Source organism: Oryza glaberrima, chromosome 5, assembly GCF_000147395.1.
Source record: "Oryza glaberrima chromosome 5, OglaRS2, whole genome shotgun sequence".
NCBI lineage: Eukaryota > Viridiplantae > Streptophyta > Magnoliopsida > Poales > Poaceae > Oryza > Oryza glaberrima.
In genome coordinates, this window is record NC_068330.1 from 13,888,636 (window position 1) to 13,951,531 (window position 62,896).

The following is a 62,896-nucleotide window of genomic DNA, read 5'->3' on the forward strand; positions in this document are numbered from 1 at the left end:
CATGTTTTTATCTCTACAACGGATTTACTTCAAATGATATGCCAAAGTTACATTCGTTTTGTTCTAAATTACTTCTATAATATATATATATATATATATATATATATGTATGTAAATTACTTCTAGGCTTTACTGAATTTACTTTTGTATGTAAAAGAAGTAACTTAGTGAAATCTAAAAGTAATATAGACATATCATAAAAGTAATTTGTGATTTTTCATCAAAATATAATCATGTGAAATCTTGTTGTAAAGATTTAATTGTTATGAACACAACGGTGTAATCGGATTATAGATCGGATAAGTAATTTAAGAGAAAATTTCATAAGAAGAAAAAAATATGCACAACATAATAGCAAAAACTACTTGCATACATGTCTGTAACGCTTGTAGTACTTCTCACGTAATTGTCCGCGTCGCTCGTTAAGTCTAAATCGAGATGCCTCTCGAAATAGATTTTGCGTTTTTCTTTTATTCTATACTCCCTCCGCCCAAAAAAAACTCAACTTATTATTGGATTAGACATTTCTATTACAACGTATATATACTTCTGTTTAGATTTATTGTACTATAAAATGTCCCATCCAATACTAGATTGGATTTTTTTTGGACGGAGAGAGTATGCCTGAGTTCTTTTTTAAAATTCCTAACTTAAATCATTCAATTTTCACATGCACGTTTTTTTAAAAAAATATATAATAAATTGCTTTAAAAAATCATATTAATTTTCTTTATTAAAAATGCTAATATTTAATTAACTATTCGCTAATGAGTCGTTCCGTTTACGTGCATTAAAGATAAGTTTCCAACTCCCATACAACCTACTCAGCCTATATGCTGAAAACAGGTAAATCTTGGCTGTGGGTGGCACATGTATTTGTTCTCATTAAGATTTGTCTTTGGTTCATAGCTCGAATCCTTTACCTTTGCTTTTTCGGTTATGTTTACTCTACTTAACAGTAGAGTTAATATATATCATTTATATTTTCTTCCTCAATAAATCATACTATCTATTTATACTATCATCTCAATTACTAGAGAAAAAACATAGGGTTAGAGTACCTTATAATCTCAAATCCTCTAGATGAAAAAACACGTGGAAATTTGCACAAAGCGCATGGAAAACACAGGAATTAGAGCTACTTTGGAATAAATGAATTTGAAAGAATTTCAAAGGATTGCTCTATAGAAAATTTTCATATAAGATCTTTGGATTATAGGAATGGGTTCCAAAATTTCTATAGGATTGCTTCCTTTTCTTCGTTTTTTAGAGGATTCTAAACATTTCATTAAAGCTCATAGTTTATATTCCTTTCTAAAGTCCAAAGGCAACATATCTCTTTATCTCTCATCTTGTATTCATTATATAATGAGGTATTTTATCCACAATTCTTGGGGTTTTTCTATGGAATATTAAAACACGTAGAATCTGGCTAGACATGACATTCAATTCCTGTATATTTTTTCTATTTCTACGTTTTTTCTATTCTACGTTATAAATGAGTCATTAGAGGAGAGAGATGGACACACAGAATTTTTTTTTTCCAAGAGGTAGAACCTCTTGTTGAGAATCCTCTAAAATTCCTTTGATTCGAGACAATCCTAAGGAACTTCAAAGAAATTTGGGGAAGATATTCCTTTGTTCCAACTTCCAAATGACCATATAGGAGAATCCAACCCTTCAAAATTCCTTTCTTCCAAAACAGCCTCGAGTGGTTAACTCAGCACACACCTAAAATATGATTACCAATCATTAGTTAAAATCATGATTACAATATGAAGCTAGTTTTATTAAATTTAATATTAGGCTTGTTTTTAGGTGTTCTCTTCATTTTCCTTGACTAACTCTCTTTAAATAATTGCAAAACAATAAGTAAAAGCCCCAACTAAAAGTATTCTTAAAAACCAAACTTTAAAATCCAAAAATTGCTTTGTTATAATCCAAGAATAGGTAACTTATTTCTTTCCATATTCTTTGACTGTCCGCATTTAATATATCTTTTCCAAATTTATACTTATTATTATGATAATGGTAAAAATTGGTTGGAATATACAAGTCATATAAAAGATGGAACTACTAAATCGTCGCCTTAATGGAAACAACCATATACAAGAAATGTACCATTGAGTCCTTAAAATAAGATTTTACTGATGTAAAATAAATAAACTGTTTTTACTGAAATCTAAATGTACAATCCCAATCCCTAAGCACATATGCTTAGATCATTTGTCTCATCGATCTTTGCACAACTGATTAATCTCTAGACATGTTGTCCCTCTTTTATTAAGTTGTAGGTTGGATTGCATTGAGCGATGGATATCGAAGAACTATAATGCTTGGAGTTGGTGGCTCCGACCTTAGGTCCCACATAGGGATGAATCAGAGTGGATAGGGATGGATAATGCTCATATCATATTTATTTTCGTATTATTTTGCTGGGAAACAAATACGTATTATCTCAAATACGAATAAAAATCAAATATGATCGGACACAAATACAAAAACATTTTTTTCTCGGAACACAAAAACCAACTCAACTTCTAATAGAAACAAATATCAACATATATAATTAGCTCATTTTATATAAAATATAGTATAATTTATAAATATCTTTAAAAAATTAAATAGTGTTAATAGTGTGGACTAATGTTAAGAGATGAACAACTATTAAAATCTAAAAAGATATATTAAAGGTCATAGAGTTACTCTATAAAGAGATGGAGTATGTCTCATCACTTCACCGGATATCCGAATTATTATCCGTATCCGACGGAAACCCCAATACCATATTCGTATTCGTATCCGGGAGAAAATATCCATATTTGTATCAGTATCCGAACTATCTGAAAATTATCCGTTCCGAAAGGTATATGTATTCGTTTTTCTTCGGAGCGGACGGAAACTATCCGCTCCGTTTTCATTCCTAGTCCCACATGATAGACAATGGTGGTAGGGTAGGGGCGGCAGACCCATCGCCACCCCTAGAAACATTTAAAGGGGTATATATTTGTGAATGTGTCATCTTATTTACACGCTCGGTTGTGAATGTGTCATCTTATTTACACGCTCGGTTGGGGTGGGTTGTGAATCTCATATATCATTAAATTACTATGAAAAGTATATCCATATATGCATAATTGAGGACATTAAACCTGCTAGGTGAATGATACGCTTACTATTAGATCATCATGCCTCTCTTGTCCGGTTTTCTTCTTCTTTTTTTTTCCTCTTGATGTATAATCATGTTCTCATTTAAAGTTTTTACGATACAGTAACACATAGGCATACTTTTAGTAACTTATAATTATTCGTACGGTACTTGAAAATGTGTGGAGACATGTCCTTGATAATTCAAATTTTTTCCCCACTGCTGCAAACAGTACAGAAGTACTCCAGAACGCAGCAACGCGCGCAATATGCACATATGCTGTGCATATTGCCAGCTATTTCCTATTTTTTTTCCTCCACGAAGCATCACACAAACTTTTAAACTGCTTTGGCTCTAAACTTCGAGTATTTCCCTCGGAATCTGCTGCCAATTTTTGTCTATTTGTCAGCATTTGGTGGTGATTGGGCGACTGATGGTACACTGTTTTTGGATGTATGTGGAGTTTGGTCAGCATTGGTTGTGGTTCAAATTTCGAACCTTCTGCAGGATGCCCGTGCAAGGTTGGAGTGGTCCGAGGCATTTTTGTCATGTATGGATCATATTTAGTTATGCAATTACCATGCAAAACCGATATTCCTCCCGTTTTATATTATACCTCGTCTAACTTTTTAGTCAAATTTCTTTACGTTTGACCAAGTTTATAGAAAAATATATAAATATTATCAACACAAAATAAACATATTACCAAAATATATTCAATATTTAATAAAAACTAATTTAATATTTTAGATGTTAATAATTTTTTTCAATGAACTTAGGCAAAAAAAATCAAACGACGACTAACATGAAATAGCAGAGGGAGTACCAGTCACCACATATGGTTGCCAAATTGCCAACGGTGAATCTGCTTACTACCTTGAAGCATCGAGAGAGATAAGGGTTGAAAAAAAAAAGCTCAAAACTCGTGACAGACCACTAGATCAGCACACTTCGAGCTCAGCTCGGATCAGCCTAGGTTGTGTTTGGTTCACAGTCAAGGTTGGATGGGATATGGCGGTCCATATTTTGTTGGATATAGCGATCCAGTTTTTTGTTTAGTAGAATGAATATGGCGATTCAGTTTTTTTTTGTTTGGTTTGAAGATGGATTTGGTGATCCAATTTTTTGTTTGGCTGGAGGGAGTTGGATTTGTAGGTGTGGTCACCTCTCACTTGAGATGGTGAATATACCCCATCAAATTAATGCATAATGCATTTTATAAATTCTGTAGCAATTTTACACCACTACCTCTCCATATTATAAATACACAAATAAAAAAAAGAAAAAAGAAAAAAGCAATAGATCTAGGGCTCACTGCCGCCGCCGCCTCCTCCCGCCGGCGGCCGCTGCTCGCCTCCTCCCGTCGGCGGCCGCCTCCTCCCGCCAGCCGCCGCCTCCCGCCTCCTCCCGCCGGCTATAGGCGCCGCCGCCTCCTCCCGCCGACGCCACCCGCACCGTCGTCGTCATCGTCGTCGGGCCCGGGCGACCGCCTCCCTTAGCTCGCTCGCGACCGCCTCCCTCCCTCACTCGCCCGAGGTGATGCGACCCGCTCGCCCAGCTCGCCCGGGCGCTCGGGCGGCTGGATCCTGGCAAATCGGCCGGATCCCCCCATCCAGCATCTGGAGGAATATTCCTCCCTGGGTCGCCCATCCCACCCATGCCCAGCAACCAAACACCCACAGAAAATGGGCTGCCATATTCTATCCACCCATATCCCTCCATCCAAACACACCCCCAAACTCTAGCAATACCAGTGCGGCTGCCTTATTTGAGAAGCCAAAGCTGCCAACTAGGCTAGGAACATTGTAAGAAACATCCTCCACAGTGCATATGGTCTATTTTATTCTTCACAGTACATTATAGTGGATCCCACCTGTTCTCTTTCTCCTCTCTTTCTTCCCTTTGCCTTTCCTCGCCAACCACTGGCCTCCTCCTTCGGCTACCCCGCCGTTGGCACCCCTCTCTCCCTCCCACCCACCGCCACCCCTCCCCCCCTCCGCCACTCTCCCTACCACCCACGTCGGCGGATCAAGGTGGCGACGAGCTCGACACCGCGTGCGTGCGTGGATGACAAGGAGCTCGGTGCAGATCTGGAATGTCGGCGCGTCCTTCTATGCGATGGCACCGGGTGGAGAAGCGGCTGAAGCAGCGACAACACCGGGCGGAGTGGTGGCATGGAGGCCGGATCCAGCCCGAGGCAGCTCCCCTTCCCTGTCCGCCACGACAGCTCTCTCTCCTCTCAGCTGCTCCCCCTTCCCGCTGGAGCCTCTCAACTCTCGGACGCCGCTCGAGCACAGCTCGACGGCTCATGGTAGCGGCCGCTTCTCCCTCCATGAAGCTCTCTAGATCCGGCATAGCGGTGGCAGCTCGAAGACGATGGTGACGATAGCTCCTGGGTAGGCCCGCCCCCTCGCCTCGTTCCCTCTTTCTCCGCCCCAGCCATTATGTTCTCTCTTTCCCCAAAGAATCGCTAACACATACTGATGAGGAACGCGCGATCAACTTTGACTCCGCGTTCCTCACTTGGGCACGGAAGAGATCGACGTCGCTGGGAATCTTCAAAGTGGAAGGCTGGGGCTGAATGTCAGATGTGTGCATTGTGAATGGCCTAATGATCAAGCTGGTTGTACCTGTATGAGCAGGACGTTGAACAACTTCTTCGTGGTGTGTTCTTTTCTCTCTTTTCCTAACTTCTGCTTTCTTATCTTTTCCATGCACACTTTCTAAATTATTAAATGGCATATTTTGTTTACAACTTATGCTCCCTCATTTTCCATGCACACAGTTTCTAAATTGTTTGACAATATATTTTTTAAAAAAATTCTATCAGAATGTTGCTTTAAAATCATATTAATATTTTTTAATATTTTAGTTAATACTTAATTAATCATACTCTAATTTATCACCCACTCCGTTTTGTGTAGAGAGACAAACGATAGCTACTATTTTTTATCAAATGAAGTGTTGACAATAAGAGCTGTCAGCGGGTGAGAGCACGAGCTCCACTATTGTCCTTGGGACTAGGAAAGCCCATCTAAATTTTTTTACCATATATCTATTAAAAAGAGGATTAAAGTTTTATCTAATTTATTTAGCCGCACCTATTTTTATTTTAAAGGCATCTACAATCAGGGATACTCTAAACCCACTCACAATGGAGGATACCCCTAGTAGCCTAATGAGTGCCCCTAGCCCAAAAAACACACGTAGGTATTTTACTATACTACCCTTCTCTTCTCCTCATTTACCGGCGCGCCTCCTCCCCTCCGCCTCTCGCCTCTCTCTCTCTCTCCTCTTCCTCTTGCCGCTCGCCGTCGCTAGATCCCACACCCCCCGCCGATCCCACGCTGCGCCGCGCTAGATCCAGCACGCCGCCGCTCGCCGGAGACGCGAGGCGTGCTCAGCGATGGCGCAGTCCTTGGCCGTGGCGGCCTCGTCGGACCCGGGGAGCGGCATCACGAGGCGTCACGGGAGCGGCGGGAGTGGCGGCGAGGACGACGAGGAGGCCCGCCTCTCCTGTTGCCAGCATCCATCGCCGCCCCTCTCTCTCCCTTTCTCCCGTCGGCGTCCTCCGCCTCGCGCCGTGGCCGGTTGGGGGCGCCAGATCCGGCGCCATAGTGGGCGGAACTGGCCCCCCCCGTGGCGCCGACGGTGGCGGGGAAGGCGCCGGCGGAGGAGGCCAGGCAAGGTGCGCGAGGCGAGCACGGGCACCTCAAGCCGTCTCCGCCCCGATGGCTGCCGCGGCGCGCGGTGGTCGGATCCAGTCGTCGCCGTCGCCTCTATCTTCTCTCTCTCTAAGGCCATCAACAATACGTCGACGGTGGCGGTCTCGGTGGTGGTGGGCACGGCACGACGAGACTGAGGGGAGAGCGAGAGTGAGGCGAGAGTGCAAGGGGAAATTTGGGGGGATGACGCCGTGCCCACGAGCTCCACACGCGCACAACGCGGCGCCTGGCTGCATCTCCCCACGAAAAGCTGGCGAGGCGCGAAGAGAGCCACGTCCCCCAGCAGAGGGACACATTCCATCGTAGGTGGACGACGCCGACGGAAAAGCGGACGGCTGTCTCTAGAGGTACGTGCTTAAGCACCGCATTGGTGATCGCTTAATGGATCCGACATTGAGAGCCTTGGCACTGGCAGCGCCACCACCCAATCTGCTTGGTGCATGCCACAAGCCCACAAGCATGTTGACCAGACAGGGCAATATGTGGCTGCACAATTAATACAAGAAGAAGATGAATACCATTGCTGGGGCCCACAATCGGGGTGCAATTGTGCAAACAGAACGATACCGATCGATGCAGCTGCAAACAGATACACTGTGCGGAGAAGAAAATTGCATATCTCTGACGGAGTGAGATTTCACTGCATCTTCAAGCCTAGCTTTGGATACCTACCAATACCGTCTGGGACGACGTCACAGACATTTCAGTACTAGTATAGATGCATGTCAGCATGTGGGCATCCAAACATAGCACACCATCATGCATCATCACACACAGCTTTATCGGCTTCGACGACGACGACGCGCCGGCCGGATCGGATCAAAATTTCCCCTTCGCTGAGCGAGTCGCCGGCGTAGAGCCTTGTCTTTTGTTCCTCTTTACGCGCTGGAGGAGCTAACTAATACTACCTTCATATTATTTTAATGGACAACGCCGTTGACTTTTTATCTAATATTTGACCATTCGTTTTATTTAAAAAATTTATGTAATTATCATTTATTTTATTGTGACTTGATTCATCATCAAATATTCTTTAAGCATGACATAAATATTTTCATATTTACATAAAAATTTTGAATAAAACGAATGGTCAAACGTTGGTTAAAAAGTCAACGACGTCATACATTAAAATACGGAGGGAGTACAACTTTCTTCGTTCTAAAATAAATATAAGAGTTAATTACACTTCGGTCCACCTTTTGTTACCAAAGTTTCACTTTGGACTATCCTCTAGCTCATATTTTCACTTTAGACTAGGTAAGATTACTTTTGGTACACTTTGGACCACCCCAAGTCATTTTCTTTAGCTGTATCTACTCTATAATATAGTAAAAAATTGCATGTGTAAGTTGAAAAAGATTACCGGGTTACGAGTTGCTGACGTGCTTAAAGTTGGAAAAGTCATTTATGTATTCCTAAAAAGTTTATGGGGTGGTCCAAAGTGAAAAAAAAGGTAAAGTAACCTAGTCTAAAGTGAAAAAATATGTTAAAGGGTGATCCAAAGTAAAACATTGGTAATAAAAGGTGGCCCCTAAACGCAATTTGCTCTAAATATAATTCTCTTTTATAAATTTAAACTAAAGGGTTACACGTATTTTAAATATTTTAAAATGGAGAAAGTACTGTATTGATTGCAAGCTTATGATGGCAATCTATCTACTGCCTTTCGCCAAGCGTATGAATCTTGGACAGGGAAAAAAAACATGCCATTGTTTTGGCCGTCGCTGCCTTTAAACCCGTTATACTTTAATAAGATATGTAGATTCTACTTTAGTTTATGTTAACATATTTTCTAACTATTTAACAATATATTTTATATGAAAAATTTTTATATAGAAGTTACTCTAAAATATCAAATAATCTATTTTTAAGTTTATAATAATTAATTAATCATGTGTTAACAGCTTGTCTCATTTTATTAACTTTTAAGTACGTTTAAAGATCTTCACCTTCGTCTAAGTCCAATGGGGCCTTACCCTTTATAAGTTTTTAGTTTAGCAATAATACTTCTGAAAACAAAACTTGTTACTGTACGTTACTCATTCCGTACAGGGCACCAATATATGCTTGCTTGTTGTCTGCTGCAATATAAAGTAGGAACTAAAAATATACTCTATGTCTCAATGATCTGTTTGCGAATATTTGTTTGTTTTGGTCGGAAATAGATGAACTTTGATAGTTACTCTGTCCATTCCAAAATATAAAAGATTTTAGCTGGATGTGACATATATTATAGTACAAAATCTGGACAAAGGGTTTATCCAGATTCACTACACTAGGATATGTCATATCTATCTAAAATCTCTTGTATTTTGGGGTGGAGGGAGTTTTTTATAAACAATATCGAAGATAATAAATATAAAATATTTTTTTATTACTACGGTAATATTGTAGTCTAAGACCCTGTTTAGATGGGACTAAAACTTTTAAGTCCCTATCACATCGGATGTTTAGACACTAATTATAAATATTAAACGTAGACTATTAATAAAACCCATCCATAATCTTGGACTAATTCGCGAGACGAATCAATTGAGCCTAATTAATCTATGATTAGCTTATGTGATGTTACAGTAAACATTCTCTAATTATGGATTAATTAGGCTTAAAAAATTGTCTCGCAAATTAGGTTTTATTTATGTAACTAGTCTTGTAAGTAGTCTATATTTAATACTCTACATTAGTATCTAAATACAGAGACTAAAGTTAAGTCGCTGATCCAAACACCACCGGTAAGGACTCAAAATATTGTAGAATAATACAAGTATGGAGTCATGATGATATGGGTGTCAGCTAGGCGATCAAATCAGGCTCAATTGATGTAAAATCATGCACTTTGTCATTTTCATGTGAAGCAATTCTGCAGTAGTATCTTTTTTTTAATCGAATTAGCACGAGATTATACATTTTCATCGAATATAGTAAAAAAAATAATATAACCCTTAAAAGTAAGGAGGGAAAAAAGCCAGATTATACAGTACGAGGTAAAAGATCATGTAGTCGCTTAGCTCCTACCAGCGTCCATGTCCTCGCTTATTTCTTCATTATTATGAAGAGGCTGCAGTTGTATCCAATGACTACTGCTAGAACATCGTCGCTTGAACCATAATAATTGGCTGTAGCTCTTGAGCAAAGACCAGAATATTTCATTCCATTATCTAAAAGAAAGTACATCGTCGCTTGATGATGTATTTTCTTACTTAGACCGTGTTTAGTTCGCGTGCCAAAATATTTTTAAGTATACGGACACACATTTAAAGTATTAAACGTAAACTAATAACAAAACAAATTACAGATTCCGCATGTAAACTGTGAGACGAATTTATTAAGCCTAATCAATATGTCATTAGCAAATGTTTACCTAGTATTATATTGTTAAATCATGGCGTAATTAGGCTCAAAAGATTCGTCTCGCAATTTATATATAAACTGTGTAATTGGTTTTTTTTTATATTTAATGCTCTATGTATGTGTTTAAATATTTGATATGATAGAATTTTTGGAAGTTATAAGGAAATTAAACACTGCCTTACCTGGGTTGGGTGGCAAAGCGAAAGGTGACTGACTGCTGCTGCCGTTTGGCGAGGGACAGATTATCCGTTGATTGATTATCCGGATATAGGAGTACTCGGTTGCAGATACTGGCGGAATATCACGCATATGACCTGACATGGCGTGACGAGCACTTGTAGTTGTAGTAGCATCTAGACACGGCCAGCAGAATCAAATGATTTAAATCCCTCAACACGTGAACGGGGGATTTGGGGAATCCAATAAAACACCTCATATCCATCATCATACACATATAAGAAAATTCCCTATATAAAAGTTCATATATTTTTCATATAAGAAGCTAAGTGCTACTTTGATTTGGAGGAAAAATATATAAATTTTTAAGGATTTTAACCCTATAAAAAAATTTTCTACGAAACCTTTAAAATAAAGGATCGAATCATATACTAACTTCTAAAATTTCTATGAAAATAACAATCCTATAGAGATTTTGAAGAAAATTTAGCAAGAGCTCATATCTCTTGAAAAATTTTCTTTGAGTATCTCATTCATCAAATTCATGCGTTTTGCAATTACATTTCTATTACAATCATGTGTTTTTACTATTTCTTGTTTTTATATTTATGCGATTCAAAAAGGGTCAAAGAGAGTATATTTGCACGCAGGATCACATGCATCGATCCATGCTTGTTACCTACCGTAGGTTGTCGTGAAGAGGTCGGCACTGCACAGTGCACACGCAACGTCAAAACCCCCAGATGAGTCTCAAGGAGACAGCACAGCACGGTAAGACCAGTGGCAGTGTCTACAGTACTAGAATGTGTAATTCTAGTGACAGTTTGGTTTGTGATCTAAATTGGCCTTACTAATTTTTGGCAAAGCTAAATTTTAACAAGTTTTGGCATGACAAATTTTAGGAAGGCAAAATTGTATTTGGATTAAAGTCAAAATAGCCTAAGTCAACTATTGAAATGGCCTATTTTCTCAGGCATACTAAAATTTGGCTTCAAACCAAATAGACACTAAACACTATTAAAATTGTCAAATATTGATAAGTTAAATTTAGGTCTCAAACCAAATCAGCCCGTACACCTGAATTTGCGTTGGCAGAGAAGATGATGGATCGATGGGCCTGAAGCCGAAGCGAAAAGCCTCGGATCCGGAGACGACGGGTATGGTCCAGGGTCGAGGGGAGGGCGCGGCCGGCAGGGCCACGACAAGCGCTTCCCTGGGCCCCCAACCCCAACCCCAAGCCGGCGCCATGTCTCCTCCACCTCCTCCGCTGTTTCGCTCCTCGCGCGCATACGTGGACCGCGTCACGCGTCTTTGGAATTTCGGATGGAATAAGCAGCTTGCTATTTAATTGCACGGTGTCAAAGATGCTGCTAATGGAGCCACGTTTTTCCCTTTACCGCCGCTGCGGTAACCGGGGTTTTCACCGCCGCCGAGGTGTGGTAATAGTAAAGTAGTGGCCGGTAATCCTACGGAGTTAAGAAAGAAAATATAAATTTTGGATATTTTCTTTTGGATAAATTTTGTTCGGTTTCTTCACTATTCATCACAATAATAACCATATAGTTACTGGTCTTACCGTCCAGGGTATGGCAACACCTCTTTCTCCGATGAGATGTATCAATTCAGTATTCCAAATTGATCTCTAACCTGCAGCCCCAAGATTCGAGTGGTACAAGTCCTGATTAATCACTGGCTGGCAGCAGGGTTAGATCGACCCCGCTACCACTCGACGATAATTAAGTCCCTGATCATCCTGCATGCTACATGTAAGCGTTTTTTTTTTCCCATTACACGTACGTGGCAACAATTTAACACGCCTTGTCTTTATTCTCGCGACTTGATCAATCAGTAGCCTTTTCTCGTTACATGGAAGCGCTTCTCATGATGATCGCCCAATGACATTTCCATTTCCTAAATCGAGGTAATTTTGTGTTATTACTTATCAGTAATTATACCAAGTACAGTTTAAAAAAGTTTACCGATTTGATCGGCATATGCCTGAGACTGAGAGGTATCGCGCTATGGCCCATACGATAATTTGTACGCGCAGTGCACATATGCGGCCTGCTTAGAGAGATGGACCTGCAAATGCCCAAAGTCTGTAAGAGCACGTTAAATTGGGATAAGTCTATTCTGCGTCCCTCATGCCTTGCCCTAGGTGGAATCGCATCCCTCAACCACAAAACCCAGTTTAACGCCTCCCCCATCTTCGAAAACCGGTGCAAATCAAATCATCGGGTGGTTTTTGTAAGCGGTTTTATTCTACATGATACTTATTAGGTGGCATTCCAGATTGAAAAAAATTAAAAATGACAGTGGGCCCTACATGTCAGTCTCACTTTCTCCACCTCTATCCTTTTCTCTCTCTGGGGTCTCCCTCTTCTCCAAGGTCCAGGAATAGACCGATGCCCGCGAAGACGAGAGGGAGAGGTCGGTGGCAGCGGATCCACCTTCCCGCGCCCCCACGCCTCTGCCTCCTATCCGCGGCGATGGAGCTCGGCCTCCGATTCCTATCCAGTTTTGCTCTAGCGTTGGGCTCTGCCATGCTCCTCCTCGAGGCAGTCCTGCGTCGGCCATGCCTTCTGATGTGCCCGTGATGGTACTGCTCCCGTCGTGGCTACACCTCCGGTTCGTGTACGACGTCCTCACCGCCGCGGTCGTCACCGCGGACGCCAGGACGCTCCGAGCCGGAACCATGTCGACCGGGGCTTCCTCGCCTGAATCGTGGCTATCAGTGAAAACCCGGCAGCGTTAGCAAAAACCTGCAAGAGTTTGTATGCGAGAGAGATCGAACAAATAGGGGCACAAGTGTTTGATTCTACGCACATCAAAGCTCAACTTGCACAACTACACAAACGCAGCTGTGCACCCTAACTGAAAAACAGAAAGCAACGAAAAAACAGCGGAAGGAGATAAACTAAACATGCACAAGTTTATTAGCTAATAATAGTGGCGCTCTTCACCTCCGAGGACCAGCGCAAGCTCGACCGGCTCAGGACCGTCTACCGGCCACCAGCTCTACTCCAAGCTCATCAACGAGTGCGCCTTCATGCGCCGCACCATGGCCAACTGCCACTGCGGCGTCGGCTAGCTGCTTGAGGCGGAGGCCGAGCTCCACCACCGCAGATAGGAGGCGAAGGCCGAGGTGTGGGGGCGCAGGAAGGTGGATTAGCCGCCGCCGCCGCTGACCTCTCCCTCTCCTCCTCTTCGCGGGTATTGCCGGCCGACGGCTGTCAGTCTGTTCCTGGACCCTAGATAGGAAAGGGAGATGAGAGAGAGAGAGAAGGGTAGATGTGGAGAAAGTGAGACTACATGCGGGGCTCCTGTCATTTTTTTTCTATCTAAATGCCACCTAAGCGTCACGTAGGATAAAACCGCTTACAGAACCACCTGAGGAGTCGATTTGCACCGGATTTCGGAAATGGAGGTGGCGTTATATCCGATTTTGTGGTTAAAGGATGCGATTTGACCAAGGGCAAGAGATGAGGAAGGTAAAATATACTATTCCTTTTTTATTAGCCCAAAGCCCAAACTGCAAATAGTATTGCACTTTCGGCCCATGTTGAAAGCCTCGCTCATTTCCGTAATTCCGTTTGAATGCCAGGTCCTTGGATTGTTTCACCAAGAGGAACCCCAAGTTAATTTTGTGCAAGCTTGCCATGTACTTCCTTATCAGGTTATTTTTATGGAAGAGTGTAAGCGGGCAGACACACGAACCCATTTATCTCTATCTCTATCTCTACTATTATAAAAAATTAAAGATGTTTTTATCGTTATTTTGGTACGTCATCTGTATTTGAGTCAGTTTTTAAGTTCGTTCTCTTTTGGAAATACAGATCCGTGTTTGAGACGGATTTTAAGTCCGTTTGCTTTTGGAAATACAAAATAAGTCGTATAAGAAATTTCTTTTTTAAAAAAAACTTGCATGCGAACTTGAGATGAAAGTTGGACTTCTAATTGCAGCTCATGATTTTCTAAAAAAATATCCAAGCGAATTCCACAGTGAATTTCATCCTATCTAAGATTAAAATAGCATTTATCCATGTAACACACGGGCATTATTTTTGAGTAATACAAATAAGCGGGGTAATTCAGTGGGTTACGTGTTTATTTGTATTATAAATGGGTTCGCGGGCCTTTCTGTTGCGCCCTCAATTTTATGTATAAAATAAAATTGAATTATAGATATATATGGGTCGGAGTGACACTAACGCAGGAATTTTACATAAATTATTAATTAAGCTTCCATCAAATTCGTTCAAAACTCCTCTGTTCAGTTAGGAAAGAAGGACAGAGCAAAGAAGCAAAGCTTCACCCGAATCAAATATCAATACGATCTAGTAAAAACTAAAAATAAAGTTCCAGCAAGTCTCATGTTTCAAAGAGGCAACTTTTCGATAAGAAGTATAATACTTGAAAGTTATAGACGAAACCCTCCTCCCCGTGTCGACCACACACAGGTGACTGGGGGCGAACCTTAGCCACCGTCTCCGCCACCCCCTTCATTCCTCTCTTCCGCCTCGCCGCCATCAGAACACTCCATTGGAAAACGAGTGGCGAGCTGGGATAGCGGCAGCGGGGCCAACCCCATCCCTCATGCGTCCAGGGGAGTCTGCATGGCGGTGCACAAAGCGAGGACGGTGTGACGTGACGGTGGTGGTGCAACGACTAGATCTATGCACCCCCCCTCTCCCGGGTGTATTTGGCCAGGAGTGGCGGGAGGCCCTCGCGTCTAGTAGCTTTGGGCAGGGGAGGCCTGCACGGCGATGGCAAGGAGGTGACCGTGGCTGGTGACGTGGGGAGGCTGTCGCGGGCGCCAGCAAGAAGGCTGCCATGGCCTACGGCAGCGGGAGACTGACATGAGCGTCCGGTGCGGGGCGACGCAGTGAGGTTGGGGTGGTCGACGTGGGGGTTGACAGGTGACCAACGGTGGGATTGGCAGCCAACAAGGGAGGCAGCTGTAGATGGCCAGCTGCACGACGACGACAAGTCTGTGTTACTTTCTCCGGGTGACGGCGTTGGCTGTGCTAGAAGGTGTGGGCTGGCCATTGGAGGGGTGCCAGTGCAGTAGAGCTACCGGCTGGTAGAGATTGTCTGGGGTTTGGAGCTCTGGAGTGGCGATGACGGGTACCGGAGTGCATGGGTGCTGTAGGCGAAAGTCTAGGTCAAGGTTTCCTGAGCCGGCAATGACATCGGCTTCAGGTGCCTTGACCCTCCTTGGGGCGTTGTCTTGCGGTCACACTTCCCCTCCTTGGCAGAACTCTACAAGTGAAAATTCAGTCCAGTTGGATTGGCTACGGTGGCATCTAAGACGTCATGACCTCCCTGGAGGCGTTGCCTAGGAGCACGGGCGGAGCTAGAGTCATCATGGGGGTTCCCAGGGACCCGGTGAAAAAAATTTTGTAACTAAACCTTACCAATTTTGACCATGTGTGCACCCCCCTCAATATAAATTTAGGCACCAGTATCAAATTAAACTCGATATAAAGTAGAGTAAATTAAATAAGTGGCACCCCCTCTATTTTGTTCTAGCTCCGCCCCTGCCTAGGAGGTCTCCGTTCCTCGTCGTTGCTGCCTTCTCTCAGTTTGGTCATCAGCAGTTCTAGGTTGCCCTCATCAGGTTGAAGTGAGGGATGAGTTAATCTCCATCTCTTTCGCCCTCTTTTTCTCCTCAATCCTTGTACGTGAGGATGATTCGAAGCCCATCGATGATCTTCTATGAGTCGTTGTTCGGCGGTGCGTTTGCAACTTCCTTTGTAGGTCTAGCGGTGACCGGTCACGCTTAGGAAGGGTTGGCTTGATGCTAGTTTCTTCTCCTGGGATATGCTAGGACCTAGGAGCTACTAGCTTGCGGTGGTGGTGTGCTTGTTTTTGTTTGTTTCCTAGCTACGATCTTCCATTCTACTGCTATGACATTTCGCACTGTTTTGCCCGGGTCGTTTAAAAAAAAAAGTTGTAGGCAAGCTCCAAAAAATGATGCTTTGTTTGGAGCAAAACGAACCAACATCATATCAACCTAGCTAGCAAATAATGGGCGATAGCGCTAGCTAGGTTGTTCTTTTTTTCCTTTGCTTTTTTTATTTACCTAAGATTGGAATTATTCATTGCTTTTCGTGAGAGGCCTGTCAAAATAATACTATCTCCGATCCATGAAGTGATAAGTACAACCTGACCTAATCAGTACATGAGATTTGTTCTGCCTGATCAAAATAGTAAGGGTAGATGCTAGATGCTGGATGATCAACAGGACAATAGTAAGGTTAATTAAGGAATTAGCAGAGAAGCTAGGTGAGTATACCCAGCCTAACTAATGTGTGTTCGACTGTTTGTTGAACACCTTGTAAGGCACCTAGCAAGAGAGATGTTAGTAAAACAATATATTTAGATATTAAAATAATCCAAATCACTATCAAATCCAGATTATATTATCCTCATGTGACATTTTAACCGCTTTTGATAGTGGAGGGTGTGTAAAATACATATTTTCTTACTTGATGAAATGATGAGTGCTCTACGATCGAACCCTATAGTTGAGGGGGCGTAATATGGATAAATATCCAACACACTATAAAAAGAACGATTTTTTATGACACTTTGAATTTATTTTTACTGGCGGACGTAAAAACCTTGTTCATACAAATAAGAGTAAAGTGCACGGGTGATCCTTAAACTTATAGAGAGTATCATCTAGGTCTCTAAACTCTCAAAATTCATATCCAAATCTCAGAACTTATCATAGTGTGTCATCTAGGTCCCAAATCATCACAACCCCTTCAGATCCTATGTGGCACTGATGTGGCTTGCCACACGGACATGGCGTGGCATCATTTTGATTGACAAATGAGACCCATTTAAAAATTTTTCTTTTCTTTTTTTTTCTTCTCCTTCTTCTCTTTTTTTCCTCTCTTCTCCTTTCTCTGTGACCCGAGCAGAAGAAAGGAAAAAAAAGAAGAATGAGAAGAAAAATAAAAAGAAAAAGAAAAAGAAAAAGAAAAGAAGGAAAAAAGAGAAAAGGACACATCACATCCATGTGTCATGCCACATCAGCGCCACGTAGGATGCTAGAGGGGTTGTGTCGATTTGGGACCTAAATGATGCACTTTAACAAGTTTTAAGATCTGGATTTGTATTTTGAGAATTTGAGGACCTAGATGACAATACTCTAAAAATAATAAAAGTGCCTTAAGAAAACCACTTGCAAAAATACATCTATTTTTGCAAGCGATGCTTTTAAGATTTCGCTAGTAAAAATTAAAAATTGACTTTTACTAGCGGGGTCTTAAGAGCCCGCTTGCAAAAATCGTGGGAGAGCATAAAATAGCATGCACGCACTCACCAACCAAGCTATGGAAATCATTTTTTTCCCTCCCTCTTCTTTTCCTCGGCTACCTCCCCCTCTCTCTCACCCAGATGAGGTCTCGCCTCCCTAGATCCTACCCCTCCCTCACTTATATCTCTCTCTCGATTCGGCGGGCAGTGGTGAAGGGATGTAGCGGTGCTCAGCAGTGGGTGGTGCGGCGGAAGGGGTAGCAACCTTAACGATGAGAATGACAAATGGCGCACGGGAGTAGCGGTAGAGCAGATCTGGCGCCAGCGGGCCTCGGGAGAGCGGATCCGCCACCATCGGGCCTCGGGAGCGGCGTTTCCATCACCGGCAGCCCTCAGGAGCTACGGTTCCTCCACTAGCCAGCCACGACCTTCCTCGCCGAGCCCGGCCTTCCTTCCTCGCCGACCTCCTTACGCCCTCCCATCGGTGGGCCTCCGAATGGAGAATCCGTCGGTGATGAGTTGCATCGTGGTGGATTTGGCGCCAGCAAGTCGCACAGGCGTGCGAGCTCATTCACAACGAGCAACGGGCAGATCCAGATGTCTGCTCAATAGTGGTGGTGAGGCCTTCGACCTGGCGGCGGCGAGCTGGTTCACGATGGATAGCGGGCAGATCCAGGCGGGATCTCTGAAAGTGCATTAATCCCTCTAGTGGGTTTTGGTGATTAATGACAAATGTGGTTAAGGGACTAATGAGTTCATTAAGTATCTTTCAGGTGCATTAGTCCAAGGTGTGGAAGATGGATGCTTGGAGACCCCCCAAAAGTATAAAATCAAAGCGAACCGGAACTCGAGAAGTGCATAGGATAGTTTATTTATTGCAATCGAGTTTTTAGGAAAAACCGTACTATTAAGAGGGGTTCCAGGTGATGCTCTGAGATATCTCAAGTGCTCTTAGTATGAACCAAGTGTCAAGTTTCCCTAGGAGTCATTTTTGCAAATGCTCCATTGGTCCAAAAATGCAAGTCTAGAACTTCCTGTCTTCCAGGTCCGGAAGTTCCGGTCTGATGAAAGAAATTTTCTTAAGTGTTATCCGGAAGTTCCTGTCTTCCAGGTCCGGAATTTCCTGTCTAGTTTCCAGTTCAAAATTGTGAGTAACGGCTAGATGACGTCACCTAGCCGTTATACATATACAGCTCGTTTCCAGCTCATTCCTTGGCCATTTCACTTTCACTTTTCGAACCTAGAGCTGTTGCTAGCTTCTCCCAAGTGTTTCTTACCTCCTCCACTCAATCTAGAGTCTAATTCTTGTGAGAAAGAGAGATTGAGAGGGAGAGAAGAAGATTTGGAGATGTGTGAAGACTAGGATCTTGGGTGAGCACTTGGAATATCTCGTGGGCTGTCATCTCGGTGCTTATTACTCTTGGAGATGATCTCCTAGACGGTTAGGTGTCGCCCGCGAGAATCCGTTGCATATTATGGATGTCTCGGGTAAGTTTATGAAGGATCTCCTCTCCTCCGAAAGGGAACGAGGTAAGTGAATGAAGTTCTTGTGCTGAGATTCTAGAGGTTTTCCAAGTAGAGCAACCTACACTTGTGGCGGATTTCTATAAGTAGGTTGAGTTGAATCTTGGTGGTCACTCAATTCTAGAAATTTGCCTAGGAGTGTTTGGGGTTGAAGGCTGTGGATTTCCTCTGGGGTTTTTGCACAAGTGAGGCAAGGGGTTAATCGAGACCCAGCTCTTTGGAGCTCCTCAACGGAGAGTAGGATCGCAAGATCCGAACTTCGGGATAAAATCGCTCTTGTCTCTTTCTGTGATGTTTCTGTGGATGATTCTGTGATCTATCCTCTGCTTAGAATACCTGTGCTCCTTCTTGTGAAGATTGGCTTAGTCTCCTGTTTCGAAATTTGAATTTCTTCTCTGTTCTGTTACCCGGAAGTTCCTGTCCTAGAACACCGGAAGTTCCGGGCCTGGAAGGCCGGAAGTTCCGGAGTTCCTTACCAGGAAGTTCCGGGTCTGTTTGAATTTTACCGCTGCGATTTGTTTTTAAGTTTTCAGGGACAGCCTATTCACCCCCCTCCCCCTTCTAGGCTTCATCAGCGCGCTCAATCTCCACGACAGTGGCGAAGCCTTTGATCCAATGACGGTGATGCCGGCAAAGGCAAGGTCTTCAACGGCTGGCAGAGGAGACGCATTGGGAAAGCCATTTCTCTGGAAGTTTGTGCTCATTGATATGTTGATTTGTATTTTTGTGCTTATTGATATGTGGATTTGTATTGTGACATGTTCTTGTTCTTGGATTTGCTTTGCAATGTGGATTGGGAATGCAGGGCTGCTACATCTGAGTATTTTCATTTTTTTTTCTTTCAAAATTTCTTTGCTGGCGGTCAGAGAGCAGATGCACTGCATATTTTCAACTCTTTTACCCAAAAATGAGCTTCACATGTGGCCGACTTAACACATACGGTAGCGAAAATTGATTGTCACTGCCGACCCGCGTAACACAGCTGCTAGTGAAAATCGATTGTCTTTGGCGGCTAAATCTATCTATTACTCCATATACTAAAAATCCATTAATCTTCCTAGAAACGCTCATAAGTCGCCATGTGGCACCCTACAAATACTCCCACGCCTCTACATGGCTCTTTCATTTAATTGGTGGACCCAATATTTTTAATCATCAAATTATTATTTTTCACCATTATTAGAATTATATCCAAGCAAACAAATATGTACATTCCCATCATCTTGGCACGTTTATACGAAACGTGCGCACCTATGTACGTACTTCCTCCCCATCCGATTCTCCCTGCTGTCCATCTCCTATTTTCTAGCTAACAATCAAATTATTAATTTTCACTGCTAGATTTATCTTGAGAAAATAAAATCTGTACATTCCTCTCGTCCTGACATGTTTACTACTTAAGAAAAATATGTACTCACCTCCCTCCCCATCCTACTCTCCCTTCTATTTTCAGGCTAACAACCAAATATATAGAAACAAATAATTAGATAGCTATATAATTCTCTTTTGATTTAAACCTTCCATGTACCATATCTAATATGTTTGATAGGTGGATTATGGGGGTTAATAAGAAGAAGTGTAATCTCATACTTGTAGGAGCATCTGCCATATGTTGGGCCCTATGGTTGAGTAGGAATGATTTAGTTTTTAACAAATAACCATATACTTCATATATGCAGGTAATATTTAATGTAACATATTGGCTCCAGTTTTGAGCAAAGCTACAAAAGTGTGAAGAGGATGGTGAACTTATGAAGGATGCATGTCGCAAACTCGAGACGACGGTGATGCAACTCTTTGCAAACTATGGATGGAGATTCACGAATAGACTTGAATAAATGTGTACTCTTTATCTTGGTTTGCTTTTTATTTTGTTGAGTGTGTTTGATTACATTTGAACTACACTCTTTGTATGAATGATACTTTGTAATAATTGTTTGTAGCTCTGTTGAGTCAAGACCAGGATATAAATTCCATAATCTAAAAAAAGTACATATCAACGTGAGTAAAAACTATGTTATCATATTTTTCTATAAAAAACTATAATACATCACTTGGATATATATATATAATTGTAGTGCCAAAACTATAGAAAAAAATATACATAGTAATTATCTAATTATTTACTGATATATTAATTAATATGATAATATAATATACATGAGATTATAATATATATAGCATTCTACAAACGCTCTCATCTCACCATGTGCCACTCTAGCGAATTATAGAAAATAACCAAACATCTAGCTGTCGATTTTCACTAATATATGGTGGACCCATATTTTCTACCATCGGATTTACTTAAAAAAAAAAAGAGAAAGGCTCACACTGGATTTACTTAAATAAACAGAAAGAAAGGCCCACACCACACCGCTGCCATTATATATCGTAGGTATATGTACGTAGTTACTTATGCACGTATAACGTATCATATATCGTCCCTGCTCTCACCCTATAATACATGAGGGCGATGCCCTCCTATTTTCAAGCATTTTTCTTAATTAATATTGGAAAACATATTTTGTATTAAATTATTTTAAACAACTACACCATCTAAATAGATATTTTTTAATCTGTGCACGACATGAGATTATTTGCAATAAAATTTAGAATTCAATACCCAAATTAACTGCATTTAAGTAAAATAAATGTATTTCCTAGAGACTACCTATTGGTTCACTCGATACATTTTTAGAAAAATCACATAGATTTTTAAACTATATGATTGTCAACATTTAGCTTATATTAGTAAATACAATACCCGACACATTTTCTAATAGATCTAAAATTATATCTATCTTTTAAAAATAGATAACTAAAGACTAGAACCCGTTGGAATATGTCTCAAGAAAAAAAAATCTCCGCCCCTCATCCTGCTGTACATATACCTCCTCTGATCCTCTCCCCTTCTATTTTTTAACTAACAACCTAATATTAAAAAAACATAGCTAAATGGTTTATAATTTCTAAATTTATATTTGATTTTTAATTTTTTTTGAACTATTGTTTTATTTACAAGTAATTACATAATTCAATATCCATCATATTTTGTTTTTACTATATAAAAATTAAAATACTCCTTTGCGGGAAACTAAATGACAATGAAAAACTATAACAAATTAACAACATGTATTATTTCATATTAAATCAGTCTACAAAATAAAAACCAATTAAACACCCTTTAGAGCACACTTAAATCACCATATGTCACATTTTAAAATTATAAATATTTCTATTAAATCGATGTCCTGAAAATCAGAAATAATCTTAGAAATTTTGAGAAAAAAAATTAAACCTATCATCATTGGTTTTAAGTTACATTATTTGGAGAAATTAGAAAAATAAATCGCATCTACCTCCTTGTCCCCCTCAAATGCGCGTAGACCACTTCCTATCCCATCCCTATTTTTGCGTAGGAGTAAACTAAAAGAGAAATAATCAATGTATTAAAATAACCATAATTTTTAAGCTGCACGTCTGATTTCTAAAAAAATGGTTGCTCTGGTTATAATTAAACTAGGAATTTAAGATCGGTATCCTTATAGTTTTCCTTTATACAAAATATGACATTCGACCACATTCAGTCCACGGCCCTATGCGCTTTGCATACCATCTAAATATGATTGAAATACCTTAAACAAATTGGTTGCATATATTACATCACTATACATCATTCTGCAAACATGGCATATATTACATCACTATACATCATTCTGCAAACATGTATAGCTAAATTAAATCAATAGTATCCAAACAAAAATTACAATGTGAATTATAAAACATTGTTTTATTGAGGAAGAACACCCCTGCCCTTTTACATGTCATTTGAATTGCTGTAAAAGAATTATGAAATAATCCAATACAGGTTGCATCATCATATGTTGTTTCTCAAACATGCATAGGTAAATTAGATATGCACTATCTAAGCAAATAGGACAAACTAGAATATGAAATCCAAACACCAATGCATAGAAAATCCAATGGCTTTAGTTAGAGAAAAAAATCCAATTACTTCGTGAACTTTTGTAAAATGTGCTAAAATAATCTAAGCATGCTAAATGATCTTTCGTGTATCTGCTCTAAACTATGTTACCATCTAATTGACTTTAGATGGTGCTTAATGCACTTTTAGTGTATCATTGATGTATGTTCAAGCATGTTATAAGTTGTTCTGGCCTTCTAAGCATTCCGGGTAACTCCGTTTATTTTCTTTGTGCATAGACCATTCAAAAGGTGAATCATCCCTATATATGAACATTAATCGTTTGCGAATATATTTTTGTTGTATATACATACTTGAATGATTAACTTTGGATATTTTGCGATATAACAAAACATGGAAATAGGACTAACTAAGCTTGACCAAAAATGTGATCACCACTATGATGAATCACAAGGCAACCTCCCTAGGTGCAATGACCACATCTCAACACGGTGACTAGGAGCTGCATGAAAACCGTTTGGCGGGGAAAAACGAACAGTGAATTTAACAATTCACTAGGTCTTACGTTTTCACCAACAGGGCCCAAAGCATTCAAAAAACAAAGAAAAAAAACACCTTGCTTTTAATTTAATAATCATGTTTTCTTAATAAACTAGGTGTAGCTCCTTTTTAGATGATGACGAAGATTATAGATAATTGCTTATACATATTAATTAAATATGATATAGTATATAGCGTAGAGAAATTATCAAAATGATGCCAACGAAGAATATTTGTTGAGGAAATGTACTTCCAAAACATGGCAGAGGCTATCTGATAAATATGATATGTTTTCAAATGCAGCCCACGATATATGCCCGCGCAAATGCGCGGGCTACCTTACTAGTTATTGCTAGCGGTTTTCTCTGGCCTTCAGTCACATGAGGCTATTCTAGCCGCCAGCAAAGACTGATTTTAGCCACCAGGAAAAAAGATATTTTTTTAAGTAACCACAGCGCATAAACCATAACATTCGCCATGTGTGGTTACTCATCCTATCTTCCTATATAGTTAATACCCACTAAGAAGCATTTACTCCTATAAAACAAGACATGCAAGAAGCCACATCATCAACAATTTTAAGCCATTGAATCGCATTAGTATAAAGTTATCAGCCGTTGGATTAACAAGCTATCTACTCATCCATCTAATTTAATCATTGATTACTCATCCATTCACCTCCCTTTAGCTCATAATCACGTGTGACATTTTTCTCCATTCTGCACATCCAAATCCTCATTGATAATACTAATCTTTTTTTAAAATACAACTCCAATTATTACATAAGATGTGAGCTTTGTTTTGTTATAAACAATTGGATAACATACAATAATTAGGTATTATTAATCTAAACTCATTTTTGAAACATGCTTGAGACAAAGCAGAGAAGTGCTACACTACCTAATTGTGTCGATATCCAGGTTGTGCATGAAAATAACTTTCATATATCATAACAATACACGATGATGTTTCAAAAAATAAAACATGAATTGTATTGTAATAACAGAAGCTATATATGAAGCCGCATTATCATCTATTTTGTATATACAAAGAGTTGCATCTAATCATTTAAAACATTGATTTTATTCAATGATAAAACTAGCAAAACCTGCTGTATGGCGCGGGGTGCCAACTAGTTTTTCCCCGAGTGAAAGCCACTAGCTGTTCTCACCAACGAAAGGTACGACTTAAAAAGAAAATCAGTGACATGCCTGCGCTATCATGGAGCACAACATTGACAGTTACTTCAACATGTTTATCTCACGAGAGCGACGTGATATGATCATTTAAACCATATCTATCTATACCTGTCAACTTTTGTTGTGATTGGAATTTGGAACATGCATGATTTATTAGGGATCAGCTGTCTTGCACGGTTTGTCTTCAGACCCGAATAAAGCCAGCAGCCTGTTAATGGAGGTAGCTTCAATATACTCATTCAAGTGGTTGCTTGGACGTCTTGACTTCAGCCAAAGACGTTTTTAGTGAAGAGCTGGAGCTTAGCATTAACAAGGCATTGATGATGATCTGGATCAGTTAGCTGGTGATGGTGGTGGCCGGTGGTCGTGGGTGAAAGCAATTGAGCAAAGAGCTGAAGAGCGGAGAGGAGAGCAGAGGTCTCACGGCCTCACAGGTGACATGGATCTTCTGTGGCCACTACGTTCCAGCTTGTCTATTTGGTGCGGGCCTGCGGCTACACGAGAGAAAGAGAAAAAGCAAATGGCCACACATACAACTGGTGCTTACAAGCTTCGTCCAACTAGTTCTTTAGTTGTTACTTGCCTAATCCTACATGGACAGAAGTTGGTCTACATGGAGAGAAACTAGACGCACGATTGAAAGATGAGGCATGATCGGGTGCTGGTCGCCCAATAAAAATAAAGTCGTACATATAATAGGAGACGAAGAAAAAACCTTCGACGTGAGGGATTCATTTGATTCCATTACTAGGAAGGTAGTCATTTATCGTTTGCTTATTGGTTTATCAATTACTTAAAGTTTGAATTTGAAGTCCTAATTAGGGTTTGAGATATATAGTACTTAATTTTCTATTCCTACCTTTTTCTTGTTCATGTCTATTTTTGCCTAGTTTACCTAGTCGTATTTTTCCCCAAAAATTAAACTACTAAAAATAGGGATATAAAGGTTTACAAAAAATATTTTTGGTTAGCTAACTAGAGGCACTTGTTCTTTGTTGGCACTTGGGCTTTGGCTATATAGAAAAGAATTTGAAAATATACAATTTTTTTAACAAAATTGTAAGAATATACTGATTAGGCGAAGATTTGCGTAAATACACCGCCGTCGCACTTTGGTTAAGCGAGAGCGCGATATCGCATAATGGATTAGCAAAGACGCCAGCGCTATCAAAGCGCTAATACATCGGTCTCGCATTCCAAAAGTGCGAGAACGACTCGGTCTCGCACGATGGTAGAGCGATTTCGCAGCCGTTTGACGCGAACCCAGACCGGCGGGGCCCCAAGCAGTCTCGCGCTTTGACAGCGCGAGAGCGCGTCCCACCTGCTAATGGAATGCACGAGCCATGCACGTACTGGCATATGTCCATCTGTATGTGTGTTCAGCCATATATACATGCATGCTTGGCTAATGTATATACGTGTACATGCATGAGCCAACAAGAAGATGATCTATTTGACGGCTATACATATATGTGTGTATGCATATTCGTATATACGGCATGTTCACTTGTGGCCTGCATGGACACGATTCAGCGGCCGTATTCACTAACGATATGTACGTATTCGCCGGTATAGCCGGTATCGATTTTTGATTGAGCGATAGCAAAGCGCTCTCTCGCTTTGCCAGAGCGATACCACGCGTCGCATTGGGACAGCGATACCGATATCGGTCACGTGCGAGACCGGCGGCCCACTTGCACCCGGTCGTTTCGCCAATGTGGGTCCCACGACATGCTCGGTCTCGCGCGTTGGGATTACGAGACCGATTTCGCTCTTGCGCTTGCACACCGTGATACCGGCACGACAACTGGTCGGTTCCTTCACATGGCGCTCTCGCTCTACGAAAGAGCGATATCCTGGCAGTCTCGCTGTTTCCACAAGCGACACCGCCAGCTCAAATACACCCTCGCGAGTTAATAGTGTGATAGCGTGGCAGTATCGCATTTTGTTGTCGCGAACCTCGGTACCGCTCTTCCAAGCCGCGATACCGACAGTATATTTGTGCAAATCATTCTCCATCTGGTATATTTTTGCAAAACAAATCCATAAACAGTATATTTTCAATTTTTGGTCTGGCTATATTCTCCATTCATTCTTGCCTTGGCAAACCATTTGCTTAGTTTACTTCATTTCGATGGCAAGGTATTGAAGGCCGAGGCTAGCTATTTGTACTTTTGTAGGACCGTGACTATTTGGTTCTAGAGCCAAAGCTTGGTAACCAGTACTAAATGTTTAATTTGCTTTCATAATAAATATACCTTACATTTTAGAGTGACCCAACTAGAAAACAAGGTATAATTAACACGCCAACCTTGATACGTTAATTTTAAAATAATAATCAAATTGGAGGAACAAGCTTAATTGTTCAAAATTAAACAAATGAAGAAAATTGGCGTGGTTCGTGCCTTGTTTTTCCTGATACGAAACAAGAACAAGAAAAAACAAATTTATTGAAAATCCTAGTAGAGATGATATCATAGAGGAGGACGCTATTCAAATTATCTATCATATATATTTCCATGCAAAAAATATTTATCATAGTTTTTAACTGATTTATCATATTATTAAGACAAGACTATATAAAATGAGCAGCCCCTTTTGCCTGGAGGACCTGGAAATTATCGTATAAACCAGAGAAAACAGGAAATAGTTTGCACCACTTAATCATGGCATATCTAGATTATATGTATTGTATTCCTGTAATGATAATAAAGATTTGAGTTTTGCAGATATCTTGCTCTCCTGAAGTGACCTAAATGGAGGACCTATGTTCATCTTTACTTATGTGAAACAATCTATTTTGTTTTCCGAGAATAACGTCGTCAAGCCACAATTTTATTTTGGCATATGTGATTATGTTAGGCTAATTTGAACACCCACAAGTTACGAAACAATGAGTGAACAGCCGACAACTCCATATTTGATATTTTCACAGTAAGTCCAAATTATGAAAACCTATCTTGTCGGCATAATTTGTATGACGTGTCCTATCACAACAAACTCATTTAAAAGAGAGACTTTTTCATCATATTTTCAAAAATAGCTACTTATATAAAAATGAATCGTCATTCGTCCTCCTCCACCATCACTACTTTCCTAATGACGTAAAAAGCCACCCAAATTAAAAAAAAATAGGTAAAACTAAACCCACAACCACAACCCATAAAACCATTTGTCCATATTTTTTTCAACCCGTCATGAAGCACAAGTGTATATAAAAGATATATTTTTTGAAAACATATATTCGAACGTGGAGCAGATACTACCTCCGTTGACGCCGTTAACTTTTAAATAAACGTTTGATCATTCGTCTTATTCATTTTTTTTACAAATATAAAAAATTTTAAGTCATGCTTAAAAAATATTTGACAATAAACCAAGTCACTCTAATATTTAAAAATATTAGTTATTTTTAATAACAAATAGTTTATACGTATCTTAAAAATCAATGACGTCATTTATTAAAAAATGAAGGGACTAAATCACAGCAAAATATAATATGGGTGTGTTTAGTTCCTGAAAAAAGTTTGAAGTTTAAAGAAAGTTGGGAGTTTGGAAAAAAAGTTGAAAGTTTATGTGTGTAGGAAAGTTTTTGATGTGATATGTTGTGATGGAAAGTTGGAAATAGGGGGAAAACTAAACACAGCCAGGTAAAGTAGCTAAAGAGAATGGCGTGATGGGTACTCCTCTTTCCACTTGGCACTTGGCAGGTGACCTGGCGCACACGCCGGCGTCGTAGAAGATCCCTCGGCCCTCGGCTCGCCTCATATAACTCTCGTGAGCTCCCCGGCAAGACGCCACCACCACCACAAAACCGATTCCTTACTCCGCGAATCCGTCCCCGAGAACGCGCGCGCCATGAGCGCCGCCGTAGCAGCCTCCTCGGGCGCCCCCGCCGCCGACGTCGAGAAGGGCGCCGCGGCCGCAGACGCCAACGTCGACGGCGGCGGCGCCCCGGCGGCGGCGGCGGCGTCGGGCGAGGGCGTGGTGAGCGCCGTGGTGCGGCGCTGGCGGCGGCAGGACCTCCTGGAGAAGTCCGGGTCGGCGCTCCGCGTCGCCGCGTGGGCCTTCTCCCTCCTCGCCTTCGTCGTCATGGGCGCCAACGACCACGGCGACTGGAGGCAGTTCGAGCACTACGAGGAGTACAGGTGAGCGAGCGAGCGAGCTCCCCTCTCCCGCCGCGCCATTGCCCCAAGTGCACTACCCATACTTGATCCATTGATGGATGTCTCGCCGCCTCGGTCGTTGTGGTGCGGCGGCGGCGGCGACGGTGAATTGCTTGCGGCGGTGAACACATTTGACCGAACGGTTGGTGGGTGCTTTTTTCTCTTTGTGCAGGTACGTGGTCGCGATCGGGGTGTTCGCCTTCATCTACACGACGCTGCAGCTGGTGCGGCACGGCGTACGGCTCACCGGCGGCCAGGACCTGCAGGGCAAGGTCGCCGTACTCGTCGACTTCGCCGGAGATCAGGTCAGCGCCGCTCGCCGCACGCCTCGATTATGCGTTCCTCGGTTGCACTCTTCCTGCTGTCCTCTGTTCAATTAATTGCCGTGACATCTATGCAATGCATCGAACATCTGTCGCATCATCTCGCCGTTGGAGATAAACTCAAATTTATTTAATCAATCAAAAGCATTAGCCACTTGCTTGCTTGCACAATAGGAAAACCGGATGGATACTTGGACACCGGAATGAAACTTAAATTTGTTTATCAATTATTCATCATTTGCAGAGTGTGGATTGCTCATTGGGATTCAGGTTTTATCTTTGGTGTTAAGTAAGGGAGCAATTTTTTAGTTAGGGTTTTGAGAATTAGCTCTGCTGTAGTGCTAATGCACAGCACGATCGTCCTGACAACTGTTCATGGGATGCAGTTGAGCAGAGAATTATAGCGCAAAGCTGTCATGTGCTGGCTGGAATTTTGATCCATTCCATAGGCTGATTGTTAATTAGTTGTCCTTGAAAGAGACATAATGAGTCCACATGGCATTTCCCGTAACAGTTCATTTCATACCTTACATACCTCTGCATAATAGAAGTTGTAGTACTAGGATTAGTAGTTCTCTTCCTACTAATGGTCTGATGAACATCAGCCAGCACAGATTTGTCTGGATCACAAATTGCACATTTCGATCCATATGGAAATGCAAGAAGCTGTTTCAGTCTGTTTCAAAAACCACTGACGAGCATTGAGATATTTAATTGCATGAGCCCTTGGTTTGATGATATGATATCAAGTCGATCTAAAATAATGTCAGAGTTTGTTTATGATTGATCTCATATGTTCGTGGTGACCACTGATCAGAGTTGTTTGCTTACGGAATTGAGGTTGTGGATAAAGACAAAATATGAAGTTGACAATGACCTGTATGTTATCCAAGTAGCTTCGCATCTAAGTTTCTCTCTGTCGAAATTCCAATTAAGCAAAATTAAAGACAAATGCTCTAGAGCCTTTGACTTGATAGCAGGCCGGCCATTTTAAACACTACCTGTAAGAATTAGATACGCTAAGCATGTGCATGATGGCAATACGAACCTCGGAGTATCTGAACATAATATACTATGTGCTTAATTAATTAATGTTGACAGTGACCTTTATACTATATTCGTATTTTAATAGATATTCCCTCTGTTTAAATTATAAAATGTTTTGCCTTTGGTCAAAGTCAAACTTCTTAACTCTAAGTTTGACCAAGTTTATAGAAAAAAAATAGTAATACTTTCGAACCAAGATAAATTTATTATAAAAATATATTTAATTATTAATTTAATAAAAAAACTAATTTGGTAATGTAAATATTATTATATTTGTTTATAAACTTAGTTAAATTTAAAGTAATTTGACTTTGACTAAAGTCAAAGTACCTTATAATCTGAAACAGAGGGAGTAACATAGTTAATTTTTAACACATGCTTAACCATTATCTTATTCAAAAGTTTTAAAATATATATAAGATATAAATTATGCTTAAAGTATTTTTAACGATAAAACAACCCACAACAAATGTATAATAATTAACTATTTTTAAAATAAAATAAATGATTAAACGTGTTGTGCATTATATATTAAAAAATGAAGCTAGTATATATACAATGCACGCTAAAACACTAATGTTTTATCGTGGTTTCGATACGCATATGGTGCTACTGCAGGTGACGGCGTACCTGCTGATGTCGGCGGTGTCGGCGGCGATCCCGATAACGAACAGGATGAGGGAAGGCGCGGACAACGTGTTCACCGACTCGTCGGCGGCGTCCATCAGCATGGCCTTCTTCGCCTTCCTCTGCCTCGCCCTCTCCGCCCTCGTCTCCGGCTTCAAGCTCGCCAAGCAGACCTACATCTGATCTGATGGGATCCATCCATGTCGATCGCCGTCGTCTGATCCTGTTATTTGTACAGTTAGTTGATTGTTGGTTTCTTCATAGTGGTGGTGATGATGTGGTATACTCGTGTGGTACATACGTACACGTACGGCTTTGTTTCTTGTTTATATTTGGGATTGGAATCGGCCGGTGGGGTTAATTTGCGTGTTTAGGGGAGGATATTGATCGATTCATTTCATTGGATGATTTGATTGTCTTGCACGTGTTTAATTAGGCGTATATATGTAATAGCAAACCGAATATTAAACTTGTAGTACTTCATTATGTGATTATATACAACAAATTGGAGACGTCAGTGTGTGCGCCACTGTGGCCTGTGTGGGTCACACTCCCTCCCTCTCGCTCGCTCGCTGGTGCCAATTGAATATCTCTACATATGCAGATGCAGGTTACGCCACGTTTGGAATCCGGAAATGTTTTCATGTTTCCATAAACCGTTTACTATCAAATTTATGCGTATCATCCACACGGGCCTTTGTTTTTTTTTTCTTTTAATCTCATCCAGTGCCCTGTGTTAACAAAGGTGGGCCAAAAAACTATTTTTTTTCCTCGCAAAAATAGTTTTTTTTTCAATAAAGATATATAATGATGTCGACGTGGAAATGTGGAATTAACAACTTTTCTCATAGACGATGTAGGTCCCCGCTCTCGCCAAAATGGCCCGGCCCAAATGAGGATAGTCTGGGCCACACATTCAAGACTTTTCCTTGCTGGATTTTTTTTAACACATGCAGATAGGCAATCCAGAGAAGAAGAAAAAGAAAGTCCACCCCCAAACTATTTCACCAGATTACGTCATTTTGTTAGCGGAGAATAGGGATCTGGGTATGGGGATTGCTTGGTCCTATGCTAGCGGAGACAGGTAAGGGGCGCTATTTCAAGCTTTGGGTAGATGTGTCAGTCTGGTTCGAGAAGATCCGTCATTGTTTAAAGATAATACGAGTACATGTTTCAAGTGTAGAATTTGAATCCCGATGGATTGATTCCATAATAAGAAACATAGTAGTTGAACTACACTCATTTCACCTCTTTTTATTTCTTATTTTACACCGAGCTATTTAAAATTGGTTCGATTTACTCTGTGACAGTAATTATCTTTTTTAATCTATACATCATAGTTTGCAATAAAATTTGATAGAATTGATATATGCGTTACAATATATCTGTCAAACATTATTTTGAATTTTTTTTTCCAATATTTCCTTTGATAATGATATCATCTATAATAAAAATCCCGCTTAAACCCAACTTGTATAAAGAGAAACGAGTGAACCTGTTAATAGTTTTGGTGCTTCTTTGCTACGTATAAAAATCATAATATAACTATTTTAAAATAAGCATTAAACGTGCTACTCATCTGTTTTTTTAGGGGGGGAGGGGGGAGGATATTCTTACACATGGCTATTCATTTTGGTGTAGTTTATTTCTTAGTTTCGACATTCATGAACAGCAATATGACCATATCAGGTTAATAAAATGGTTTTGCAACCGTCACAGTATATATGGCCATTTAATTGTCGATACGGTCATTTTCCACGACAATGTTTAGGACGACACTTATATAAACCCGTAGTGGTTACAGTAAACAATTTTACAATATAGCGAACGAGCCGTTGGCTCGGTGGTTGGGCCGCTCGGTGGAGCGCCCACCACCCGCGTTCGAGCGCCGCTCGACGCGGGTTTCGCACTGGGGTTTTATTCCCCTTTCCTTCTGTTGCAGCCTCACACGTGGATGTGCCACATTGGTCAAGGTAACATGCCTATCACGTGCGAAGCCAGTTGACTTCGCATATCTCTCAGCCACGTGCAGCCTTTGGGTATTTGCGTAGATTTTGGTTGTGTGTAGTGTGCGTGTGGTGGTGTGAGTTCGTGCGTGTGAGTTCAGATACTACAGCTTATACTTGAAGGGTTGAGGCTTCAAAAAAAAAAAAGAAAGTAGCACTATATCATGTATCATGAGGTACCACTCACATCCAACTGTTTATTTGTTAGGGGCACAATTGGTATCAAGGCTGTAAGCAGTGCATGACTAGCCATCCTATTCATCTTTCCTCTACGTTAGCGCCACCCTCAAATCAACAGTTTCGGCGACATGCGCTAGCAGGGCCACCGACGTCGTCGACCTACTTCACTTATGCGAGCTCAAACTAAGCAATAACAACATACTCTATTTGATTAAGGGGCTCCTATCACGCCCATGAGCGTCAGGAGGGGAAGTCACCCACACTTCCCCTGACTCTCCACATGTCCTTCCTGTCCACTCCCCCTGATTCCATTATGCACTCATCCTTCCCTCACATCCCCTCTCTATCAGTGCACGTGAGCGAGCGACGACAATGGCCTCTCAGCAAGCCTCTTCCTCCTCCCCTGGCGTCTGGCGAACTGCTCCAATGGAGAAGAAGGGATGCCGTCGAGCTACGGTGACGACGACACAAGTGGAGTGGGCGACGGTGATGACGACCGAACAGAGCGGGCAACGGCGACGGCCCTCCGGCAAGACCCTCCTCCTCCATCCAGTAATAGATTAGCTCTTTCTCCACCGCCACCACCAACCGTGCCACCGCTTGAATGGCATCAACGTGCTGGTGTGGCCTTGTCCCGCTCACCTCCTCCCCTTCCGTGTCATCTTCACCTCGCTACCAACCCCATGGCTCCACCCGCCCCTTGTCCGCCATCCACTGCCGATCTGTCACCGCCTAGGCCATCCCTCTAAACCCGATCCCCCACTTCTCCCTCCCAGCACCGTCCTTTCCCATCCCACCTCGAAACCCTAACCGTAACTCTAGCTTGTCGCTACGCAGTCCGAAACCACATGTGACTTCTCTTCCTAGCGCATGCTCTAATTAGGAATCTTGCTTGATCACAGGCTACGCGAAAAATAATTAGGAGCATTTCTACCTGGATAATAACACACTTATTATGTTGTTGCCGTCCATGGAGAATAAGCACAGAGTCAGCAGACTGCAGCCTTCGGAGTCTGTAGCCATCATAGTCCAAACATGAGTGGGGGCAGAGGAGATGGTAGCTAGCGATGCTCGTGCACGAGAACGAGTGGAGGAGACGACAGCCAGCGGCAGGTGGTGCTCAAGCGAAGCGGATGCAGCTATCGCGTCCATGTGCGCGTCGGAGAGGAGGAGATGGTAGCCAACGATGGCCGCTTGTGAGAAAAGTGGAGGAAACAACGGCAAGCGCCGGTGGCACTTAAGCGAAAGTGGATAAGGCAGCGGCAACTGTTGCATCCACGCTCTAGCGCGAGCAAAGGAGAAATAGTTATTGGAAAATTATAGATTTACCTTCTCACCATCAGAAATCAATCGGTACCTGCTCTTAGGGCACTCACAGTGCAGGACACTCATATGAGAGTTTCCGAGGTGCCACATAGGCTAAGGCTACGGGTTTAAAATATGGGTTCTTCACAATTCAAGTGGTTCTAGGTGTAGCTTTAATTTTAAATTTCAGCCTTTTTGTTCCAATTCTTTTTTTTCCAATTTATTTAAAATTTACATTGGACACCCTGAAATACAGAAAACATATGAAATCCCCCCCCCCTCTCTCTCCCTTATCCCCTTCCTCACTCTCGGTTCCCACCATTCCATGGCGACGACCCTGCTCCTCTCCATCCACTCGCTGTTGGTGCACCACCCCTCCTCTCCTCCTCCCCATGGTTGGCGGTCATCCTTCCTTGGCCGGCGTGCTGACGAGCTCAGTGGCGTGGAACTCAAGGACTATGAGCGAGAGACGACAAGGTCAGCGACGCGAGAGCAAGGGATGACTAGAGTTCGGTGACATGGATCTGGCGGTGGGACGAGGTCGAGGTCCTCTCCCTCTCCGGACCATATTGCTGCCGCCTCTCCCCTCTCTTAGGTGAAGACAAGGAAAAGAACAACGACAAATCGAGGCAAGTGATGGCTATTAGGAGGCGTGGGCCACGCGGGGTCCCTGGTGAGAACATTGTCGGTAGATTGGCAAGCTTCAGATCCGCCTTCAGGGTCGTCGCCGCTTCACTACCTCATCAGCATCCAATCTTTGCTTGGGTCAACGAGGTCTGTAGCGGCGTATAGCGCCCTGTCGACAACAACGGGCTCAGCCAACTGCGACCGTGTAGGGGTGAAACCGTGTATATATATAGAGAGAGATGATTACTCCCTCCGTCCCAAAATAAAAACAGTGATGAGTTTTCATGTCTAACTTTAATAGTTTGTCTTATTTATTTTTTAAAAAAAGCATAAGTCATGGATAAAGTAATATTCATGTTTTACATTTAATAACAATAAAAATACTAACTATAGAATAATTTAAATAAGACGGATGATTAAAGTTTAATACAGAAACTTATGATTGTGCTTATTTTGGGACAGATTGTGTGTTTAGTTCCTGAAAAAAAATTAAAAGTTTGAAAAAAGTTGGAAGTTTGAAAAAAAAGTTAAAAGTTTATATATGTAGAAAAATTTTTAGATACGATGTGATAAAAAGTTAAAAGTTTGGGGTAGTTAGGCGTCAACTAAAAACGGCCGAAGTATCTTGTATAATTTGGTTGCTTGAATTTGCATCAAACACTTGCAAATGCGACTGCTACTGCTACAGCACCGGACCCAAATCCCAAAGTGTCAGGTCGGCCAGGGTGAGGCGTGAAGCAGCCACGCCAACGACGAGATAGACAGATAGGGATCTTTTGGAAAAGAAGGAAAACGTTAAAACAGCACACAATACCGTGGGCCTCTGCCCCTCGATCCATCCCCCCATCCACCCCGCCGCAACGGATAAGACCGACCGAAAAGACGACAGACACGTCACCCCCCCTTCCCCTTCATCACCGGCGCACCGTACTAGTACTGCTCAGCTATATTACCATCTCTGTCATATCTCCTCCTCTATCCATATCCATATTTTCCCCTTTTCCATCCGCGAGCGAGGGAGTGAGTGAGCAATCGAGATCGAGATGGAGGTGGCGAGAGGCGGCGGGAAGCTGAACCCGTGGGCGGAGCCCTTCGTGCCGGCGGGCTGGTCGGCCACCTACTGGCGCTGCGGCGGCGTCGCTGCCGTGGAGCCGGCTGTGGCCGAGGTGGAGGACTTCTCCCCGGAGTGGTGGCGCCTCGTCGGCTCCTCCCCGGCCTTCCGCGACCGCTGGCTCCGGGACTACTCCGCGCTGGGCCTCCTCGACGACAACGACAACGGCGACGGCGACGACCTCGAGGGGTTCCTCCTCCCCGACGACCTCTTCTCCTCCACCCCTCATCTGGTGGGAGAACCGGCGGATGAGAAGGAGGGCAAGGGTTTCGGCGGCGCCGGGGGGAAGAAGGTGAAGGGCGGGTCCGCCGAGGTGGTGGCGTGGGGCATCGACAAGTGGTGGCGCGCGCACTCCTCGCCGCCGGAGGTGCCCAGGTACGCCGACAAGGCGCCCAGGAGGGTCGCCGCCGCCGCCGCTAGGGTCAACCCCCGCCCCATCCAGCAGCCGCGCTGAGCGTCCGTCTCCGCCGCCGCCCGCGTAATCATCCATCCATCCACCCATCTTGACAAACAAGCAGAAAAAAATTAGGGAAAAAAAGGTTTTGTTTTGTTATTTTCGATCTACTCCTAGCTTTTTTGCTAATCTCGTCGCGTCGTCATCGTCGTCAAGATCTGGGTTTTGGTCAGGATCTATGGAGCTGCGAGAGATCTCCCCTGTGTTGTGTACAGGATCATGTAAAAAAATGCTGATGTAATAAAGATTGCAGCGAGAGATTTCGCAGCTGCTGCCTTGTAATTTCCGAGATATGGATACAGTTCCCCTTTCGTGTCTGAGCTGTGATTTTTCATTATCCGTTTGCCTATCTGATTAGCACTAGCTTTGGTGCGATTTGCCACCCTCAGATAAGGAAGAGAGACTGAACTCTGAACAAGTGCAGCCTAGGGAGTATGACGGACAGAAGCCCAGACATTGTTCCTGTAAGGAAAAATTATACTTTTGACTTCCTCAACTATGCTCTGAGTATAATATACATTGACTCCTTTAACTATTAAAACCGACAAACTATATCCTTGGGCGGTTTTAAAAGCGGTTTTGGCTGAGGTGGCGTTGGTGACCTAGTCTTCGTCCCGCGTGTCGTCGATATGTCACTTATCTGTCACTTCTAATAAAAAAATTGTGGGACTGACATGGCATTCACAAAAAAAAAGAAAATAGTGGGACCCACGGACATGTGGGCCGTCATCCTCACCTCTCCCCCGGTCCCCCTCTCTCTCTCTTTCATCTTTTCCACTCCTCTCACCTTCCTCTCACCTTCCAACAGTAGAAGCGGGGCGGCACGACGTCAACGACGCACGGGGGAGCTCGCCGGCCGTCCACGCTCGGGGGAGGAGCCCGCCGGCCGTCCCGCGAGCTCGCCGGCCGTCCGTGCGCAGGGGGAGGAGCTCGTCGGCGTCCGCGCACAGGGGAGGAGCCCGCCTGCCGGGTGAGGAGCTCGCGGGCGTCCGTGCGCGGGGGAAGAGCTCGCTGGCCGTCTGCCTGCCGGGTGAGGAGCTCGTCGGCCGTCCATGCGCGGGGGAGGAGCCCGGTGGCCGTCCCGCGAGCTCGCCTGCTGTCCGCGCGCCGGGGAGGAGCTCGCAGCGTCGGTGCGCGGGTCTCGCCTGCCGTCCGCACGCCGAGGGAGGAGCTCGCCGGCCGTCCACACACCTGGGGAGGAGCTCGCCGACCGTTCCACGTGCGGGGGTGGAGCTCGTCGGCGTCTGCTCGCGGGGGTGGAGCTCGCCGGCCGTTCGCCTACCGGGGGAGGAGCTAGCCGTGCTTTAATTTGGGCATACGTATATATCAATCGATCGATGCATATGCATGCTTGCATATGCTTTCACTGTTTTGGATATGGTTTCAGTCTTTCAGATAACATAAGTCCTCCTCCCTCCCCTGCCTGTGGCTTCGGGGAGGAGCTCGTGCTTCGTGCTTCCGCCGGCTGATGGAAGGTGAGAGAGGAAAAAATGTGAGAGCGAGGGAGGGAGGGAGGGGAGGTGATGATGAAATGTGGGGCCCACATGTGGTCCAACAATTTTTTTTACGCTAATGCCACGTAAGCGACACGTCGACGACACGCGGGACAAAGATCGGTCGACACCGCCACGTGGACGCCATGTCAGCTAAAACCGCTTCCAAAACCACCCAGGGATATAGTTTGTACGGTTTTGATAGTTGGAGGAGTGATATACCCGGTTTTATTGTTGGAGATCATGAATCATACTTAGGTCATAGTTGAGGGAGAAAGTATACTTTTTCCTTCCTGTAAAAGGGTGGAAGCCCAACATAGGCCATCATTGCTGATATGCTCGGTAGTTGTGGCCCAACCTGGCACTGCCCAACTGACAGAGCCCTTCGTTGATTCATGTTGGGTCGGCTGCAGGATGGAGCCCATTTATTTGTTAAGCCTCGATCATTTTAATTAAGCCGTGTTCTTCCACAGCCGATCGGATCGCTAGTTGGCGCGTATGCACGCTGTCCATGGCGAGCCGCCTTAATGCCCCGGCGGGATGAAAACGGAGCGGTTTCCGTCCGCTCCGGAGAAAATCAAATACGGATAACTTTCGAAGCGAATATTTTAGATACGAGAAAAATAAATACGGATAGCTTTTGAAGCGGATATTTTGGATACATATATTTTTTTTCTGGATACGAATACGAATATAATATTGGGAGTAATGACGGATACAAATATCTGGTGAATCTGCTCCTTGGATTTCAGGGAAACCCGTCTACTTAAACGCTTCCAGTTATCTTGGTAAGAATATTATATCTGTACTTCCATAGCCAGTAAGAAGGGAATCGAAAGTAGATAGGGACTCCCAGGATAGCCTGAGATCAAAACCTAAATGTGCCAGGGGTTGATCCCGCAACTCAGGGATGCAATCTGATTGATACGCTATTCGGATATTTACTGAATCTATAAGTCATACCCCATTTCTTTTCAACTTCGCGATCTTTTATATCGATTAGATTTAAATAGTAGTATATTTTTTAACACTAGTCTATACTGTTAATATTATTTAAAATTTTAAAATATTTTATAAATCATATCATATTTTATATAAAATGAGCTAATTATATATGATGATATTTGTTTGTGGTTTTTGTGTTTTAAGAAAAAAATTGTTTTCATATTTGTGTCTGATCATATTCGATGCTTATTCGTATTTGTTTTCGTATCCAAGCTATTTGTATTCATTTTCGCATCTGACGAAAGATATGAAAATGAATATGGTAGAGAGCATTATCTGTCCGTATCTGCTCCATTTTCATCCCTACGCCGCTACGTGCAACTCTAGCCGTCGTATCTCACTGTGTTGTCGGACTCCGATTTAGAAATTGCTTCGGGTCTTTAAGGCAGCTGAAATGTAAGCACTGATCACTGTAGCAATAAGACAATAGGGGGCTTGGCATCATGATCAATTCCACCTCCATGTTTCAACTCCACTTCCATCTTGATCAGTTGCATCTTCGAATGAGATGCGCTTAATAGTGTAGTGTTCAATCTTCAGCACGCTCACCATTTCTTCTTAAAAAATATTTGGAGGGACTTATCTCCCTTCAAATCTGAAAAAACAGTTGCACCTTCGAAAAAAGAATTTCTAACCATAAATTTCAGAATTTAGAACAAGTACTAAAGTTTCAAATTTGAGAACAAATGCTAGTATGATTTTAGAATTTAGAACAAGCACTAGTACAGTCTCAGCTTTCAGAACAAGGGCAGGGAGGAAATCAATGTTGGAGGACAAATGTACTCTAGATAAATCGTCTCTACTAGAAAAGCAAAACTACTGAGTCAACAAATCATAGTTTTCAGTATTGCATTAGGGAGGTAAACATCAATTCTGAATTTTTGAGACATTGAATCCCCACATGTTCAAACTTCAAAGCATGGCACTTTTGGGTGTTTTGTCTGCTCTTTTCCACAGTGAGGGAGCTAAAGCAAAGAATGGGAACCAGATAGAGAGATGCATAGGACAATGCTTGAATAATCTTAGATAATTGGAAGCCAGCTGAACTAGTGAGTTAACAATTTTAAGATATTCAGTGCTGCAACAGGAGGTAAAACCAAGTCTGAACATTCAGAGATCCAGCTCTTTCTGTGCATATTTATCTGAACTCTGTTCTTTCTGTTTCTGGGGTTTGATACCAAAGTTAATACTATGAATTTGGCACAATATATTCATTTTTGTCTCTTTTTCATGCTATATGTGTTTTTTGTATTCATGTTGGACTGCTCGGCATTATCCAGCCTAGCCCAGTACGTCAGCCAGACCTACCAAGCAACGCAGTGACTCGCGTGAACGATGCAGCCGCGAATGACCCCGGGCGCCACCCGGCCGTCTCACCGTCGACCACAGTAAGGTGAGCTGCTTCGCCAGCTACTCCCTTTCGCTTTGGCCCAAAGCCCCAAAGAGAGCCCGATTGCAACGCCAGCGCCGCCCTAATCAGCGCGCCGCGCGCGCTGTGTATGTGCACGATTTCAAGTGCCAAGGGCAGGCAGACCACCCCGGCATCTCTGGCCGCCGCAGCCAGGCAACACGCTATTGCTGGCGAGTTCTCGCTTGCTTTGACCCGACAACAGCCACGACCCGACGACCGCAATGGCGCAACCACACGCTCCGTCCCGACGCAGAAATCACAACAGAACACAACACACAAGACAAACGGTTTCTTTATCGGAATCAAGTATTGCAAGTTCAAGAACAAAGCAATGCTAATCTTTTTATCATTAGATAATAATGATTGAATGAATACATCAATGCTAATGATAAATAACATCTACGTCTACAACTAACAGGACCAACTAATTAGCTTCAGTTACATGTTCAACTACAACAATCACAAAGCCAAGCCGATCGATTTGAACAAAAATATTCGACTCGCTTAATCGCTTTGGCGCCCGCATCGATCGCGTCCACCCTTCTTCATGCCGATGGCGTCACTTCTTCTTCTTGCACAGGCGCTCGTGCAGCACCCCGCGACAATCCTCGTCGATCTTCTCCCGGACGGCGCCTGGCATCGGCACTCTCTCCGTCCACAATCCAGGGCCCTGGTACGCCTGCCGGCACAGCGTGTGGGCCACCGAGTTCCCCTCTCGATATATGTGCCGCACCTCGAACTCGGTGAAGCGGCGGAGCAGGGAGAGGATCTCGTCGTGCATGGCCGCCGGGATCCTCGTCTGCGTCTCCTCGCCGCGCAGCAGCTGGACCAGCACCAGGTCGTCGCCCTCCACGACGATCCGCTCCACGAAGCACTTCAACGCAAGCTTCAGTCCCTTGATCAGCGCGCGGAACTCCACCACCCCGACAGTCCAGTGCTCCGTAGTCTCGGCGAAGGCCAGCACGACGCCGCCGTCGCAGCCGCGGATGACGCCGCCGATGCTCGCTCGCCGGGAGCCATCGTTAAACACGCTGCCGTCGAAGTTGAGTTTGCACCACCCAACCGGCGGCGGCGCCCACCTGATGCGCAGCCGGGTCGGATGGAACAGCGGCGAGGACGGGGACAGCGCCGTGGAGCAGCGGGGAGCAGCCGGCGGCGGCGGGAGAAAGAACGGAGGCGACGGGAGCAGGAGGGATGGAGGCGTGCAGTGGAGGAAAGCCATGGCACAGAATGCAGCGAGCGAACAGAGAGAATGATTTGCCGCCGACGAGCCGAGCGAGACGCTAGTTATCGTCGGCCGGTGGGTCGGGTTCGAAGCGGAGTCCGAGTCCGAGTTGGAGTCGACGATACCGCAGTGCGACTTCGAATCGAATTCGGAGACGACGCGACAGGGCGCGCGCTTTGTCGAATCGTCGTATGGGCCAAGTCACAGTCACGATCCGGCCCAGATAAAATAGACCCGCAAGTTGGACAAAATACAGATCGGCCCATGTAAAATAGGCAAGTCTGGCCCAAAAACAATGGGGCCCGCTCGTATCAGAAACAGGCCGGCCTAACACCTTTCTGGGCATCTGGCCCAAGGTACGAAGCGGCCTGGAGCCCGGGAGCGAACGTTGTTAGTAGGAATAAGTTCACCTGCTGTCCCTCAACTTTACACTGAGTTTTTTTTTTACATCTCTTATCCTCACTACTAGAAATCTTCACCTATAAAGTATACAGTACCGTCTAATTTAGGTCCCATGACAGTATAGATGTCTGGTTTCGCTAACGTCGTATCCTAGTAAGCACAAATAAAATAAAATAAAAATGTGGGGGCCTACATATTATGATGTGGGCCCCACATCTCTTTTTTCTTTTCTTTTTCTCTTCTCTTCTCTCCTGGCTTCTCTCCAGGAGAGGCGACCGGCGGAGCATTCAAAAAATAAAATTACTTCTGACATGCTGACACATTCAAAAATCCAAAAATTACAGCCGAGTTTAGTTCTAAACTTTTTCTTCAAACTTCCAACTTTTCCATCACATCAAAACTTTCCTACACACACAAACTTCCAACTTTTCCGTCACATCCTTCCAATTTCAACCAAACTTCCAATTTTGACATGAACTAAACACACTCTACTACTCTTTCTCACATGAGCATCTTTGGCTGTGTTTAGTTTCCTTCAAACTTCCAAAAATTCTGTCACATTAAATGTTTGGACACATGCATGGAGCATTAAATGTGGACGAAAAGAAAAATCAATTGCACAATTTGCATATAAATTACGAGACGAATCTTTTGAGCCTAATTACGCCATGATTTGACAATGTGGTGCTACGGTAAACATTTGCTAATGACGGATTAATTAGGCTTAATAAATTCGTCTCGCAGTTTACAGACGGAATATGTAATTTGTTTTGTTATTAGTCTACGTTTAATACTTTAAATGTGTGTCCGTATACTTCAAAAAAAAAATTAGCTGTGGAACTAAACATGGTCTTTAATAGACAAGACATGGTAAAGAACATAAAAAAATAAACCATCAATTGAAATACAGTGCTAGACCAAAATCAGAACTAGAGCAAGTTCAGAATCGACAACTTAACTTCAGTCACTTGCCAATTTAAATTCAGTAAAATTAACTAGGGACAAATCAATTGTATTCAGGTTATACTTATAACTCGAAAAAGTTGAGAAATTGAACTATAGTACTCCATCTGAAAAAAAAAATGTAATGATTCATGGACTGTTACTCTGAACCTGCTTGCCTGTCTCTGTAATCCAAGATAAACAAGGTAGCATGCCTGCTACTCTGAACTTTATTGAGTCAGCTAGCATCAGGAACATTGGCAACTAACGATGACAACTTAACAACAGTAATATCAACTAGAGCAACAAATTATACTCAGATTATATTCATAACTTCAATCGCTCAGAATTTGAACTACATTACTCCTAAAAGTTAAGTACTCATTCTAACTAGAGTTTCAGCTTAACTTATGCACAAAATCTGTAACCACTGTAGCAACCAGACAATAACTCTAGCCTCATCCCGATCAGTTGCACCTTCTAGAAAACAAAATGGTTACTAATCAATTTCAGAACAAGTGCTAGTACAATTTCAGAATTTAGAACAAACTTTCAAATTTCAGAATAAGCACTGGTGCAGTCTCAGATTTCAGATTTAAGAATAGAGTTGCCATGATCAAATGACCAAAATTATGATAATTATCTCTAGAACCATGGAATCTATGACTTTGACTTTCAACACACCTTGTCATCGCTGAAAGGGCTAGTGTACGATGAGGATAAACAACAGCAAGATAATATAAAATTAGAGGCTTATAAGGTGACGGGCAAATGAAACTTGATTTGCAGGGCATCTCCATCCATGCAATATTACACTGATGCATCTTTGCTTTTGAAAAGAACAGCTGAGGGAACCATCTGCACACGATGCCAAACACTGTGCTTTCTATTTAGAAAAAAAAAATTGAACTTCAATTTCCTGGAGGACGAATTGTTGTTCCTCTGAATAAATCAATAAGCTTACACAAATCTTTTTGCATTAGCATCATAGATAAATTATTAAAAAAATCAAAAAATTAAGAGATCAAGAGGTGAATCTCTATCGCCTTGTCCCTTAAAAATTGATCGAAGTTGTGGTCTCTTGATACTACTGTACATACCAAATTTTGGATTCTACCACTTCTGCCAAATTTATTCATCAGTCAAACACTAGAAGAGATCACTTTTTACTCTTCCTGATGGGGCAGATTCTCACATGAACAATTCAGAACTGGACAACTTAACTTCAGTTACTTGCCAATTTCAATTCAATAAAATCAACTAGTGAAAACCAATTATATTCAGATTACATTCATAACTTGAAAGTTAAGAACTGGAACTACAGTACTCCATCTGAAACTAAAGTGCTCAAACTGAATTATACAAATTCTTAAGCACTGTAGCAATTAGACAAAATTTGGTTAATTCATGTACTTGTAAAACTATCTATCTTTTAGGGAAAAGTATCTGTCTGAATATTCATTCATGTACTCCTTGTATAACTTTGTTTTGGAGAAAAATATCTGACCATTCATGGACTGGTACTATAAATTGCCAGCTTGCCTGCCTCTGTAAACCAAGATAAACAAGATAGGTAGCATGACTGCAACTCTGAAGTAGGGACAGTTTATTGGAAACAAACGGTGACAACTTCCTAGAACAGTAAAATCAAATAGAGAAAAACCAAATTATACTATTATATCCATAACTCCAAAAGTTGAGAACTTGAACTAACAATACTGCAGTACTCATTTTGAACTAGAGTTTCAGCTTAACTTCTGCACAAAATCTGTAGCCACTGTAGCAATCAGACAATACCTCTAGCCTCATCTTGATCAGTTGCACCTTCTAGAAAACAAAATGGCTAACCATCAATTTCAGAACAAGTGCTAGTAAAATTTCATATTTTAGAACAAGCACTTGTACAGTCTCAGATTTCAGATTTAAGAATAAAAGATTCAGATTTCAGAACAAGTGCTAATACAATTTCATATTTCAAAACAAGGATCTAAGATATACCATGTTCAAGAACAATGGAACCAGAAGAATTAGCAATTCCTCCCTCTCCTTGTTCATCTCCATGGGTTACTTCCACTGGCGCATCACCTTGTTCATCTCCAGCTATGACAGCAAAAAAGAAAACTAGAAAAGCAAGGTGGATTCAAATTCACTGCATAATCTATGCAACCCATGCTTACCTTCATTTCGATGGAGGAATAGTGGCACCATTGATGGTAAAACCAGCATGAAACTACAAGTATCTGCTCTAGTGCTGATCCAGTGCCCGTCTTGCTGTGCGCCACAGTGTCAGTTTGAGCAAACCTCTTTGCCACACCACGTTGAGTCTGGACGGCACCGAGCACGCTACCGCTGCAACCAGAGATCCCTCTGAGATGCTTCGACAGCTGATCCCTCTGCGCTCCCTTTAGCTTTTCGCCTTAGTAGCGCTATTGCAAAGCCAGCACCACCGTAATTGGCGCCCCTCGCTTTGTGTGAACGACTGCCAAGGGCAGACAAACCTAGCGCTGCGGCCTGACTTCACCGTAATCGCCGCACACTGAGTCGAGCCCCACTACGACACTGGAAGGCCGTTCACCCATAGGTCCCAAAACAGTGTCAAATGTATGAATAAGCACAGTATACTCGCTTAGGCAATACAGCAAACACCTCCCGTGCACCCAAACTCAATGGAGATGAGGACGCATAACTAGCATCAGAGCTTCCCTAGATGGCTGGATGGTGCGTGGGCAGGCAGAGAGGAGCAGAGTGCAGCGACAGAGAATTGACCGGCGGCGAGAGGACGACCAAGGCGGAGCACAATCAAGGAAGCGATCATAGTAATAAACCAAGAAACAGAGGAGAGGACGACCGCCGTGGCGGCATCTTTGCCCGCCGCAGCCAACGCGCCGCCGCCACAAAATCCAATCCCCAATTGCTCTCACGCATCGACGACAGCCGCAACTCACACGCACAACTCACAGCACAACACACAACAAGGAGGGGACGAGTGTTCAGTTCTTGACCAATTCCCCCCTTGGTGTAGCAACCGAGCCGAGTGGGCCTAGGGCCAGCCCAGTAATCCGCATACAGGCCCAACTTCCATGGCAGCAAGACGGCACACGGGCGCCGTCGCTCGGTCAACAAATCCACCTCCGCCGCCAACACCACCGCATCGACGACGACCACAAGTCACAACAAGAAAAAGACCACACATAAAAAAAAACTTGATTCTTTTATTTATAGTAAAATAAATGATTAAATACATCAGTGTTATAAATGAACAATTAACTATCTCTACAATGAATAATTAGCTTTACAGCTACAACTATACACTAATAATCGTACGACTACAAAACTACAATAAACACAGAGGAGAGGACAAGTCTTCGACTTGATCAGCATCTCTGACTCGAATTGGCGCTCTTCTTGCTCTTCACTTCTACTTGTTCTTGCGGATGCGCTCGTGCACCACCCCTCGCCTATCATCATCCACCTTGTCCCAGACGGCCGCCGGCATCCCTCCTCCCCTCTGCGACCATATGCCCGGACACACGTACGCCTGCCGGCACAGTGTGTGGGCCACCGAGTTTCCCTCCCGGTAGATGTGCCGCACATCCACCTCGGCGAAGCAGCGGAGGAGGTTGAGTATCTCTGCCTGCATCACCGCCGGGATCCTCGTCTCCGTCTCCTCGCCGCGGATGAGCTTGACCAGCACCAGGTCGTCGCCCTCCACCACGAGCCGCTCGATGAAGCACGCCAGCGCGAACCTCAGGCCTCTGATCATAGCACGGGCCTCCACCACGCCGACGGTCCAGTGCTTCGTTGTCTCCGCGAAGGCGAGCACCACGCCGGCGTCGCTGTCGCGGATGACGCCGCCGATGCTCGCTCGCCGGGAGCCGTCGTTGAACACCGAGCCGTCAAAGTTCAGTTTGCACCACCCAGGCGGCGGCCGCGCCCACCGAACGATCACCCTGGACGGCCGGAACGGCGGCGAGGACGGGGAGAGCGGCGTGGAGCAGCGGGGAGCCGGCAGCAGCGACGGAAGGATCGACGGCGGCAAGAAAGCCGAACCGCCGCCGCCGTCATCAGCGACGCGGAGCCTCTCGCCGTCCACGAGCATCCCCTGCCCCTGCCAGAGCCCTCCGCCCTCGACGGTGCTCCTCTGCTTCTGCCGCTTGCCGTTCTTGGCCCACGCGTCCGCGAAGAAGGCGGCCTCGTCGCCCCGGCCGTGATCCGCGAGAAGCTTCGGCGGGGACAGCGGCGTGGAGGTGGAGCAGCGGGGAGACGGTGCTGGCGAGGGAACGATCGACGGCGATAGCGGCAAGAAGTGCGAGAAAGCCAATCCGCCGCCGCCGCGACCGTCATCAGGGACGCGGAGCCTCCCGCCGTCCACGCACATGCTCTGCCCCTCGACGGTGCTCCTCTGCCGCTTTCCCTTCGCGTTCTTGGCCTGCGCCTCCGCCAAGAAGAAGGCCTCGTCGCCGCGGCCGTGATCCGCGGCAAGATTCCGCGGCCGCGCGCTCAGGGGATCCGCCTCGAGCGGGAGGGGCTGGCCCTGGAGGCGCCGGAGCAGGTAGCCGCCGACGAGCTCGTCGTCGCTAGGATCAAGCTTGGGACCCGGGAGGAGCCCATCCGCGCCAGCCGCAGCCGCCGCCATCGCCATCCGATCGCCTGAGGATTTCTAGGGTTTAGGAGGAAAGGAAGCGAGGGCGCGTGGGTGAGAGGCTGAGAGGAGACGAGGGAAGTGTGCGTGTGGATCGTCTCAGCAAGGCGGGATTTGAATTTATAGAGGCGATGACGTCAGCGCGACACAGCGTTGTCTGCACGCGTGCCCCGCGCGAGCTTCGGAGCAACGGTTGAGGGTTTAACGAAATGGGACTTAGATTTTGGAACTTGATTGGATTAGTTTCCAAATTCGACCAGAAATTTGAACTACAACTGATGCTATGTATTCTTGTTGCTCGTGGAGTCGTGGTGATTTTGAAAATGAAATGTGCAGCCTCGAGGTGCCAATTCATGAACTTCGGAAGGATTTTTACCCATATTCTGTTTGCTTCTGATTTCTGACGGCATTCAAACTGAAGGGGGAAAAGCAGATAGTATAGTTGATGGTTTTTTCCGTTTACAGGGTATGTCTGAAGAACATATAGATTTGATGATGAGAGGCACTTCATTTAGTTTCAAAAATATGTTGAGATGTTGTGTATGATGAGAATAAGTTTCTTGCTCTCAGCATTGTGAGCAGCCTTCCGGTGTTTTACCCTTGTCCGGACCCTAATTTCACAGATGGAAATCATTCAGGGTCATCAGTATTCAGAGCAGTTCAGAAACTTTTTTGAAATATAGAGGGAAGCATATGCAGTCAATTTGCCGGTTCAGCTATTTCACTGCAAGGACATCTGACGGCCAAAAGGATAAGGAACTTCTGAAGTGCTATCCTAAAGTTCTGAAGGATTTTATCCACGGTGAGTAAACTTAGGTAGACTGAGGTAACTGAATGGGACGAAAACAGATTATTGCTTACCTTTGAAGATAATGAAATTGAAGGGTAATATATAGTTTCAAGAATATGTGTCGACATACGATAAAAATAGTTTTTCTTTTATGTTCTCAACATTGTTGGTAGCCTTCTGATATTATACCCTTGTCAGGACCCAAAATTCAGAATTGGAAAATGCTATGTGGAGCCTCGAGGTGCCAATTCATGAACTTCTGAAGGATTTTTACCTATGTCATGTTTACTTCAGAAGACAATCAGACTGAAGGGGAAAAGCAGAGTACATTTGGTTTAAATTTTTAACAGAGTATCTCATCAAGAATATATAGATTTGATCTTGACCATGTGTTCATTCAGTTTCATTAATATGTTGGGATGTTGTGTTCGATGAGAATAGGTTTCTCTTGTCAGCAGCCTTCCGTTGTGTTAACCTTGTCAGGACCCAAATTTCATAAATGGAAATCATTTAGAGAAGTTCAGTGTCATTTTTTAACAGAGAAGTGCTATCCTAAAGTTCTAAATGATTTTACTCATGTCATGTTCTTAAGTATTTTATCCATGGTGAGTAAACCTAAGGGACATCAGGGTAACAGAAATGGGGTAAAACAGAGTATTGTTTACCTCTGAAGATAGTGAAACCGGAAAAAACAGAGTATAGTTGATCATGTTATTTTTTCTACAGAGCATCTCAATAAAAAGTAAATAGTTTCAAGAATATGTCGAGATACTGTGCTTGATGAAAATAGTTTTTTTTTCCAACAATGTCAGTAGCCTTCTGGTGCTTCATCCTTGTCAGGACCCAAAGTTCAGAAGTGGAAAACATTCAGACTCATCAGAATTCAGAGAATTAAGATCAGAAAAAAAAGTTGTAACAGGATTCCCTCGGTAAAGCGGGATTTGAATTTATGGAAGGCAATGACATCAGCGTTGTCAGCACGCGCGTTCCCTACCGCGCAAATGACTCTGGTTTTGGAACTCGTTTGTACTTATTGGCAGAAATTTGAAATTATTGGCAATAGTTATTCTGATTTCTGAAAATGCTCTGCAGCCTCCAAGTGTCAATTCCTGAACTTCTGAAGGATTTTACACATGTCCTGTTGTTCTGATTGTTCTCAAGGATTTTATCGATGGGGAATAAACCTGAAGGACACGGGATTAGTTCTGAAGGAGGGAAAACAGAGTACTGTTTACTTCTGAAAATCAAGAAACTGAAGGTGAAAAACAGAGTAATGGTTTTAACGAAACAGAGTACGTCTTCGAGAATATATAGATTTGATGTTGGGCATGTGTTCATTCAATTTCAAAATATGTCAAGATTTTGTATTTGATAAGAATAGGTTTTCTTGTTCTCAACCTTGTCAGCAGCCTTCGGAAAATAATCAAAACAAAGTGTTTACTGAAAGCAGGAGGAGAGGAAGGATTTGGCACCGACACGATGGGCGAGCCTATTTATCACCAGTAGGTCAGGTCAGGTTAGGTCTAATGCGGAGTCCGACTCCGACTTGAAGTCGTTGACCCAAAACCCTTGGGCCCACTCCAGTCCAGCAAGACGGGCGAGCTACGGTATCGTGGCATACGACCGGGCCCACTATATTGGGCCATAATTTACAACCAGCCCAACTAAAACAGGTGCGCTACCATATAGCGGCTTATTGATTGGACCCACTGTATATTCGGCAGGAATTCACGGCCAGCCCGACTAGAACGGGGCGCTGGCCCAGTGTAAACGGAACGATACGTTAAGACAAAATACCGACCCGGCCCAACTAAAATGAGCCTGCTCGTGGGCCGCCATTCGTTCTGACTGTTTGGAGAGAAAAATTAAACTTTTTGTCCCTCCGCCCAAGGAAATAAAATAAAATAATAATGCATAGACGTGCCAGTGTACTAAGTACACAAAAATAAAATGGACAAAGGAAAATGCATTTTTATTATAATTCTCAAAGAATTACAAAAATACAAAATCCTTGGTAAAATGTGCTCCATGGCCTATAGGCAAGGTGGATCTGACTTGATGATTTTGTTCTCCTGGTTCCCGGGGTCTCAGAAGACATCCGGTTAATTACTCTTGCGAGTTAAACTCGTGAGATACCTTTGGTTAAGCTACGCTGGTCTTCATTGTCAGTCTTCGCTTCACGTTTTTCCATGCATGATGATGATGGTAGTGTAGATGTGTGTGGGCGCCAGCAGCAATCCACGGCCTTGCCGGTGTTGGTGACGTAGTCTTCATGTAGACTTTGCCTACCCTGCCGCTCAGCCTCATCGGTCTTGAACGACGTGTTGGTTTATATTGTTGTTGAAGATATGCATGGAATTGTGTAACTCGAATGACTAGGCGTCGTAGCAATTGCGTCGGAATTAGATTATAAAGGTAGAAATGATTAACACAAATGATAGCCGAATTAGTCATGGCTTGAAGGTTTAATACAGAGCAGCCCCAAATAAGTATGAATCTGCAAACTCATTTTTGCTTGTCATCGTGTACAGTAACATGCATGCATGTTTTGTTTGTTGGCTTGCCACCGTAGACAATAGCATGCACAAGACAGCCAGCATCAGCGACATGAGACGGCTCCTCGACGTAGCGCCCTGGCGGCTGCCCCGACTTCCTTTGGCGTGCTCCTGTGTGGCGAAATGACAATGGCCTTCTCTGGCGAGCTGCAGATGATGACGAGCGTCACTTGGCAGCGCTGCGTCGTCTATGGATTTGGGTGGCTCGGCGACGTCCCTAGCAACTCTGACGAGATGGCTTGCGACGTAGCTAGAGCTGATGATGCCTTGGCAGGCACCGAGTAGTAGCGCTCCAGCCGGCGTTCTCCTTGAGCAACAAGCTGATGAGTTTTGAAGAAGACAGTAGCGCCTACGAGAGCGATTTTAAAGATATGAGACATTGACATGTGGGTCCCACATGTTGAGTCACCCGGTCAAATCAAGTCAATACGCCTTATCAGCGAAACCACCCTCAAAACCACCGGCGGAGTCATTTTGCACCGGTTTTAATATTTGTAGGAGTCGATATACTCAGTTTTACGGTTTAGGGATATAAATTAGATTCAGGGAATCAAAGTGGACTTATTCCCATACGTAACAGGTAACACCCGCCGCTAACGGCCGCAACAGCGACCTGCGCAGCAATGAACTTAGAATTTGTCCGCCATTTAGAAAATATAAAGTGCAATTAATAGCATTGATAGTAAAAGAACTAAATTGACCTAAAATATCAAATTCTGAATAATTAATCCAGCGATATGGTTATCAATTTTCTTGGAAATAAAAAAAATAAATCAGGTTGCAAGTTTACATATCCGTTCTTCTCATCACCACAAACAAGGACATGTATTCCAATCTATCTATCTATCTATCTATCTATCTATCTATCTATCTATCTATTCTATTATATTATTAAAACAGCCTTAAAAGGAGGCACTACGTTCGCTGTGGAGGCTAGAAATTCCCACATTAATCGGAGAAAAAGAAAAGAAGAGTCCAAATAGAAATACAATAAAAAAAAGCTAAAATTCGGAATTAAAAATATGCAATATTAAAAGAGGAGTCCATATAGGAACTCAATACGTGATTAATTAAAATTCGAAATAAAAATAAAATAAATTTTGAAATTAGAAAAAGAAAAAAGAGGACTTCGAGTAGGAATACAATTTAAAAATAACAAATACAATAAAAAAATAGCTGAAATTCGGAATTAAAAATATGCAATATTGAAAGAGGAGTCCATATAGGAACCCAATACGTGATTAATTAAAATTCGGAATAAAAATAAAATAAATTTCGAAATTAGAAAAAGAAAAAAGAGGACTTCGAGTAGGAATACAATTTAAAAACAACTGAAATTCGGAATTAAAATTAAGAAATATTGGAAGAAGAGTACATATAAAAATCCAATACGAGATTAATTAAAATTTAAAATAAAAAAAAAATAAAAAATCGAAATTAGAAAAAAAAATAATAGAAGAGTTCAGCTAGGAGTACGATTTAAAATTAACTAAAATTCGGAATTGAATATAAGCAATATTGAAATAAGAGTACATATAAGAACCCAATACGAGATTAATTAAGATTCGGAATGAAAAATAAAATAAAATCCAAAATTGGACAAATTAAAAAGAGAGTTCAAGTAGGAATACAATTTTAAAACGACTAAAATTGAAAATAAAAAATAAAATATTAAAATAACACGGTACAATATTAGTTAAAATTCGAAATAAAAAATAAAATAAACTCTGAAATTAGAAAAAGAAAAATAAGATTTCAACTAGGAATACAATTTATAAATATCTAAAATTGGTGATAAAAATAAAGACTATTGGAAGAAAAGACCATCTATAAAACACATGACGTGATTAATTAAGTAATAGACCTATAAAGGAGTAGAGTGGTGGCGGTTAATGGGACATCTAAAAACTATTAATAAAACACCAAATAGAATGATGGTGGGTAGGTAGTGAAGCAACCAGTCAAGACGGTTGGCGGGACTTCTAGAAAGTAAAAAAAAAAGCCTCAATGATAATCATATTTGATTTTTAAAATCTCAATGACAATAAAAAGAAGAGGTAGCAGGCGGGTTGTACGGGAGTACATTGGCAAAGCTACCGTAGAAAGTAAAAAAAAGAATTCCAACAATAGTTATGTTCGATTTTTAGAATCCCAATGACAATAAAGAATAGACGGCGGACGGGTCGTAGAGGAGTATACTGACAACGTTTCATGGGATTTCTAAAAATTATAAAAAATGAAATCCAACGAGACAATAAATTATAAAAACTATAAGGTCCAATTTTAAAAGGTTTGGGCTTCTGAAAAGTAAAAAAAAATAAACCCCAATGATGATCATGTTTGATTTTAAAATCTCAATGAGAATAAAGAATGGAGGCAGCGGGCGAGCCGTATTAGAGTACAATGACAAAGTCGCTGACGTTTTGACGAAACTTCTAGAAACTAATAAAATGAACCTAAATGATAATTATGTTTGATTTTTAAAATAACAATGACAATAAAGAGAACAGACAGTGGACGGGCCGTAGAGAAGTATAATGGCAGAGTTTGGCAGGAATTCTATAAATTATAAAAACGAAGCCTGATGAGACGATAAACTCTAAAAACTATAAGATCCAATTTTAAAAGTTTCCAAAGAGAATGAATAGAAACAATAATAGATCAAGCAAGCAAATAAAAAATGAGATAACAGAAGTAACGGGTAGCAATTGGTGTAAAATTATAAAATTAGAAAGACAGGAATGATAGGGTTTGGTCTTTCAAACCTTATCATATAAAAATATATAATTTTGTATAGGTGCTAGCCGCGCAATTGCGCGGGCCACCCAGCTAGTTTATTGAAAAAAAAAGTGTCAAAGCACTAAGTTAAACACAAATTTATTGTTTGTATAATGCATAGATCTTCGTTCATTAATCAATTGACCCATGATCTTTCATGCAGTGGAACATACATGCACCAATATTGCTCATATAGTTTCCCACCCATCAGTTATGCTGTTATGGCTTTTACCTATCCTCACAAATTTTGTATCGCCCAAATCTGGCATGCTGATACATTTAAAATCCACAGGAAAAATATTCCTTGTAGCCACTTCCACTGTAGCAACCAGACAATAGAGGCCATCACGATCAATTCCACCTCCATGTTACATATAACTCTAACTCTAGCCCCATCCTGATCTATTGCACACCTTCGAAAAAAGAATTTCTAGTAATCAATTTCAGAATTTTGAATAAGTACTAAAGTTTCAAATTTCAGAACAAGTGCTAGTACGGTTTCAGATTTTAGAACAAAAGATTCAGATTGCAGAACAAGGGCTGGGATGAAATAAATGTTGGAGGACAAATGTACTCTAGATAAATTGTCTCTACTGGGAAAGCAAAACTACTGAGGCAACAAGTTATAGTTCAGTATTTCATTAGGGAGGTAAACATCAATTCTGAATTTTTGAGACATTGAATCCCCACATGTTCAAAGCGACTCTTTTTAGTGTTTTGTCTGCTGTTTTCCACAGGGAGGGAGCTAAAAGCAAAGAACAATGCTTGAACAATCTCACTACTCTAAAACGGTTCACTCACTACTTCCATGTTTGTTGGGGGAACCAAATAGAGAGACGCAAAGGACAATGCTTGAACAATCTCAGATAATTGGAGGCCAGCTGATCAAGTATTGCACGTTCAAGAACAAAGCTATGCTAATCTTTTTATTATTATTAGATAATATTGATTGAATGAATACATCAATGCCATGATAAATACTAGCATCTATGTCTACAACCAACAGGACCAACTAATTAGCTTTAATTACATGTTCAACTACAACAATCACAAAGCCAAACCGATCGATTTGATAAAAAATATTCGACTCGCTTTGGCGCCCGCATCGATCGCCTCCACCTTCTTCATGCCGATGCCGTCACTTCTTCTTGCACAGGCGCTCGTGCAGCACAATCCTCGTCGATCTTCTCCCGGACGGCGCCCGGCATCGGCACTCTCTCCGTCCACAATCCACGGCCCTGGTACGCCTGCCGGCACAGTGTGTGGGCAACCGAGTTTCCCTCTCGATATATGTGCCGCACCTCGAACTCGGTGAAGCGGCGGAGCAGGGAGAGGATCTCGTCGTGCATGGCCGCCGGGATCCTCGTCTGCGTCTCCTCGCCGCGCAGCAGCTGGACCAGCACCAGGTCGTCGCCCTCGACCACGATCCGCTCCACGAAGCACACCAACGCAAGCTTCAGTCCCTTGATCAGCGCGCGGGCCTCCACCACCCCGACGGTCCAGTGCTCCGTAGTCTCGGCGAAGGCCAGCACGACGCCGCCGTCGCAGCCGCGGATGACGCCACCGATGCTCGCTCGCCGGGAGCCATCGTTAAACACACTGCCGTCGAAGTTCAGTTTGCACCACCCCACCGGCGGCGGCGCCCACCTGATGCGCAGCCGGGTCGGATGGAACGGCGGCGAGGACGGGGACAGCGCCGTGGAGCAGCGGGGAGCAGCCGGCGGCGGCGGGAGAAAGAACGGAGGCCACGGGAGCAGGAGGGATGGAGGCGTGCAGTGGAGGAAAGCCATGGCACAGAATGCAGCGAGCGAACAGAGAGATTGATTTTCCGCCGACGAGCCGAGCGAGACGCTATTTATCGCCGGCCGGTGGGTCGGGTTCGAAGCGGAGTCCGAGTCCGAGTTGGAGTCGACGATACCGGAGTGCGACTTCGAATCGAATTCGGAGACGACGCGACAGGGCGCGCGCTTCGTCGAATGGAAAAAGTACACCAAAGTTCCCTCAATTTGTCATCGAGATAAAAAAACATCCTCGAACCACAAAACCGAATATGCGAGGTCCCTTAACTATACAAAACCGGTCACAACAGATCCCTTGGCGGTTTTGATTCCAGTTTTATCTTACGTGGCTGCTGAATTAGCGTGGGATTCACATAATCCCCACATGTCAGCCTGTCCACGTCAGCCTCCTCTTTCTTTCCCCTCTTCTCTCCCATACTCTTCTCTCTCTCACTCTTCTTCTCTCTGGGGCTCCAGACAGGACGGCACCGCCGGCCGACGGGTGGGGAGCAAGCCGGTGGCGGGGGAAGCAAGGCGGCGGCGGCGGCGGCGGCCTCCTCTCTGTGCTCGCCAACGAGGAGGAGCGGCGGGCGACCGCGGTGGCGGAGCTGGAGCCACACGCGCGGCAGGCGGAGGTCGGTGAGCTCCTCCCAAGTCCAAATCCGGTGACGAGGCGGGAGAAACGCCGCGACGACGGCGGGAAGATGCGTGGAGGCCGGCGTCAGCGTCGAGGCGGGAGGAACGCGTCGGCGTTGGCTCAGGGGAGCAAGGCGGCGGCGGCGTTGGCGGGGGGAGCAAGGCGGCGGCGTCAGCTTCCTCTCCGTGCTCGCCGACGAGGAGGAGCGGCGGGCGACCGCGGCGGCGAAGCTGGAGCCACACGCGCGGCCGGCGGAGGCGCGGGGAGGCCGGCGAGCTCGTCGGCTTGGCATACGCATGTGGCTTACATACGCAAGCTGGCCGCTTACATGCCAAATATTTCATCGAATGCGTTGAAAGCTTCAGAGAGAATGCTCCAATCATCACACCAAGATGAGACTTTGGAATATTTATCCGCGATTATTCAGAGTTCACTGGGTGCGTGCACTGGTTTATCAGAGCTGTCATGCAAAAATGCCAAAAACAACTATGTCAACTTCTTGTTCTTGAACATATCACTCAGTTTTGGCACTGCATTTCACTTAGAAGAACCAGACACTAAACTAACCTTTGCAAAATTCCTTGTGATCCGTTCACATCAAAGCAGACAAATGGCTAGCTCCACGCTATTTAACCGGCCGGCATGTTTTCACTGGACGGTGCCGTCATGGAGATCCTGAGCCGGAGCCTGCAGAGCATGCCGGCGAGCCCTGACGTGAGCGCCTATTTCTCCGGCGACCGCGGTGGCGGAGCTGGAGCCACACGCGCGGCCGTTGTCGCCGCTTCCTCCCGGATGAGAAGCCGACGAGGGAGGGGAATCAGAGAAGGGAGGAGACTACGCCGATTGCTACCTTGCATGCTCGACCTCGCTGCTTCTTCCTGCCGCCACTGCCGTCGTCGGCGTTGCCGCGGCCGTCGCTTCTTCTTGGACGGGAAGCCGATGAGGGAGGGGAAGCGTGGAGGGAGGAGGGAGGATGTCGGCGACGGCTGCTACCTCGCGCGCTCGACCTCGTCGTCGCCTGGGCACACGCGCGGTCGCCGCCGCTTCTCGCGTGGGCGCCGATCTGGAAGCGACGAGAAACAGCGAGAGACAGAGAGGAGGAAGAGAGGGGGAAAGGGAAAAAAAAATTCTGTGCAGACCGGCTGCAAACCCCGCACCGTGCATACCCGATCCAGATTGGCGACACATGGACGAGCGAGTGATCCGATGGCTCCACGGCGCGCCCGCACGGCTCCATCCACACCAGGAGAAAGCCCAGCTCGGCTCGCTCGAGTCGACTCCCACAACTAGAACTAGAAGCGCATGGACTGGCTCCACGGCTCACTCGCGTTATTTTCTCTCTGCTTCCCTTTCCGCTGCCGCCGCGATCTTCTTCCCCATCTCGCCTCCATCTGTCGGGATTGCCTCTCTTGGCGCCATCGGCTTAGCCCATAATCCTCTCGCCTGCTACCGCCATCACGGCCTCCCTCCTGGGCTCTGGCCACGAGCGCCGTCGGTGACGACGGCGGCGGCTGGGTTGGCTAAGGCGAGCACGAACCGTGTTCCCCTCCTCATCTCTCCTGACCATAAGCATCGGGCGCCTTTGGTGGAGGCCGCAGCGGCTGGGTTGGCGAGGACGAGCATAAGCCAAAAGGCAGTAGAAGAGTACAGTTGAGTCATGTAGTAATTGGAATAAAATCGAAATCCATTCTAACTTGAGGAACGATCAAAGCTTGTTCAGCTTTATCATTGACCTGTTGTGCAATTTCATCATGCATGATCATGGTCATCGCCTGGAAGTTCTGTGCAATCTACAACACACACAGATATCATTGACCTGTTGTGCAATTTCATCATGCATGATCATGATCATCGGCTAGGTCTCTCCTCCTGTCATGGTGGCGGCTACGGTGTGCACGGCGGCGATCTGGCGAAGGAAGACGAAGCCGAAAAAAGATTCACTTTTGCTGGAGCCGAGTCCACGTACGGCATCCCTGCCGCCTCGAAGCGAAGCCGGCTGATCGCTCGAGCGGGAGCCGACGCGAGCGAGCCGAGTCGGGCCTTCTCCTAGTGCGGATGGAGCTGTGCAGGCGCGCCGTCGGATCACTCTCTCGTCCACGCGTCGCTAATCTGGATCAGGTATGCACGGTGCGGGGTTTGCAGCCGGTCTGCACAGAATTTTTTTCCGAGGGAAGGAGATAGGGCGCTGACTGTACATCCTGACATGTGGGGCCCACGTGAGTCTCACGCTGACTCAGCAGCCATGTCGGATAAAACCGGGGTCAAAACCACCGAAGGACCTAGAGTAAACGGTTTTGTAAGTTGAGGGATGTCTCATATCTGGTTTTGTGGTTGGAGGATGATTTTGTAATTCGATGACAAGTTGAGGGACCTTTCGTGTACTTTTTCCTCGTCGAATTGTCGTGTGGGCCAAGTCACAGTCACGATCCGGGCCAGATAAAACTGACCCGCAAGTTGGACAAAGGAAAAAGTACACCGAGGGTCCCTGAACTTGTCACCGAATTACACAAACATCATCAAACTGCAAAACCAGATATCCGGTATCCTTAACTAAGGGTCTGTTTAGTTGGGGAAATGCAAATTTTTGGGTGTCACATCGGACGTTTGACCGGATGTCGGAAGGGGTTTTCGGACATGAATGAGAAAACTAATTTTATAACTCGCTTGGAAACCACGAGACGAATCTTTTGAACCTAATTAATCCGTTATTAGAACATGTGGGTTACTATAGCACTTATGGCTAATCATGGACTAATTAGACTCAAAAGATTCGTCTCACGATTTTTCCCTAACTGTGCAATTAGTTTTTATTTTTATCTATATTTAATGATCCATGCATGTGTTAAAAAGATTTGATGTGATGTTTTTGGGAAAAAAAATTTGTGAACTAAACGGGGCCTAATCAAAATTGGTCACACTAGATCCTTAAGTGGTTTTGACCCTGGTTTATCTGACGTGGCGGCTAAGTCAGCGTGGGATCCACGTGGGCCCCACATGTTAGGATGCCACGTCATCTCTCTACCCCTCTTCTCTCCCTTCCTTTCTCTCTCCCTCAATCTTCTTTGCCGCGGGAGAGGAGGGGCGCGGCACCGCGACGGCGGTCGCGGGGAAGCATGGCGGCTCCGAGGCCTACGGCAGAGGCCAGCGAGCGAGCAAGCGAGTGAGCAAGACACGGCGGAGGCGGAATTGGCGGAGGCACGGGGAGGCCGGCGAGCTCCTCCCAAGTCCAAATCCACCGTCGCCGGCGAGCACCACCGCGTGGAAAGGGAGGAGGTGGGGTGGCCGCGGTCGTCGGCGAGGAGCTCGAAGGCGGGGCCCAGAGGAGGCGGTGGCTCGGTGGCTGCCGCCCTCGCCCAGCTCCTCCCCCGGCGGCAGACCGCCGCCGTTCCGCTCCGTCGGCCACCGCGCGCTTGCCCGCCGCTCCGCGCCACCGCTTCGCTCCGCCCTCTGCCACGCGCTCGCCCACCGCCGCTCTGCTCCGTCGGCTTCCGCGCGCTCGCACGCCGCCGGCCGCCGCTCAGCCCCGCTCGCCGCCGCCCGTTGATTTCGAGCGTGCTCGTCGCCCAGCGCGCCGTAGGCCTTGTTCGCCAGCGTTCGCGGCGAGCTTGAACCGCCCGGCCTCACCGCCGCGCGCGCCGGCCACGCCGTGCAGGTAGCTATCGAGTTTGTGCCACACCAGCTCGTTCGCGAGCCTTCTCAGGTACGGCGACTCGCCCGTGTCGATCGCCAGCTCGGTGCCCACGCCGTGGTTCGGCGGCGCCGTCGGGTACCTGGGGACGACGTCGCGTGCGTTGTGGACGCGGAGGAGGCGGAGGCCAAGGCCACGTGCGCCGTCGAAGCGACTCTTGAAGCCGTGCCCGCCGACGTGCGGGTTGGCGAATACGAACGCGGTGACCGGGGTGCCTGTTGTATCCGTTGGCGACGATGTCGAACGCGTTCAGCGTCGCGAGTGCGGCGCCGAGGCTGTGTCCCGTCGCCGTGATGCTCAGCTCCTCGTCCTGATAAATGCTCACCAGCCTCGCCACCTCGCTCAACACCTGCATGGCAACATCCATGTCGATCAGTAACAATGTTGCAGGTGACAGTGCCGCGCTACTCCGGCCATTACCTGATCTCGAGCACTGTCCTTGTTGTGGCCATTACCGGCACGGCGACGCACGACGTCGCGTACAGGAACCTGGTGACGCGGTACGCCGCGGCGTGGCCCCGCAGCTGCGCCCACTCGAAGAAGCGGCGTATGGCGAACCTCGAGAGGCCCGCATGCGGCGAGAGCTTCTCGCGGTTGAAGGCGTCGTACGTCGCCTGCGCCATCTCGCCGTAGCGGAATGCTTGTCCGACGTGGTCACAAGAGTGAGAGAGAGAGGAGGAGGAAGGGACCTATTGTGACTCAGCACCCTGACATGTGGGGCCCACGTGGGTCCCATGCTAACTCAGCCGCCACGTAAGACAAAACCAGTGTTAAAACCACCAAAGGATCTGCTCTGACCGGTTTTGATTAATTAAGGGAAGTTGGATATCTGGTTTTGTGGTTGGAGGATGTTTTTATAACTCGACGACAAGTTGAGGGACCTTTGGTGTACTTTTTCCTTGGATAATACCGATCGGCCCATGTAAAATAGGCAAGTCTGGCCCAAAAACAATGAGGCCAGCTCGTATCAGAAACAGGCCGGCCTAACACCTTTCTGGGCTTCTGGCCCAAGGTACGAAGCGGCCTGGAGCCCTGGAGCGAACGTTGTTACAACAGCTAGATGAAAATGATGCAGATGAAAACTACCCAGTTGTTACCACTATATATTTCTATTGCCTGCAGCTAGATGAAAAAAAAAATCGAAGCTTTGCAGCAAGCTCAGCTCTCAACAAATATGTGTATCGTCGTCATGTTGACAATTTCCATGGTATTTGTCTGTCAATTGCCCACACCAAACTGATCCAAGAGCTCTCTCTCAACAGAGATTCAGAAACTCCTCAGAGATAGACTGTTTTTGTAAAACTGAAACCCATTCCCTCCATCATAAGCTTAAGTTTGTGCAGCATGGAATTCTGTTTACCAAAATCCTGTTCTAGCCACATCTATTGCCACTGCAGCATGACCCGGGTATGAAGTATATGAAGCAAGCATTGTAGAGCATCATTGGAAGCCGCCACAGCGCAGAGACTAATCAGAATCAACTCACTAGACCGTAAATCTGCACAGATCTTGGAATTCATGGTGTCATCAGGTAAACCAATCAGTAGTATATAATCAGGAAACCATTGTATAACCGTAGAGCATTAATTCAAGATTTTTTTATCTGACGAACAAGACAATAACATCGGCCTAGCCCTGAACGCGCAAATCATGTAAAGAAATCACAAAGGAATTGCAACGCCAGCTTTTGTTCTGTGTGCACGATTGCCAAGGTCAGATCACCCCAGCGCTACGGCCGGACTTCGCCGGAACCGCCGCGCACTGACTCGAGCCAATCCACCGTAGCCCTCCACTACGACACTGGTGAGAACGGTTTCTTTATCGGAAGGAAGTCATTGCAAGTTCAGCCATTACAAACACATAAATAGATGTTAATCCTTTTATTAGATATAATCAATGAATATGAATACATCGATGTTAATGATAAATACATCTATCATCTATGTCTACAACTGATAGGACCGGACCAATGCAATTAATTAGCTCTACATGTTCAACTACAATAATCAGTAATCACAAATGAGAAAGCACCATTTCGCCGAGCCGGCCGATCGATCGATTTGAGCAAAATCCTCAACTTTGCCAAGCCGCCGTTGCTCGCCGTCGCCTCCCAAGTTGTTGCTCTCGTCACACCTGCTTGCGGCTGCTTTTTGGGTTAAAGGATGATTTTTAATTTGGTAACAAGATGAGAGACCTACAAAACAGCGTCGCCGGCGGCTTGCCGCCGCACTCCAAGTGGCCGCCGCAGTCGCCGGTCTGGCGCTTGTTTCATCAGCATGGAGACACCATGACACAAGCATATGCAAATGGATGACCACCACTCAGCACTCAGCAGGACCAGCGCGAGTACAGAACGAAAAGCAAAATACTCCGTACTAGTAGTAGTACTCCCTCCTTCTAAAAGTTTAATTCCTATTTCTTTTTCACCAAGACCAATAAACAATTAATTTATTCATCATGTGATAAAACCAATGAACATAACACCAATAAACACTGATTCCTATCAACAATTTAATTTAGAATATAATGATTACAAATAGAACTTAGACTTTTGAAAAAAATCAAAGAGGTCTTAAACCTTTGGAATGAGAGAGTATGTTACAATCTATAGTAATCGAAGTGCGGCTTACGAGTCACGAATCAAGAACAGATGCAGGACGCTACTAACTCAAGCATCGATCACAAAAAGGAACAAGCGGGACCATTTGATTTCTCCGAAGCTGCACAGATGCTGCAAATAAATCGAGGGCTTCGAAACCCGACGACACCCCGGAGGAGTCTATCGATGCCTTCCTTCCGCGATGCAGAAAAGAACAGGCAGTGCA

General features: G+C 44.3%; 3 protein-coding genes and 1 pseudogene across 3 annotated transcripts; 2 read left to right on the forward strand and 2 right to left on the reverse strand.

Annotated features, from left to right (window-relative positions):
* Positions 1–28,672: 28,672 nt before the first annotated feature.
* On the forward strand, positions 28,673–31,559 carry LOC127772850 (CASP-like protein 4B4). The gene is made up of 3 exons (XM_052298833.1): positions 28,673–29,027; positions 29,218–29,350; positions 31,034–31,559. Exons 1-3 carry the CDS (start codon positions 28,738–28,740, stop codon positions 31,223–31,225), a joined length of 615 nt encoding a protein of 204 aa, XP_052154793.1. The 5' UTR covers positions 28,673–28,737; the 3' UTR covers positions 31,226–31,559.
* Positions 31,560–36,122: 4,563 nt separating this feature from the next.
* On the forward strand, positions 36,123–37,042 carry LOC127772619 (protein EARLY RESPONSIVE TO DEHYDRATION 15-like). The gene has a single exon (XM_052298567.1). It carries the CDS (start codon positions 36,204–36,206, stop codon positions 36,723–36,725), a length of 522 nt encoding a protein of 173 aa, XP_052154527.1. The 5' UTR covers positions 36,123–36,203; the 3' UTR covers positions 36,726–37,042.
* Positions 37,043–46,621: 9,579 nt separating this feature from the next.
* On the reverse strand, positions 46,622–47,839 carry LOC127774196 (uncharacterized). The gene is made up of 2 exons (XM_052300465.1): positions 47,425–47,839; positions 46,622–47,250 (listed from the first exon to the last, which is right to left on the reverse strand). The coding sequence occupies exons 1-2, from the start codon at positions 47,837–47,839 to the stop codon at positions 46,622–46,624; spliced, it is 1,044 nt and encodes a 347-aa protein (XP_052156425.1).
* A 10,199-nt stretch (positions 47,840–58,038) lies between these two features.
* Positions 58,039–60,694, reverse strand: LOC127774197 (phospholipase A1-II 6-like; annotated as a pseudogene).
* Positions 60,695–62,896: the final 2,202 nt, after the last annotated feature.

Coding starts and splice junctions, on each gene's coding strand:
- LOC127772850 (XM_052298833.1), top strand. CDS start 28,738: ATGAGCGCCGCCGTAGCAGCCTCCTCGGGCGCCCCCGCCGCCGACGTC. Junction 29,028..29,217: donor GAGCACTACGAGGAGTACAG/GTGAGCGAGCGA, acceptor CTCTTTGTGCAG/GTACGTGGTCGCGATCGGGG. Junction 29,351..31,033: donor TCGACTTCGCCGGAGATCAG/GTCAGCGCCGCT, acceptor GTGCTACTGCAG/GTGACGGCGTACCTGCTGAT.
- LOC127772619 (XM_052298567.1), top strand. CDS start 36,204: ATGGAGGTGGCGAGAGGCGGCGGGAAGCTGAACCCGTGGGCGGAGCCC.
- LOC127774196 (XM_052300465.1), bottom strand. CDS start 47,839: ATGGCGGCGGCTGCGGCTGGCGCGGATGGGCTCCTCCCGGGTCCCAAG. Junction 47,251..47,424: donor GCCGCTGTCCCCGCCGAAGC/TTCTCGCGGATC, acceptor GCGGCGGCGGTT/CGGCTTTCTTGCCGCCGTCG.